Source organism: Triturus cristatus, chromosome 6 (assembly GCF_964204655.1).
Source record: "Triturus cristatus chromosome 6, aTriCri1.1, whole genome shotgun sequence".
Lineage (NCBI taxonomy): Eukaryota > Metazoa > Chordata > Amphibia > Caudata > Salamandridae > Triturus > Triturus cristatus.
In genome coordinates this window covers 1,509,040,053-1,509,112,141 of record NC_140589.1, presented here as the reverse complement: position 1 = coordinate 1,509,112,141, position 72,089 = coordinate 1,509,040,053, and positions in this window count along the sequence as shown.

Below are 72,089 nucleotides of genomic sequence, written 5' to 3'. Positions count from 1 at the left end.
GGGTACAGGTGCATGGGACGGTGTAGGATGATGGATGGATCTAGGTGCAGGGGAGGGCTTGGTGGTAAGGCAGGTTTTTTGGGACATGGAGGGTTTGTGAGAATCAAAGTTCTTGGGTGTATGGAAACGTTTGTGGGCATGGGTGGTTTAGTGGTTTGGCTATGATTGTAGCATTTGGAATGTTGGCGAGAGGTGTAGGGGTGGTGTGGGAAGTTGATAATTTTGTGGGATGTGGAATGGGATCAAGTGTTTGGATGTGGACAGACATTCGAATGTTGGCAGTGGCAGAAATGATGGTACAAGGAGTAATAGGTGCAAGCGTGGGAGAATCACTACTGCCACTGGAGTAAGTACATCACTCTTAAGGCAGACATGGCATGCCATCTGAAATGATGATTACTTGTGTCAGTTATTTACTGACACCCTAGATGGCTTTCGATGATGTTGTCTGCCCTACCAACACAAAAGCTCTTTAACACTTCAAGGGCCTCTGCTGAGAGTAGTGCTGGGCTGATGGGGGAAGGGAGAGAGGTGCCTGGGGCAAAGGAGACCCCATGCTGTTTCTAGGAATGTTGTTGCTAACTTTCTGGGTGTACATGAGTGAGGTTGCTGATGATAGGAATTATGGTGGCAGACACAGGAACAAATGGAACCTCCTGCAATCTTTTCTTCCCCACCACTAGTAGCTTTCTAGAGCCAGAAGCCTCAGAGTCTGTAGATGTTGTGGCCTCCTGGCCGTCGGCTTCACCTTCGGTGCTGCTGGGTCCTTCAGTGTCTGTAGCCCCACCCAAGAAATCACAGCGGCTCTCCTGCTGCTTCCCAGATGACTGGCCAATATCTCCTTCACTAGTTCCAAAAGAAGCTGAAAGCAACACACATGCACCCATTAGGTACAGAGTACTAAGGACAATAAAAAGATTTTGACATAATTAAGAGATACAATCTTACATGGTTATTAAAAAATATATGTAAAGCCCACACAAATAAACAAAAACATCTAGGTGGCTAAGGCCCGAGTCAGATAAAAGTGTAACAGTTTCTAAAGGGAACCCATGTGTTTTGTCTGGGAAAGCTTGTAATATTATTGCTTCCAGCCCAGCATCAGTTGAGAATTTAAGTATGCCCCCGCTTGCATGATTCTGTGACTCAACCTTCTGGATTAACTAGCAATGGCCCAGACAGTCCTGTGACAAATGAAACAGGTATCAAATGCCGGAATTGTTAATTTGGTCAATTATTGGTCAATCATTTGGTCAATTATTTCTCTAAGTTCAAGCACCTGATAAAATCAAAGTTTGAAATGTTTTTGCCAAAATTAAATCTTTGGAAAGTGGTATTTCTTTACTGGCTGAAACTATAAGTGCTCAAAAAGACTCAGACCTACCCTTTATACCTGTAGTCACCACAGTTTTCAATTCTTTATCTGAAACTGCTATGGTTCCTCTTTCTCCTGTTCTAGTCAGTTTAGAACCACCAACCAGTTACCCAGCCGTCCATATTACCCTTCCAGATGGCGGGAGGGCATTAGGCCATATGAATATATCTCAGGCTACCAACCTGGGTCAAGTTATGCCTCAGGATGACAACATTGTGGTGGAAACATTAACAAATGGGCAATTGAGTACTATGGTAGATAAAGAAAAAAAGGAGAGAGGTTAAAGGAAATATTATTGGGAATCCATTTAAGGGCCCACATCTAGGGTCTTTGCCCAATATACAATTACCCCTCAGGGAACACCGGATGTTTTAATATTAAAAAATGTAAAGCGGCGTTCTAGTAATTATGTTGAGTCTCCTGTGCTGTGAAAAACTAAATTGTTATCTGGTTTTCAGAAAGAATGAGAAATACTGAATGGCTCTATAAATACATTTTGTTGGTCCGAATGGTAAACTGGATTTGAGATTTGAAAATGTCTTCATTTGGGGACTGTGTAATAGTTACATAGACCTTGGAGTCTTTAAGAAACTGTTAAAAACATATCTCTTCTCTTAAGGTCTGGTTATGATGTTGTCTCCTCTTGGGCCGCGCCGGGACACTCTCCTGAGTAGCCGCGCGCGTTATAAATGCAGATAACATAACATAACATAACATAACATTCAGGAACACAGGTCTTGTGAAAATTATTTTATAAAAACACTAGCGCTGTGGTCCTAAATTGTCCCATATTATAGTTTTCCCTTTTGGCTATTTTCATAGATCTGATGAAATCAGCTTCAGGAGGGCGTTAGGGAAGAAAACAGTAATGTCAGTTTTGAATGATGTGACGTGCAACGTTAAACCTTCAAATCTTTTCTACCAATTGGGATCAATTAGTAGCCTGGATTGACTCCCTGGACCCTGTCAGGAGTCTAGGGCCTCTATTCCTGTTGCTGTAGGTAATGTATTTATGGATATTAAACAGCCAGAGTATGAAGGTTTCAATTGCCAACGATATACTGTCAACAACATTTCCAAGAGATGCAAACCGGGGTTTGTACTTGAATACTTTTCATGTGAACAGATTTACTAGATATGCCACTCTTGCTCAACCCTCTAGAGCTGGTCAAGCAAAAGGGAGACTGACTATTCTAGTCTCCACCCTAATATCTGTAAAATGTAAGTACTTAAAAAAAATCCTCATTTTTAATTGCTTTGTCTAGCGTTTAATACAAAAACTGATTTTATACTAATTAATTACTATAATAATTGTTTTACCAAAAATTATATAGATGTAGTGGCAGCTTTAGATTTGGCTTTTGTGAAAGATATTATACCAACGATACAGAAAGTATATCTTTTTTGGGCTGGGGACTTCAATGCCCATCTGTGCCAACACGATCCTAAGGCTGTGTGTGGTTTTGAAGATGACCTGGAAAAGGCCAAACACATTTCACACACTCTCCCTATTGGGATGCCTTAAGTACGTTATTTGGTTCCTTTACCCTAAGGTTTGCCGATGACTTTTGAACTAGGCATGATGAGAATTTTCCCACTTTTATAGGAAGATGAGCTACTAGTACTAGTGAATATAGCAGAAGAAACTGAAGGAAAAACTGATGATAGCCCAGATAAAAGCTACCAAAAATGATTATTGCGATGATTTTACAAATATGGTACAGGGAAATGGTCAGTCGAATTCTGGAAGGAGAAAAGTAAGTGGAGGTCAACAACAAGGTATGCAACTACAGGGTAGAGGTAGAGGTGTAACAATCGAGATGATAAAAAAGACCAATCTGTGTCATATTTGCGGCAAAGTAGGGCATTGGAAGCACAAATGTTAGTTTAATCCTCTTAATCAGATGAATGGACTGGGTCAACAGGTTGAAAATGGGCAGTTGCAAAGTAGAAACATGATACAAAATCATAGTCAGAGAATTCAGAATCCAAACCTCCCTCTAACCCCTATGCCACAAATGAATGGTAAGGTTCAGAAGTACAATTCAAATATAGGATTTCACACAGATGTTCAAGGTGCTCAGAGTCAAAATGTAGCACAGCAATACCTGATTCAAATAGATGACACAGATTCTGACATATCACAATGACGGTGCCTGAGGGGGAAGAGGAATGCGTACTACCTGTATCCTTAGAAGTAGACCAGAGTGGTCCTCATGTGAATGGCAAGTTGAATGGGTCTCCAATCTCATTCCTTGGAGACAATGATGCTACCCAATTCATTGTGAGAACAGCAGAAGTTCCCAACTTACCCCTCTCAGGAGAAAGAATCCAAGTTGTAGGTGTTTCCAATCGATTAATGTCCCATCTAGTAACAAATCTAATACCTTTTCAGATTGGGTCTTTCGCAGATTTAAATAAATTCGTGAGATGTGGTTCAAGCCCCGTAATTCAGTTAGAATGAGACTTGCTATGCAAGCTCAAGTGCTCAATATACTGTACACCAAATGGGATAGAATTCCCTACCAAAGATGAAGACATTGTCTTTAAATTGGCAAAATAAAATCTGAAGTTGAAGGATTTTTTCCTATGTTAACCAAAGAAGACTTACCTGTAGAGTTCAGAGATACGGTGAAGCCAAATGCTGAATTTCCTCAAACACCTCAGTACAATCTGAGCCCAGAGACGATTGCCGGAAATATGCCACTGATCAAGTATTTGATTGAGCAGGGAATCCTGAAGGAAATCATTGGTAGTCCTTGTAATTTTCCTATTATGGGTATTCAAAAACCCAGTAGAAGGTACTAGATAGTACAGGACCTAAGTCAGATAAATCAGATTGTGATACCATGTGTCCCAATTGTACCAAATCCTGCTGTGATACTTTTCCAGATTCCATGTGAAGTTGAATGGTTTCTATTACTGATTTGTGTCAATCTTTCTTTTCCATTCCATTGCATGAGGACAGTCATTTCATGTTTGCTTTCTGATTCAGCAATTGTGTCTTGGCATGGTGCCGGGTCCCACCAGGGTATACAGAAAGCCGCTCTATTTTCAACCAGATCTTGAAAAAGAATCTGGAGTCATTAGTGATGCCAAATCACTCTGTCCTTGTCCAGTACATTGATGGCCTGTTGGTAGCGTCAAGTACACAGTAAGCCTGCATATGTGATACCATTACATCGTTGATCATTTCGCACAGAATGGATATAAAGTATCATCATCAAAATTGCAATTTTACAAAAGGGATGTTCTATATCTGGGACATCACATTGAGAAAGGAGCCAGAAAAGTATTGCAAGACAGAATCACTGCGAATCTGCAGATCCAACCTCCCAGTACACAAAAAGAAGTCTGCACGTTTTTGGGATTGGTTGGATATTGTCAACAATGGACACCAAATTTTTCCCTGACAGCAAAGCCTCTTCAAAGGCTTATGCACAAGGATGTACCTGATCCTGTGCCTTGGACTGATGAATGTATGCACTATTTTACTGAACTACGAGAGAGTCTTTGTCGAGCTTCAGCATTGGGAATGCCCGATTACAACAAAAGCTTTACTCTGTTTTGCAGTGAGCACGAAGGCTGCGCATTGTCAGTGTTAGCTCAAATACATTTACTGCACATAGACATGTGGCATACTTTTCAGCTACTCTTGATCCTGTAGCTTCTGCCTTGCTGGGATGTTTTAAAGTTGTTGTTGCTACATGTGTGAGTTCGGAACAGAGTGAGAGCATTGTAATGGGACATCCACTAAAAGTGCATGTGTCTTACAAGATATGAGGAGGTGATTTTGGGTGCAGAAAATGGGACTCTGATGAGATGTACGTGTTTGAATCCAGCCACCTCAATGCATTTGCCTGGAAATGAGGTTGTGATTGACTAAGCAGATCATGACTGTCTAGATGTGACTGAGTAGTGTACTAAGCCTAGACCTGATATCCTTGATACCCCTTTGCTAGAATCTGATTGTGTGTTGGTTGTGTATGGATCATGTTTGCGGGATGCAGAGGGAAACCTCAAAGCTGCTTATGCTGTGTATACAGTTGCAGAGGTAATTGAAGCATCTTGGTTGAAGGGTGTATACTCCAACCAAGTTGCAGAGCTGGTGGCTCTGTCCCAGGCTTGTAAATTATCTGATAAAATGCAAGTTATGATCTTCACTGACATTCAGTACAGATTTGGCATTGTACATGACTTCGGGCAGTTGTGGTCACAGTGTGCTTCCATGACATTGTCAGGATCCCCCATTCAGAATGGGGAAAGTGTAAGGAACCTTCTGCTGCCATTACAACCGCCTGCCCAAATGTCTGTGGTGAAGTACTCTGCTCATTGTCAGGGAAATTATTGTGTCACAGTCAGGAACCACAAATGAGACTGTTCGCTATTGCGCTCTATATTGTTACATATTAAATGGAGAACCCCTTTGAGAGAACCATGATGTAACTTAATGTAGACTGTGTTGTCATCTATAGAAACTTTGGAGGAAGTGCCAGATACAGAGAGACAGGGGTGGGTAAGGTTCCACACCAGAGACTGAAAGATGAGGTATGGGTATTCACAGATGGGAGACCTGTCTTACCGGAAGGTTTGTTGTCTCCCATGGCTCATCATTACCATGGTCCTGCACATATTGAAAGAGATGCTATGATGCAGCTCTTTGGACAAAAACAGTTTAATCCTAGATTTTGAGCTGTAACAGAAGCCATGTGTCAACGATGTACAGTATGTTAACAACAAAATATGGGCAAGAGAACCCCTGCTATAATGAGTCATGTAGGAAGATCTGGAGGACCATTTAACAGGATGCAACTCGATTTCACTGAGATTCCTCCTTGTAAAAGTTTTAAATACATCCTTGTAATGGTATGTGTCTATTCTCGTTGGGTAGAAGCCTACCCCCACCCTGCGAAATGCCAGCTTGACTGTGGCCAAATTACTGTTTCGAGAGCTCATACTGTGTTTTTGATTTCTGACTTTGGAATTAGACAGAGGGACTCATTTTAAGAATGAGGTCCTAAAGATGTTATGTGCAGCTTTACAACTTGATCAGAAACTACATTGTGCCTACCATCCAGAAGCTTCAGGCATTGTCAAGTGAATAGGACATTAAAATACAGGTTGGCAAATGTGTGTGCTTTGACATCTCTGAAATGGGCTGATGCATAGCCTTTTGTGTTGATGAGTTTGAGAAGTACCCCAGACAGAAGAACTGGACCCTCCCCTCATGAAAAGACCATGCATGAGGAGAGCCTTGAGACAACCTGCAATTCTGTCAAACCAGCTAGAAAATATAACAGATGATTTGGTGCTTGATTACTGTAAAGGAATAGCTGACATGGTACATTCTGTTTCTCAGCAGGTTGGGGAAGCTGCTACTGCGCCTCAACAGTAACAGTGCCATGACCTCAGTCCCAGAGACTGGGTCCTGGTTAAGAAGCATGTATGCAACTTGTGCCTGGAACGTTGTTGGTCTGGACCATTCCAAGTGATTCTGGTAACCACAGCTGCTGTTAAATGTGATGGTCCTCCAAACTGGGTACATGCTGCCCACACTTGCCTAGTTCCATGTTCCCTTAAAGATACAGTGCCTGTTGCGGATGTGCCTGTGGTTACAGTTAGACAAACACCTCAGGTTAGCCAAACTGTTGAGGGGGGCTTCAGCTACTGGGACTCTTGGCACTAATCCAGAGAAGGGTCCAAGAGAGTCATCTCTTAAAGGTGCAGAAGGGTCACATGAAGGAGAGCTGACTAAGTAAGATATTGACCCAAACGAAGGGAACAGTGCAGCTGACACATGAGTAATAAAAGGAGACCATTGGTCCAAAAGATCAGACAGATTGAAATGCATCTTAACTGAATGCCAAATACCACACCCCATTACAAAAGTCTCTAGTCAGTCAGAACAAAGTGACAGTGATGATGAAGGACCGTTAGTAAGTAGGTCTAAAAGAGCAAAAGTACCAAGTCATAAAGGCACGGCACCAGATCTGACTTAGTTGACTTCAAACAATTGGTAAAAAGCATATCACACCAGTCAACAAATACAAAGTTAATACTAAAGAAATGAGAGTACAAAAATCTATATTGCCATAGGGAAAGCAAACTGAGATATAAGAAAGTTAAAGAAAACTTAACGTATAGCTGATTTTCATATTTGCTACAAAACGCTGCTAACATCTAATCCAAATTTTAATAAAGTCACAAAGTCTGATTCTGGAAAAGTCATGGATCCAAGGTTGATATCAGTGAAAATCAAATGCATATGTGCCTGTTTACTTGCTGCATTTTCTATAGTTCATGTTATATTTCTTATAATTCTAAATCTGCCTCATCATGTATATTTAGAAAAAGCTAAACCTACTTCTATTCCTAAATCTTCGTCTATGAGTAAGTGGAGACCATGGATGCACAAAATTGATATGTGTGTCTACAATTACCTACTTTGGTTTCAGAGGAGGTGACCTTTCATCATTTGCCTACTTCTTATAGAATTTCCTATAGTGTACAAACTAGTTTGTTCAATGGTAAAGGACAATTTAAATATTATTATTCTACTTATGACCTGGTCTGTTCTGAAGTACCTATTAGAAAAGATTTGAACATATTTGAACAGGGTGCCAGACACACACACACAGTGGGAATGATAGGTGAATGTCTCCAACATACTCAAAGCTTAGATATTGCATATGCACATCCACACAATCTAACCTGCTATTTACATAGAGTAGAAAAGGGATTTATAGATTCTATTGAGGCTGATGTACAGATATTTTGGGAAAGGTTGCAGATCACACGAAAGATCCACCTTGGGTTTTTAGGTAACCTTAACTTAAGCAGACAGGAACACGAACTGTTATTGCTTTAGACTGACAACATAAAGGGAAGCTATGTATATTGCGACATAAAACTGAGTGTAGTAACATCTATTGGCTCCAGTGAATGTGATCACACCTCCCAACTTGTAGGCGGTTGTGGATTATATTTGGGAGGCATAGATCCTGTATTTCCAGGGATTTAATATATTTGTGGTAAAAATGCTTATTACAGGCTGCCTAGAACGTGGTATGGATTTTATTTATTTATTTGGTGTTTTCAATAGCGTGAAGATGACCCTGGGTAGGGTATCAGAGCTCTTTACATTTGCATTTCCAAATCCATTTATGTTACCAAGTCATCAGTTATTGTACAATGATTAGAACTAGACATTAAGCTTAACATACATATATACAAGCGCACAAAGGGTTAATGTTCGACAAGAGGTAGTAAGAATACGATTATGACAGGTCAGTTATTGTACAATCATTAGAACTAGACATTAAGCTTAATATACATATATACAAGCCCACAAAGGGTTAATGTTCGACAAGAGGTAGCAAGAATACGATCATGACAGGTCCGGAGACGATAGCTAGACTGTTGAGATTACGGGAGATATTTCCTCATATAGAACGATTTTGCTTCCTTTTTGAATGCCGCGATGGATGGGATTCTTCTAATGTTAGGAGGAAAAGCGTTCCAGATTCTAGGAGCTGCACCGGAGAATGCTCAGTCATAAGTTCTTTTCTTACAAAAGCGAGCCGGTTTCAGTAATAGGTCTGCGTGGCTCCTGGAGAACCGGCACCCTCCTGATAGAGTCAGTTTCTAGGCTAGGTACCCTGGTGTTTTGTAATGTATCACTTTGTGAGTGATACATGCCAACTTGAATTGAACTCTTGCTTCAAAGGGCAACCAGTTGAGTGCTTTCAAATGAGGGGAGATATGGTCAAATTTTTGGGATCCAGATATTAGTCTTGTGGCTGCATTAAGACAAGCTTTTAGTGGGGCTGTTGAGATCTTGGGGAGCCCGGCCAGAGTTGTGAATTCATATTCTATCCTTGATATGACCAATGCCTGAACTGCTGTTTTGAGATCTGTCTTATTTAAGAATGGTTTTAGTTTTCGGAGGTAGCTTAAATGGAACCGGGCATTTTTTGCCATCATGTTAATATGTGGTAACATGTTAAAATTTTTATCCAGTATAATTCCCAAAGATTTAGTAGAGTCAACAATCTTCGGAGTACTCTTTAAAGCCATGACTAGGTTGGTCCATTCAAATATATGCGATGTGCTTTTCTGGGGCGTAATCAGCAGCAATTCGGTTTTATGAGGGTTAAGCTTCAGGTTGTTGGTGGTTAACCATTGGATGGTTCTCATTTGTTCCTGGTTCATGATTCCTATCTCTTCTGTCGATGTGACTTTGATGTACAGCTGCATGTCATCTGCGTACATGTGGAAAGAAATGTTTGCTTTTTGTAATGTTTCCGTGAGTGGTTCTACGTACAGATTAAATAACACCCTTGTGGAACTCCAATTGTATTTCTGGTTGAACCTGACAATGTTTGGTTGACTGAAATTGTTGGGATCAGAGAGGTTCTCTGTTGGTTTTTTAAAAGTGGGGTGACTGGCCCAGTTTTTAGGCAGACCAGTATTTGGCCTTGTGACAACGAAGCATTGATGACCTTTGTCCATGACGGGATGAGCAGATGGTTTATAAAAGACCAACACTTGGATCTTGTTACATGGGAATATTTTTTCCAAAGATTTATCTTGTGGATCAATCAAATGAAGCCAATGAAGTGAATCATACTAGACTCAAATGAGGTCCGAGTGCTGCTGAAATTGTGAGAGATATATTTGGTGCAATTATTCCATCAGTTAGGGTGCTACTAAATTCTCACAAAATTCGAAAACTTTCTACTATCGTTGGCAGATTATCTATTGACAATGCTGAAGGATTCTTAGCCATAGATACTGAAATGATTGCTCTGCGATCTATGGTGCTTTAAAATTGGCTTGCCTTAGATGTCCTTCTCATAAAAGAAGGTGGAATCTGCTAAATGCTGAAGGTTCAGCAATGTTGCACGTATATCCTTGAAGGGGTATATTTCCAACATTACTCTTTTGGAAAAAGATTTGAGTGGATTAAAAACTGATGATGCTTGGGAATCAATTGGAAAATACATTTCTTCAAATGAAAAATGGTCTACTAACCTGGGAAATGGATTAGTGGGACAAAATTTGAAGCCCATATTAACAATAGTTGCTTGCCTACTAATACTAATTATCTCTATTAAAATGTATTAATGCATAAAAAAATAAAGAAACACGAGTAGTAAAAAGAAAGAGAGATGAGATAGAATTAGAAGATAGAAAATGGAGTTAATATGATGCGAATAAAGCACTAGAACAATCTAGATTAAAACTGATGAGAACAACAGAACTATAAGTGACATCAATTGGTATAATGATAAGAGTGTGATGGCTTGATTCCCCATCAAAGGGGGAATTGATGGAGCGGAAATTTTATTTACATTTTATAGATGAGCAACAATTGAATACGACTCTTTTTGAGAGAAAATAAATAAATGTGTGTCAAATACACGTTATAGAAAAAGATTTCAAAAACAAAGAATTTTAGTTACTGCATCATGAGTGCATGTAGAAAAAGAGTAGTCTAGATGATATCATACATATAAGTAACATAAATATAGATTTACAAAAAAATATATATATTAACGTGTGTTAGAAAATGTGTACATGGTGAATTCTTTGTATTAAGTTTACCTCTAATTGTTTTTAAATTTCATTTACACAAAATAATAAATACTGAGATTTATGAAATATTATGATTAATCTTGATTTTGCAAATTATAAATGTACCCTCTGTGTTTGATAACGTGTGCACCGAAAATGATTTTTAAAAAGCAGGTGCTATACCTTTCTACTAAATGATACCTCTGCAAAACTTTGCAAAACTTTGAGAGAATGTTCTTCATAAGTATGCTAATACAATTTCTTGAAACAAGATTTTAAATATACATTTTAGAATGCACTTACATGTTGATACCTATATTCTTAAATGCATCAAAAGTTATACTAGAATCTCGTCTTCTGTATGTATTTGTAAATGTATTCTATATATTCTATGTTATATTAGCCTAAACTAACTTAATCCGATATAACCATTTGTATGTTACCAACTTCTACTTTTCCTGAGTTCTCATGTATTGTATCAATGTAGGACATCTGCTGGAGAAACTGCCCATTTGAACTCTTCTACATGCTCAGGCTAACGGGGCATTGTTTAACGTTTCACATGCAAGATGCTGAAGGACTGCTTAATTGTTCCACCTATTTCCTCTGCATTCTGTATCTTCTTTATGTCACCTGATCCACATTCTGATACAAACTTATCAATGGACTGAGTGGTCTGATCAGATGAGGTGACACCAGGAGGTGTCATCCCCAGAAATGCTAAGAATATAATACTGCCTGATTTGATGGATAGAAGGAGTGGGAGTTTGGGCTGGAGTTCGAGTTTGTTGCTTTTGCGCATTGATGGACAGAGACTCTTGTGTGCTTGTGCATCTGATGGTGGTGACAAACGGCTGCGGTTCTGCATGCATGCTAATTATGAACTGATTCTAGAGATTTGCAGAACTTTTGATGCTGACTAATCTGGCTTCCTTTCCAAACCTGGTGAATTTGAGCCCAGTGGTCCCTTTCTTTGCCGACTACTTGAACTGTCAAATTCACTTCCTTTTCTGAACGTGTGACCTTTGGGTATTGATTGTGTTTTATTAATCTTATTTCTACTTGATGCTCTTACATATTTCTAAAGAATAAATTAACTAATTTGACTCAGTTATCATGATTTATCCCAAAAAAGTGAATGAGCATTCTCAATTTTAAAGTTTACTAAGGAATAAAGAAGGTCAGTTTAGAGAAATTTCAGAACACCAAATATTAATGTTACTATTATGTATTGGTTTTTCTGAACTCTTAGTGTGTATGATTTTGGCTTGCCTACGTTTCTTCAGGAGATTTGGGCCTGCATTATGATCCGCTATATATATAGTATTGTGTTGAGAATAATTTATATGAGTCTGATTTCAAATTTGTAGTTCAGTTATCCAATTCCTGGTCCTCATTGGATGGCTGTTGGAGCCCATTATGTCCAACCCATCTCAGCACACAGCAGGGCCCATCGGAGGACCAAGAGAGTGGAATGATTAAATGCTATATTTCATGTTAAACAGATTGTCTTATATTTGGGCCCAGTAAACACTGCAACAGGTGTATCTCCAAAAGCACGTCAGCTTACTGCCTCAGGGGAGCATTCATATCACAGCACTGTTCGCCCCTAAGCATTATGATAAATGCAGTATAATGTTTGTGCTTACTTAAATATTAGCTGTAGTCTTTAACAAGAGATACAACCAATGCAGCTATGAGATTCTTTCTGGGTTGAGCATGAACCTACCATAAGCAGGGCCCAAATTATTAACTGGCTGTCTCTTGATTATCCATATAAAATTGACTGGCTGAATTGGATTAGGGCATCTTATAAATCTTTCAGTCTTACTTTGGCTACTAGAAAAGGTGGTATTCTTTCTACACTTGAAAAATTTACAAAACTTGAATTGGAACAGATTTTGTTAAGTCAAGCAACCTAAGAAAGGAAACAAAGAAATTGGTAAAAGTTCAGTATCAGTGTGCAGTTTAATTCTCTCAAACCCTGGTTTTCAGCTATATCTCTTGCATGTTTTAACAAGTCATCAATGTTGTATTTTAATTTGTTTTCATCTAGGAGTAATACATCATATGGTTGCACACCCGACACCTGGTCGGTGGTTCAAAGGTCACATAATATGTCCTTTTGATGGAACTTCTACTCAAAGTAATTTACATTTTGTTTTATTTTGCAAGTTCTATAAACTTCAGAGAGTAAAAAAAAATGTATTCTTCATTTTGCACAGTGTAGACCTGCTTTCCTGTTTTTACAATCTTTGCCACCTCTGCCAATTTGCTCCGCTTTGTTGAGTTGTGGGTATAGTGCTGTAAAAAAAAGGAAATTACTGCCAGATATGCATGCAGACTGTATCTGATGTATGTGTTCTTAAATGTCTTGTTAGTTATTGTTTTATGTATTCTTGATTGGTTAAGAAATATTGTAGCCTTATAGCTTGCTGTAGAGAGCTATACTGGTTGTTAGAGGCCCTAAAACCGAGTTATATGCCCAAGTCAAATGTGAGAAACTATTACGAGGGAGAGGGCCTTTAATGACCGGTATAGCCCGAGGCAGAAGGGCTATAAAGCTATTGGAATATTCCACCTGCTAAGGGTAGAGTGTTCTAAATTAAAAAGGAAGAAACATGAAAACAAACATTGGGGAGCTTGAGCTTTGAGCTTAAACCAGCTATTATAAGTCCAAAGCTACTCCAGTGTCATCAATGGAGCTCTCAAAATTCCAATGTTCTAAAAACTGAATGAAGAGGATTCTGATTCTGACTACCAATGGCAAACTCAGGTTGTTGAGATGCCTCAGCAGGATAGCAGTGATGAAGGTGAAGGCCGTGACCTCAGGTATGAACTCATTGAACACATATTTGCCTGATGGTAAGTGCATTGAAATACAATGAAAATATATAACCACAATATGCACTAATCCTCTTTTACAATGCTTACTACTAATGCTTTAATTTTATCACAGTTTATACAGGGAACATTTGTGGTTTATAACTGAAACAAATCTGTATTTCTATGGTCATGAAAAAAACATGAGATACTTGAAATGTGACATATAAAGATAGATATGTTATGTAAGATTGTATATTTTATTGCTCTTGCTAATGAATTTAAAAATGTACTCATTGAATTTTAAAAGGCAAGAGCTTTTCAGAAACATATTAATAATCCTTTGCAGGCCATCTCATCCTGACACCTGCTGCATTTCTAGCCAGTCATTAGTCGGTATATTGTAGTCTTGCACAGAAACTGATGACTGCCGCCGTTCATCGACTCTGTCCACTGTTCCTGAGAGGATTGTTTGTTTGAACATTGGGGGCCACGAGGAGAAGAGAACCATGCTCCTGTATTTCCCTTTTTGCTGCTGTCCTGTGATCATCTTGTTGTTGCTGTTACAACTCGCGTTTCCCGCTTTGCGGGAAACGCTCGCAGCTGGGGGGACCGCGGACCAGAGGAAGGCTCACTACATCGCCCACAATCCATCTGGGCCTGAAGCCGCCTCCCCGTCCCGCCCTCTACAGGTGGGATAAATTCAACCCCTGCACCGCGCATCGCGGGAGACTCTGTCCACTGTTCCTGAGAGGATTGTTTGTTTGAACATTGGGGGCCACGAGGAGAGGAGAACCACGCTCCTGTATTTCCCTTTTTGCTGCTGTCCTGTGATCATCTTGTTGTTGCTGTTCCCACTCGCGTTTCCCGCTTCGCGGGAAACACTTGCAACTGGGGGGACTGCGGACCAGAGGAAGGCTCACTACATCGCCCACAATCCATCTGAGCCTGAAGCCGCCTCCCCCTCCCGCCCTCTACAGGTGGGATAAATTCATACCCTGCACCGCGCATCGCAGGACGCGCGCGGGACGAGCCGGGCGAAGCCCGGGCAAAGGGCGGGCCGTCTGTGGCCGTCCGGGGCTGGACAAGGCTGGGCTGGGCCTCCCCTCTGAAAAGTGTTCTAGGAGGTGCACGGGTAGCAAGTATTGTATTTTATGTGACTGTCAACTTGAAGAATTCCTTTACTAGGCACAGCTAGAGGTTTAATTAATTATCTTTGCTGAGGCGTTTCTGCCAATGTGTACGCGATCTGGTAGGGGCTCGAGGGGGGTAGTTGGGGCTGGTGCTGGTTGTGTTTCTGGGACTATGGACCAATTTATTACCCGGGTTGTCACGGTAATTGAAAAAGAAATTGCCATGACCGAACATCGTCTTTCTCGGGAACCCCTGATTGGCAAACGCTCATCGTTGGGCTCTCTGGCACTAGCCCCCTCCCCAGTATGCCCAACTGTCCCTCTAGTTAATGTCTCACCTGCTCATGCACCTGATCCTTTAGCTAACGACTTATTAGACCCTAACCATCCATGGGTTGTCGCGATCAGGGCCAGCCTGGACCGGCTAGAGAGCTTGTCTGCTGCGGTTCCGATGGGAGGTGAGAGCGTCCCGCTAGAGCCACGGCCGATTGAGACCTCTGCACTTTTGCTTCCTGTTGCTACCTTACCTCGCCAGGAGGATTCTTCTGCCCCTTCTGTGCCCTTACCACTGGCAGCAAATGGCCTCGCTGCTAGTAAAAGGAAACGTCCGGCTAGTCCACGTAAGGGCAGTTATCTAAATCCCTTTTAAGAAACCTAGGAGAGTTGGAAGTAGGGTGGGTTGGTCTCATAAGGGTGCAGGGGTGGGTCCCGGTCATCCCCAGGGGCAAAAAGGGGGAGTAGCTACTGGTATCATTGTAGAGAAGACATGTGTGGATTTGACGTCTGACCCCCCTGTATCTACTGAAGGCCCCACTACCGAAATCCCATTAATCACCCAGCTTGAAAAAATTGTGAAATCATTGTTGATCCCGGTACTAGAGAGAGTGAAGGGGCTAACAGAACGACTGGACAGATTTGAGCAAGTCACCCTTGACAATTTCTTCTCCCTAAAATCTCTCATTAAACTCCATTCTAGAATTAGGGAGGATGGCTTAACTGGGAATCCTGCTCCGCGTGAACTACCTACTGCCCCAATAAGCCTATCTAATACCTGTGGGGCAGTCAAGGGGGTGGTTGAGGAAAATAGCCCTGTTGTACAAACTGCGGCCTCCACTGGGGCTATCCCAAAGGTTGGGGCGGCCACAGTGGGGGTCTCAGTGAAATCTAACGCAGCACTGGGTAACATTGCCCATCCAGTGATGACTGCGGGGTTTGTGGGCCCAAGTACAAGCGGTACCTCTATGATAAATAAACTTAGCGATAATAACTGTACTGGTACTAGTAATACTAAATCTGGCAAAATAACTTCAATTCACACTTCTCAACCAAGAAATGCCCCAAGCATCGTGCCTGTCTCCATTCCTAATTTACCCTCTGACTGCCAACCATTTGTGGCAGTACTTACTGGGGTCCCTGTGCTGAAACCAGGCAAACAGGAGTCTTATGCCGAACTTAAGAATAAAACCTTATTTTGCTCAGGGGAGCACATGCTGCTATTTCGGATTGTGGATTGCCTTGTGGGTTTTTTTTTTTTTTTTTTTTTTTTTGGTTGTTCTTTCAGTTTAAAATGAAACCGTACAGTGGGGTCCGGATGGTGTGGCTATCAACGCTGCTAACTCCTGTGCATCTTCCTCAGCCGCAACACACGCTCTACAATGTGTATCATATGCTCCTTTTGTCTACTAGCGGCCGGCCGGAAGGTTGTAGGCCCATCTTTGTATATTTTTTGAGTTTTGTAATAAACGGTTCCAAAAAAAAAAAAAAACTTATTTTGGCTGAAAGAAAATAGACCTCTCCCTAGTTCACTGGGTGGTCGGGTTATCCATGTGAGGAGGGTTAGCTGGTTAGGCACCCGGCCCAAAGACATAATGGGGGACTGCATTATAGTCAATTTTGAAGACCCCAGGGTAGCCACCTATGTTTGCAGTTTTAATAATAGTGAGGGAAGTATGGGCTCCAATATAGGAATTGGTACACGTGACCTTAGTTTTTTTTAATCACCATGCAGCTCCTGTACGGTCTGCTAGAGCGGCTAGTTGGGAGGGATGGAATGGCAGGCATACCTCTTATTATCCCCACCACTCCAGCCTGCTTCGTCAAAATTCATGCCCATACCTCACTTGGCCCTGGCAGAATTGTTGACAAAAGAGTGACCGACCTCTCACGAAGTCACCTGCCGTATATGTTGAAAAAGAGAGCTGTTTTATAGATTGTAAAGGGGTAGTTTTGGACCCACCCTGTCATAACCCATCTCCTTTTGAGGGTAGTGCTCCGTTCCTTATCGTGGAGTTAACAGGTTATTCAAATCCCGATGAGTTTGCCTCTGATGCCCCAAACCAGGTGGAACTGGCGAGTGATGTACCAACCATCTCTGCATTTCAGGATAGTCTACCTGTGCAGAGGCTACCCCCTGCACAGGCGGCAGCTGATGTCGAGGTTTTGAAGATTGTCAGCTGGAACATAGCGGGCATTTCTCGTAATTTGGACATACCGGAATGGAACTCTTTTATTGAGTCATTCGGGATATGTTTATTCCAGGAAACCTGGTGTCTGGAACCCCGTTACAAGGTTGGCTATACTACCTACTTTGTACCTGCAATCCCTTCGTCCGCCGGGAGAGGTCGACCTTCAGGCGGTCTATTAATCTGGGTAAGCATCTTATTAGGGTATCACATAAGGTGCACAGAAATTAAGTCCCCAGACTTGCAGAGACTAGTGGTTAGAGGGTCTTCCGGGGGGGCGGACTTTAGAGATCTTTAATATTTATGTTAGATCCCCGAAAGGGGGCACGCCCTTATTGACCCTACTGGGCTTAGAGGATGCACTCAGATCTTGTAGGACTGATTTGTATGTCATGTTAGCAGGGGACTTCAATTGCACTTTTGAACCCCTAGCTGAGGATGACATACTAGGCACCCAAGAAGAAGATGTTAGGAGAGGGATTCCATCCCTGTCAATTCCACCCATCAAGAGCTGGACCCAAACTGCTATGCATTTAAATGCCCTAACCCTGGAATATGGTATGAGGGCAGTAAATGGACGGTCAAAGTCGGACTCTTGTGGGGCCCGTACCTTCAACAGGGTAGGACATTCATCTCGAATTGACTACATCCTGTTGAATTTCAAGCTCTGGGGTCATCTGTTGGATATGGCAGTCCTCCCCTCATCTGACAGCGATCACAATCCGCTGTCTTTGACACTGTCCCCTATGTGGACAGTTGTGGAGAAACTGCAAGCCCATCATGTGTGGAAGTCAACAAGTGACGTTTGCCCCTCGAATTGCGGGAGGCGCCTTAAATGGAAAAATGTGGCTCTTGACGAAGGCAAGATTGTGGAAATAAGATCAATCATGACCAATGCCTTGTCCAGACTAGATTCCTTTATGCCAAATGACCATGAGATCTCCACTCTTTTTAACCATACTACCAATGCACTAGGTGATCTCTTCACTATGCGAAACCCAGGTCATGGGGCCAACAAGACAGGGCGCCCCAAGGGTAACCCTGGCTGGTATTCTGCTCCCTGCAGAAGTGCGAAAAGGGACTTAATTATCGCAGTTAAACTCAAGGATACTGTATCGATTAGTATAGCCAGGAAGTTGTACAAGGGTGCTATTAGCAAGGCGAAGAAAGAGTGGGAGAACCAGTTCTGGAGTGACCTAAAATTGGCAAATGCTGGGAGGGATTCGAAGGGTTTTTGGGATTTAATAAGAACCAGGGACAAACCCATGGATTCCCTTATAACATGTAATATCCCTGAGGCGTCATGGTTTGACCATTTTTCCAACCTTTATACTGTGACAACGGGGGTTGGAGTAGATCCTGTTGAAACTTTTTTGGTTGATTCTTCAGGGTTGAGTGAGGATCTCCTGTTTACAGGGAAGGAAGTAGAGGATGCGATTTCGTGCCTTATCCCAAATAAAGCTGCGGGGCCGGATGGGCTACCCGGGGATTTGATTCGCATTAATTCATTAGAATCGGGAAAGCTCATAGCAGCATTGCTCAACACAAGCTTCTATGATGCCCCTCTCTCAGATTCCTGGATGGGCGCTGAGGTCGTCCCGATTTTCAAAAAAGGGAGTCGGGACGATCCAGCTAACTATCGCCCTATAAGCTTATTGGATTCATCGCAAAAGGTGGCAGGAAAGGTGGTCTTAGGGAGGATACTCCAGTGGGCAGAGGAGAATAGGATACTTTCTGATTTTCAGGCGGGCTTTCAGTCAGGTACTGGGACCATTGAGCAGTCATTTCGTCTGCTGTTGTTATATTGGAAGGTGGTTGTGCTGGGCAAAGGTAGTCTGTACCTTGCTTGCTTGCTTGACCTAGTGCCCTGCAGCCGCCTATGGAGGGTGTTGGCAGATCTGGGTATGCCACCGTACCTATTATCCTTGATAATTAAGTTTCATGCAGATAATTTTGCTCAGGTTCGGTGGGGTAACCAGGGTCAAAAGACTGCCCGAATAACTGTAAATAGAGGTGTCCGCCAGGGCTGTGTTTTAACCCCCACTCTGTTCTCATTATACGTCAATGGAGTGGTGGAGCATCTCTTACAAAATCCTTCTGATGCTCCATCCCTGGCGGGCAGGAGAATACCTACTCTATTATTTGCAGACGACACTCTCTTGATCTCCAAGACCCCAGTAGGGTTGCAGAGCCTTCTTGATAGGTTCCAAATGTTTTGCAATCTGAGGGGATTAGAAATTAACACGGGAAAGACCAAATATTTGGTCCTGAATCCCCCGAAGAAAAGGGGCAGGCCACCTGTACTGAACTCAGTGCCCCTAGAAAGGGTCAAGGAGTTTGACTATTTAGGAATCCGCCTCTCTGACACCATGAGGTGGAATTGTCACCTCCATAAAATGCTGTTAAACCACAAAAGGGTGGTGGGGGCACTGCTAAAAGAACAACGGTCCTCCACCCTCAAACCAATTGCCCCAGTACTTGACATCTATAAGGCAAGAGGGGTGAGTGCGGCGCTTTATGGAGCAGAGCTTTGGGGGGCGCAGAATGTGGATCAGTTGACCCGTTCAGAAAATAAATTTTTGAAAGATATAATGGGCCTTCCCTATAGTACCCCCACCCTTCCCCTATTCCTTGACATGGGCTGTTGCCCTATTAAAGACCAGGCAAGGTTGCGCCCTCTACTTCTCTGGGGTCGCTTATGGAGAGTTCCGGAGCTTGTTAGTTATGCGGAGGGGCTAAATGAGGTTGTATCAATGCCTGGCTGGTACAAAATAGGATGGTTGAGGGATGTTAAACAACTGTTGGGTCTTGGAGAGGCCTGGCAGTCCAGGACCGCACCGCCCAAGTCTGTCCTAAAAAAACTGTACTGTAAATGGGTAACGGATTCCAGAAATTCTAATCCTAATCTATGTAGATGTACTGCTGATTTCTTATTAGTAAAGGAGGTGGCACTACTCGAGCCCTATCTCGGTATTATTTCGAAATCTAGAGATAGGGCCTTATATTTTAAATTCAGGATAGGTACACTGCCCGTGTGTGAGCTGACCGCTGGATCGAAGGTACCAGTTCAGACTACTCCTTTTTGCCCTTTCTGCGAGACCAGGATTGAGTCGGTCCCTCACCTTTTATTCGAATGCCCTGCATATAAAGCCCCTCGCCTTAGGTGGTTGAAACCCTTCTGTAAAGAGCTAGGCACAAGACAATGTAGTGAGGCCTATCGTATTTTAAAATCTGACACTCGCCCTCTATTTGTCTGTGGTTTGGCGAAGTTTTTAAACTGGGCATGGTTGATCAGAACAAAAAGGCTTTTGTGTGTTGTTTAATCATGGTTTTAAAATTGGATTTTTATGTAATTTATTCTTGCCATTCGTATCCTGATCCTGTATAACTATTTTCTTATGAATTGGCGTTTTAGTTTTTTAAAGAATGATGTAATGTATTGCTTTTAAAGATATGTTTTATATCGAAATAAAGCCAATTTGACTGACTGACTGATCTCAAAATGGCAGTCCAGGCACTGGTCATATCAAGAATTGAGTATGGATGCACAACCCTCTCAGGGCTTGCTAAGATCTCTACAGCCCCCCCTAAAAGCATGTCTCAATACAGCAGCCAGACATATAACGGGCTCAAACAAATTTGACCACGTATCTCGGCATCTGAAAGCACTCAATTGGCTACCGTACGAGGTAAGAATACAGTTCGAGATTGCATGTATCACACACAAGGCAATACACCACAAAACTCCAAGCTACCTGGCCCAGAAAATCATGCTATCAGGAGGCAGTAGACCTTCCATGGGATCTAAATATTTCTAGCTAAAATCAGCATTCTTCCGTAAGAAGAGATCATACGATAGAGCGTTCACGGAAGCTGCACCAAGGATCTGGAATTTGCTCCCACCGAATATTAGGAGAATCACGTATGGTCCACAATTCAAAAAGGAGACTAAGGCCTTTCTGATGGGTGCATTTCTCCCATAACAATCACCAGGCTACATTAAGACTATTCTGAGTTCAGCAGACAACTTGTGTCTACAGTCAAGTAACTAGAGCAATATATATTTGTTTTAAAGTAGCAATATTATAACCAGCGTAGACACCTAGGATTTCAGGAATGGACCTATTCGGAGTCAGAAGATTGTTTATGGCATGTTTTACTTTTATCTAATGTGTTCCTCATTCTTCAATATGTTGCAGGTTGGACATGGGTTAGCATCTGAAAATACTATTGAACACGTTTTTACACTTGTGGTTAAATAAATGAATATCCTCTGATTGTAAAGGGGTGATGATGTAAAGCGCTCTGACACCCAATTTCCTGGGTCTTGTTCGCACTATAGAAAACACTGAATAAAGAAATAAAAAAATAAAGATGATAGGGATCAACATTGCAAATTTCCTGAATATGTGGTGTATTTGTGAATAATATCTATACACTTCTTCTCAGTCAGGGAGTGATGCCAATGTTTCTTAGTTCAATGTAAGGTAACTGACACCTTGTTACTGTCATCACCCTGTAATCTGGTACTTGAATTGTTCAACTGCAGTATATATGTAGAAATATGATGTATTTTATGAGTTTGTCTGTGCATTTTAGATGGAGCTAGAGCATATCTGAAGGTTCCAGCTGGTGTAGCTAATTTGATTAAAGTAGCTAATGTGATTAGAGGACCAGTTGCTATAATAATGCAACAGAGTATTTTTCAACGTTGTATTATCCACCTTTTTCTTTTCCATTATGCATCCAACTCTTTGACTATTTAAGTACTTCCTAATGCTGTGCCTTATGTGCATGCTTTCACTTTTGGCAAGTGTTTGCGAAAACTCAGATGATGGATATTTATTTTAGTCAATTTATTTTTATTAAATCAAAAACTATAATAATGAAGCAATTTATTATTTTTAGAAAATTAGAAAGAAGGTATGATGTATGAAAAATGAAAGATGAACCTACAAATGGGTAGAGTTTTTTTTTCAGGCAACAGTCCAGGCGTGGATTGCAAATGTAGGACAGAAGGTGGATATGATGACTAGTTGAACAGTTCGGACACTCACAAAAGGAGTTCATTTTTTACATCTCTTGGGGGTGGGTTGTTGGTTGTTGTCCTCAACTGAGCCAAATGAATAATCCATCCTAAGGGGCAATGAAGCAGCCATAGTGTCAACAGGAGAGGTGGTGATAGGTAGGTCCTCGGGTAACAGTGTCCTCCTTTTCATGTAGCTGCCAGCTGGAGATGTTTCGGGACCCAAGCTGGCAGCAAATATTGCTTGACCATGTAAAGAGCCAGCTAAATTCAACACTTCTGCAGATAATAGCTAAAAGCCATACTGCGCCTCACAGAAAGCAAAGTATAGACACTCATGTGCTGCTCCAGTAGATAATTTTGTGCATTCTGGGCCTATAGGAGATCATTTTGGTCCCTTGAAAGTTCTATTATCTGGTCTAGCTCTTCCTCCTACCATGTAGTAGCATCAAATAGGTTTTGGCGCATGGCAGCAGATCTTGCCTCAGACTTGACAAAACAGCCCTGTGGCCTTAACCGTGTGGACACAGGTATTGTCCGTTCTGGCTTCACAACAGTTGTAATGGCTGTGATTCTCACAGGAGCCATGACTGGGGTGAACACAGCTGATACTGGTGTGGGGACGCAGGTGCCAGAAAACTAGTTTTTGGTCAGCAGATTGTGCTTTTTGTTATCTGGTATAAATCCACTGAGTAGTTGTTGAGAAATTTAAGAAAATACAGTTAGAGATATCTGTGGTTCCAATAACTTTGCAAAAAATAACGATCTCGTACAGGGAAATGCAGATCTCTGACTTCAAGCAGGAAGTGTTAGCAGCCATCTTGGGACTCAAAGTGAGCTGAGTCCTACTAAAAACACTTTCATAAAAAAAGAAAATGGGGCAGGGTAGGAATCCCTGACCCACAAACATTGTTCTTGGGGTGCCCAGGAACTCTGCCAGGCCACAAAATGTGCTGTAATCCTGTCCAGCAGTTCAGGCTGCATGTGTGTCTAGAGGCCTTAGGAGAATTAACTATCTCAATAGTGTCTTTATGAGTAACTACATATGTTTTCAACTAGTATATGTGACTATTGGTGTATATAAGTGAGTATATGTGAGAGTGAGAGATTGAAAGAGTTCCTGTATGAATAAGTATGTGTTTCTATAAGTGATTGTTTAAAAGACTAAGGGCCTCATGTAGGTAGCCCAATACCGGTCGGTAACGGCCGATTTTCGGTAATTATACCGTTACCGACCGGTATTTAGGCTTTTGCAATGTAGGGGGCACATTACAGGATTTGGTAATTTACCGAATCGGTAAAATTACCGAATCGGTAATTTTACCGATTCGGTAAATACCGAATCCTGTAATGATATGTAGGGGGAGTGTGTGGGTGTCGTGTGGAGTCGGTATTTACCACCAACTAATAGTTGGTGGTAAATGAAGAATGGCTCTGTAAATGCATTTTCAAGCGCTTAGAAGTGTGCAATGTGGCAGACATACATGCCCTTAGGGCATGTATATGTGCCACATGTGCACACATGCAGGAATCAGGGGTGCAACAGGGTGTCAATGTGACACCCTGCCACCCTTGATTGTGCTCCCCCCATTACCGAATCTGTATTTACCGATTCGGTAATGAGGCATACCTTCCCATTGATTCAATCAATGGGAAGGTATGCCTCATTACCGAATCGGTAAATACCGATTCGGTAATTACCGAATTTCTACGAATCGGTAATTTTTACCGAATGAATACCTACATAGCATTTACCACTTCATAAATACCGAATCGGTATGATTCGGTATTTATGAAGTGGTAAATGCCAGGCCACCTACATAAGGCCCTAAGTATGTGTAAGTTTCTGTAGAAGTAAGTGTGGTGGTGTGTGTATAACTGTATAAGCAAGTAAATGGATGTCTGATTCTTTATTAGCATGAGTGACTATGTGTGTGAGTAACTCTATGGATGAGTGGCGTTGTGTAACAGGATGTATAGGTGTATGAGTACATATGATGAGTGAATACATGTATGAGTGACTGTATAGGATTGTTGGTGAATGAGTGGATGTGTATGTGGATCTTAGAATTACTGAATAGGTTGTTGTAACTGATATTGGAATGTCCATTGTTTGGAAAATTTTAGTTTCTATTTTTGAATGTGTGTATCAAAGGTTATATTAGGGGGAGAGGAGGTCTGCCACTCTATCACAAGGATGATGTCATCAGTGATGTCATTTGAGATGTCATCAGTAATGTCATGAGTGATGTCACTGATCATGTCATGAGTGATGTAATATGTGACGTCATCAGCAGTGCATTGCGGGCGCGCGAGTTATAGTTAGCTGAACTAACTATAACGGGGGAATTTCAATGGGTTTGTACGAGTGAAAAGTCCAGCTAACTATAACGCCCCTGAAACCTATGGTTTTTTCAGTGAATTTCTAAGGTTTTTTAAATGCTAATTCCTAACTATAACATGCCTGAAACCTATGGTTTTTTCAGTGAATTTCAAAGGTTTTTTAAATGCTAATTTCTAACTATGCCAACAGAGATAGGACATGTGAAGAAAGAAGAAAAAACGCACAGAAAGAAAAAAAAGAAATGCAGAAAGAAGCAACAGAAGTCCTGAAAGACGAAGAAAAGTGCAGGAAGAAGGATAACGTGCAGAAAGAACAAACAGAAGAGCAGAAAGAAGCCTTGTTGCAAAATCATCCTGTACCCTCAACTTTTTCAGACGGATACTGGTGGTAACTGAGTCTTACTAACCAGTCCTAGAGCCAGTGCTATGTTAAAAGACACTCAGAATACAGTGAAAACACCTACATACACTAGGGAACACTATGCGTTGGGGTCCCCCTGTGATCAGCATGACCTCCTCTGTAAGCCCCTAGTATATAATAGGGCAGTGGATTAAAACTACCTCTTAAAACGCGCCACAGGGTGTGTTTGCACACGTCACCTCAGGCCCCGTCCCCTCACTTCCCCACTGCGTAAACACGCCCTGTGGCCGTTTTTAGTTGGGAGATTAAGTCCCCTTGAATCCTGAGGGTCCCTAGGGTCCAACTAGACCAATAGGTACCTCCAGTAAGCGCCACAGAGCTGCGTTGCAGAGAGATGTAAAAAGGGGCACGGCCTAGACCACCTCTCTGCAACGCAGCACAGTGGCGCTTACTGGAAGCACCCGGTGGGCTAGTTGGCCCCCAGGGTCCCTCAGGATTGAAGGGGATTTATTTCCCCAACTTAAAACGCGCCACAGGGCTTGTTTGCACATGTTAACTCAGGCCCCGTCCTCTCCCTTCACCACTGTGTAAACACGCCCTGTGGCCGTTTTTAGTTGGGAGATTAAGTTAATTTGAATCCTGAGGGTCCCTAGGGTCCAACTAGCCCACTAGGTACATCCAGTAAGCGCCACAGAGCTGCATTGCAGAGAGGTGTAAAAAGTGTCACGGCCTGGACCACCTCTCTGCAACGCAGCTCAGTGGCGCTTACTGGAAGCACCTGGTGGGCTAGTTAGCCCCCAGGGGCCTTCAGGATTGAAGGGGAATTATTTCCCCAACTTAAAACGCGCCACAGGGCGTGTTTGCACACGTCACCTCAGGCCCCGTCCCCTCCCTTCCCCACTGTGTAAACACACCCTGTGGCCGTTTTTTAAGTTGGGAGATTAAGTCCCCTTGAATCCTGAGGATCCCTAGGGGCAAAATAGCCCACTAGGTACGTCCAGTAAGCGTCATTGCAGAGAGGTGTGAAAAGGGGCACAGCCTGCACCACCTCTCTGCAACGCAGAGCAGTGGAGCTTACTGGAAGCACCTGGTGGGCTAGTTGGCCCCCAGGGTCCCTCAGGATTGAAAGGGAATTATTTCCCCAACTTAAAACGCGCCACAGGGCGTGTTTGCACACGTCACCTCAGGCCCCATCCCCTCCCTTTACCACTGTGTAAATGTGCCCTGTGGCCGTTCTAAGTTGAGAGATTAAGTCCCCTTGAATCCTAAGGGTCCCTAGGGTCAAACTAGCCCACTAGGTACCTCCAGTAAGAACCACAGAGCTGTGTTGCATAGAGGTGTAAAAAGTGGCGTGGCCTCAGAACACCTGTCTGCAACGCAGCTCCCTGGCGCATACTGGAGATACCTGTTGGGCTAGTTGGCCCTCAGGGACCCTCAGTATTGAAGGGGAATTAATTCCCCAACTTACAACTGGCCAGGGGGCGTGTTTGCAGAGTGCTGCAAGGAGGGGGCGTGGCCTCCGGCGCGATGCCGGTCTTTTATTTATTTTATTTTTTTAAGAAGGAGGGCTGTGTGGCCCCCCCTTCTTTTTCTAATTTACTGGCCCTGGGGACCCCATCCCCCAGGGTCTGCACCCTAATTTTTTTTGTTGAAAAAAATAAATTTGCTCCTCTCAAGGCCTTAATCGGTCCCGGGGACCCCAACCCCCGGGTCATGACCTTTTTTTTAAAAAAAATCTTTAGGAGGGGGCTGCGTTTCCACTTATGGCTCTGGGGACCCCATCCCCCGGGGCCGGCCTTTGTTTTTTATTATTTTAAAAAAATATATATTTATAGAAACACCTAGGACATGCTGGACAAACCGTATGTACCTATAACCATGACGATTTGCATGATATTCATTAAAAGGCGACTATGTATAGAATGAATCCACATGGAACGTATTTACACCGCTAGTGAAGCTCTGACGTGTCTGACGCCCTACCGTGCCTAATCTCGGCACCCCCGCCGGTGGGTACTCTCCAAGTAGACACCCTTGTCGTTTATTTATACAATCATGGGTAGCTATTGACAGGCACATTTAATATGCACGCACACCAAGCCATTCAAAGGGGAATCGACAAAAATTCGACCAAACTATGCAAGAAATCCCCCTCACGGTTAATAAAACACACATCCCCCGCCGGAAGTGTAATACTTTTTATTTTACTCTCTGGAAAGGAGACAAACCTCACTTGAGAGTCACAGCGTGCTCCTGGCTGAGCCCAATGCTATGTTACACCCACCAGTGCCCGCCGAGTGCCTCACACCTCTGTGTTGTAGTCCACCAGCCTAGTGCGTATGCTATGACACTCTCTAGCCCATGTGCACTGTAACACCACCCTGTGAATATGTCATGCCACACTTGCCTTCGCGCGGGTTATATTGCCCCATCTAACGTGCCTTCCTCGATGCCTATGTTATAACGCACAGCGCTATGCCATACATATTACAATCTGGGATCCATATCTTTGTCACAGTGCATATGCAACGTTACACTCCCCAGCACATATTTTATATTACAACTTTAGAGACTAGTTAGGTTACACAACACTGCCCTGTGCATATTACACCCCAAGGCACATATCGCATAGCACGCGCTAGTGCCTGTGCTATCTCGCGCTCTCCAATGAATCTGTCATTGCGCACAATGTATTGCATATTATATTTCACGCCCCGGTTCATCTTATATCACACTTTTTGGTGCATAGTTTATACCATATACTATATCTAGTTTTCATTTTCAATCGTGCTCTCAGGACTATGTACTATATAACACTGCGTCCACCTTCCCTTTTCACGGGCATTACATTTTGCGGTGGAGGGTCAGGGGGTGTTTCTGCCAAGTGAGCCCGGAGTCACAGTCACAAACGTCCTCTTCTTCCTGAATAAAAGTGAGATTATGCTGCATACTTGTTCATATTTTAAGTAGTTTGCACAGACACACATTTTAAAAACAATAAAGTTCCTAATACCCACCTTCTCTGAACAGTTAGCTTGCTGCCCCATCCACCTCCTCCCTATCCTCTGTTGTCTGAATCCATGGACTAGCCTCCTCCCTCCTGCCATGCATGGTCTGATGTGCTGCTGCTGGAGCGGGTTATGCAAAATTTTTGTATACCCATCCCATTTTGCATGTCGTTTTATTAATTAGATTAATTAATTAATCATAATCGTACTAATGGTTTGGAGTGATGTGGAAATAACTAATCAACCTTATTAATGACCGAAATACACGTGGGATTTGCGTCTGCATGGCCTAATTAATGACGTGAACTACATTTTGTACGCATATTAATGATAGATAATTAGAACATTGCATGATAAATGTCGCTTTGGTGATGAAATTGTGATTCGTGCTTTATTTAGTGAGTATAAACCGCATTGAGTGTTGCTTTTGGCTAGATAAATACACACACATATGGGTATTAGCGAGGGAATAACATTTAATTAGTCATTTCTATGTATTAATTACGTTTTTGTGTTTCTTTGCTTAATTTGACTATTCTGGCCAATCAAATGATGGCTGCTTTTGGTGCCTAACCCAACTGCCGACGCTGAACCAGGCTTGGGTGAAGTGCGCCTGCGCTAAAAGATGAGCAACAATGGCCCTGTCTTGACCCCAGGCAAGCTGTACTTATCAAGGCCACTGGGAAAGGTGCCAGCGCTACAGACAAAAGGCTTTATTAAAGAACCGGAACCAGCAAGTATGCTGACAACATGGACTAAACCTTATGGGAACGGAGAGGTTGACCCCTGATCAGCCAATCAGAACAGTTTAAAACTCAAAATTGTTACATTTTGCTATTGAAATTATTATAAAACCCATAGAATAGAGAGGTTGGAGGGTCGCTCATTCGATTTTCTGATGATATGCTGACGAAGAGGACGGTGACACTGCAGGACAGCTGTTAGCCTGAATCTTTGACGGACTGAATTAATGCCCAAAATCCTGATGAACTTAACCTGCTAAATTGATGGGCATAGATTTCCGAGATTGCCAGATTTGACATAGAGGACGACTTTAGTCAGAATAGGTAAATATGAATGGCAACTTGATCAAATGAATGATTTAATCTGCAATATTAATATAAATTTGGATTTGAACATCTACAGAAATGAGTTGGGTTGTTTATTCATCGAAATGTGTTAATGAAAAGGTTAATTAGAGTATTAGAAATTCACTTAAATCTACAACTAACAGATCCATCCCGGTCATGAGGGGAATACCAAATGTAGAATCTAGGGCCTAATGAGTATAAAAAGGGTTTGTAGGTTTGTTGCTCATTAGGGTAAAGTGGTATCTTCCTCCCTCATTATCCAGCACTTGGAAGGATAATCGCCTCTCGTATGGACTGATGGTGAGTGTGTGTTGGTGTTATGGGTCCCACCAGCGAATGTATGGATAGTGTGCGTGTGTGAGATCTTTTGGTCCGCAACGGTAGGGAGGGATTTTGCACTCCGCGCTGGAGCACTGCCACTGCCCTCCATTTAGCATGATGTACCAGTCCACTCCTCCTGCCCTCCATTGCCCAATTCTATGGCCCATCATTGACCTCCTGATTAGCCTCTCTGCTTAGCTTGCTGCCCCTATTCTCCTTCCCCCTGCCCGCCGATGTCTTTGTGCATGCCCCTGCTCCATCCTTTTTGCCCACCATGTTCCATGGACCTGCCACTCCTATCTACTCTGAGTGTTCTGTTGAGCTGCCACTCCCCTCCCACCTGCCTAGCATTGTCAGATGACTGTAACCTGTCCCTGCCACCTCCACCCTGCCTGTCCACATGCCATGCCCCTATCCCCTTCCTCCTCTCCTCCATGGTCCATTTTACTGCCACACCCTTCTGCCCTCCCTGGTCTGTTGTGCTGCAACTGCTCCTCCTGCCTGCCCGCGCGGTCTGTTGTGAGGCCCCTTCCCCTGAACTCTCTTGTCTGTGCCCAGGTCCTGACCCTCCCTTCTATCCTCCATGGTCCTTTGTGCATGCCCCTGCACCCTCCTTCTTGCCCATCATAGCCATTGTGCTGCCACTAACCCTCCCGCTTGCCATGCATGGTCTTCTGTGCTGACATGGCCCCTCCCACCTTCCCTGTGTGGTCAGCTAGCTGCCCCTGACCCACTCCCACCTTCCCTCCATGGTCTGTGTGTATGCCATCACAGTCTCATTGTTGCTCTCCATGGTGTGTTTTGTTTCTAGTGCCCAACCTGCCTGACCTCCATGGTCATCTTGCTGCTCCTGCCTTGCCCCCTTGCCCCCAGCCCTCTGTTTCCATGTGCAGACCCCTATTCCCTCCCTCCTGGCTTGTCTGTTCCATTGTAATGCCCCTGATCCGTCCCTCCTGCCCTTTATGGTCTGTTATGCTGCAGCTTTCTCTCCTGTCTGCCCATTATGGTCAGCTAGCTGCCATTGCCTCTTTCCCCTCTGTTCTCTGTTGTCCATGTGCATGGTCCTGTCCCCTCCCTATTGCTTTCTATGGATTGTTGTGCTGCACTCCTGTCCCGCATGCGCTGTGTGGTGTATTGTGCTGCTGAAAACCCTGATGCCTGCCCTGTAGGGTCAGTTTGGTGCACCCCTCCATGTCCCTCCTGTCCTCTGTTATCCGAGTCCATGTCCCTACCCCAATTCCTCCTGCCTACCATGATCCAATGCACCATACTTGTGAACATTTTGAACTTGGTAAGAGGGAGATTTTGAAAAAAAACTGGGGTATTGAATTTCCCCTTTGAGTTACATTGTAAAAGAGGAGATTGTAGACAGGAGAGAGATCAAATAAAGCCCATTTGAGCTTAAAAACATTGGACGTTTAATGGCTGAAACGGGTCTGTTGGCATGTATGGTTGTACTGCCACTGCCTCTTCCTTCTGCCCACAATGGTGTATTATATTGCCACAGCCTCTCTTGCCAGTCCTGTATTGTTAGTTTGTTGCCCCTGCCCCCCTTTCCACTGCCCTCCATAGTCTGTTGTGATGCCACTGCCCTTCCTGCCTGCCCAGTGTGGTCAAATTGTTGCATCTGCACTCTCCTACCTACCTTCAATTTTCAGAGTCCGTGCCCCTGGCCTCTGCCTCTCAACAGTATCCCAATGAACAACTAGATTGCTAACATTCTATATTTATTACAAAAGTGTGGAACGCCTGACGTCATCTTGATGTAATCAAAACTGTAATACCTAGAGTATTTCCTTTAGAAATTACATATATGAGAGGGTCTTATTTGTATCAAAATTATGGTTAGTGCTCTAAAAAACTAAAATGAGGACATATTTTCTGAGTTTTCATATAGCGACAAAGAACTTTTACATTATTTGTATTCTTTATGTTTTTTTATCCAGTTGACCACTTGATTAAATGTTGCACCTAGGGGAGAGGATGTGGTGTTACTTCCAGAGCTGCAGACTTTGCAACTGGGGAACCAGGTTGGAGTTTCTGCTTCAGCTCAACATTCTGTGATTCTGGTCAAATCACTTAATCTCCCCATGTCTACAACCAAAATGAATTTGGTCTTGTGTGATGTAACCAATGCTCATGTAAAGCACTCCAATACCTGACAAGTCTGGACTATATAAAACTGCAAATACTCAAAAAATAAGTGTTTTGCACACTTCTGTCATTGGGCTACATGTGGGCTACATCTGGGTGATATTTGTGCTGCATTTGGGCTCTTTTGTCTCTGGTGGCCATCTTGGGAGATTTATTTGTTATGAAGTTTCCTAATTTCCTCATTTACTGCAGTCTGCTCAGTAGGAAATGCTTTCCCTTTTTTACTTTGATTCCATCAAGAAGGTATTCAGATATGTCACACATTTGCCATAAATTCTGAATGTTAGTACTCTAGTTGCTCATTAGATCACTGTAGTAAAGCTACTGCTCACCACGGAGGTCTGCTGCTGGTATTAAAAGTGCATGTTTCAGTCTGCATATCAGAAGTTTTTAATGAAATAAAAGAGGATTTGAGAAGTCACTCAAAATGTGCCCTAATTTTTCTTTCTTCAGCACTAATCATAATTTCTATGGCAAAATGAACCCCCTCATTGTGTTCATTTTTAAATTAAATGTTTTAAGTGTTACCAGTTTTTTCCAATCAATATGGCTTCAGGTGTGCCATACTTTTGTCATAAGTAAGACAGTAAGCGCTCTAGTTGTTCTTAATAACACTCTGGGACATTCTGTCATTGGGCTATACTTGGGCTACATCTGGGTGATATTTGGGCTACATTTGGGCTCTTTTGTCTCTGGTGGCCATCTTGGGAGATTTATTTGTTATGAAGTTTCCTAATTTCCTCATTTACTGCAGTCTCCTCAGTGGGAATACTTTCAGTTTTTTATTTTGGTTCAATCAAGAAGGCATTCAGATGTGTCACACATTTGCCATAAATTCTGAATGTTAGCACTCTAGTTGCTCATTAGATCACTGTAGTAAAACTACTGCTCACCAGAGAAGTCTGCTGCTGGTATTCAAAGTGCATGTTTCAGTCTGCATGTCAGAATGTTTTTATGAAATAGAAGAGAATTTGAGAAGTCAAAATGTGCCCTAATTTTTCTTTCTACAGAACTAATCATAATTTATATGGCAAAATGAACCTCCTCATTTTGTTCCTTTGTAAAATAAATGTTTTAAGTGTTACCACTTTATACCAATCAAGATGGCTTCAGGTGTGCCATACTTTTGTCATAAGTAAGATTATTAGCGCTCTAGTTGTTCGTTAGAACACTCTGGGACATTCTGTCATTGGGCTATACTTGGGCTACATCTGGGTGATATTTGGGCTACATTTGGGCTCTTTTGTCTCTGGTGGCCATCTTGGGAGATTTATTTGTTATGATGTTTCCTAATTTCCTCATTTACTACAGTCTCCTCAGTAGGAAATACTTTCAATTCTAATTTCTAATTTAAAATACTTCTAGAGCGCAACATACACCTTGCGGTTTCTTGGCGCTGGGGAGATCGGCAACTGAGGGGGAAAGACCCGGGAGAGGTGAAGGGAATTTTGAGGGAGTTTAAGTGAGGAAAGCCTGGCTGAAGAGGAACGTTTTCAGGTCTCTACGAAAGGGGAGATACTGAGTGGCAGAGCGGAGATGGTCAGGGAGTGAATTCCAGAAGGTTGGAGCCAGGGTGGAGAAATTAGCCCCGCCCCACTTTTTGCGAGTGAAGCGAGGGATCTGAAGGAGGGACTTGGAGGAAGACCGAAGTTCTCTTACGGGTACATAAGACTTGATTAGTGAGGAAATGAAGACGGGGGCAGTGCCCTGGCGGGCCTGGAAGACCATGCAGCCGATCTTGAATAGGGCCCGTTCCTTTATAGGGAGCCAGTGAAGCTCCCTGAGAAGAGGGGTGGAGTGGTGATACCGAGGGAGACCGTACACCAGCCGGGCTGCTTGGTTCTGGACGGTCTGGAGTCTACGCAGACTGTATGCGGGGATACCGTGGTAAAGAGCGTTAGCGTAGTCCAGTTTCGATATCACAAGTGCGGCCATAATGATCTTAAGTGCTTGGGGGGAAAAGAAGCGGGAGACAGTGCGGATAGTGCGGAGAGAGAGGAAGCAGGAGGACACCACAGAACTGATTTGTGAATGGAGGGTGAGTTGGCTGTTTATTTTGACACCAAGGGTTTTGACCGTGGTGGAGGGGGTCGGTGCAGAGCCAAGGAAGGGGGGCCAGAAGAGAGAGTTCCAGGGACTGGACGAACCACCAGTGAGAACCAACTCGGTTTTATCCGGGTTCAGCTTAAGGTGGTTGTGGTTCATCCAGTCCCTGATAAATGTCATAGTTGACTGGAAATTAGAGACCGAAAGAGGAGAAGGGGACAGATCAAAGATGAGCTGGAGGTCATCCGCGTAGTTATAGACGGTGACCTCCAGCTGCTGTAGTGCAAAGATGAGAGGAAAGATATAAAGGTTGAAAAGTAAGGGGGAGAGAGAGGATCCCTGGGGGACACCACAAGTGACAGGGAGGGGAGTGGCCGTGAAGTCGCCTAGCCGGACCGCCTGAGTGCGTTCCCTCAGAAAGGATGAGAGCCAGATCAAAACTGATCCCCCGATGCCGGCCGCCTTGACACGGGTGAGTAAGATGGTGTGGTCCACCGTGTCAAAGGCGGCGGAGAGATCAAGGAGGACCAGTGCCTGGTGTTTGTTTTCATCCATACCCTTTCTGAGTTTGTCCAAGGCTGAGACCACGACTGACTCGGTCGAATGCCTGGGACGGAACCCGGCTTGGCGGGATGCCAGTCCCCCATTTGCCTCAACATGGGTGCTGAGCACCGCGGTAACATGGCGTTCCATCACCTTGCCCAGAAAGGGTAGCAGGGAGATGGGGCGATAGTTGGCCGAGATAGAAGAGTCAGCGCCAGGTTTTTTCAGGATGGGCACTATGGTAGCTGCCTTGAGCGCAGTGGGCACTACGCCCTGTGCCAGGGAGCTGTTGAGGAAGGCAATGGGGGGGTCAGGGCAGCTGGAGTAGATTTGCTGCAGGACTCGTGCTGGGCAGACGTCCGCGGGAGACCCCGACTTCACTTTGGGGAGTATCTCCAAAAAAGAGTCCTGAGTGAGGGGGGGGATGGAAGTAAGCAGGTAGGGGAGGGGAGGGGGGGAGGGATCGACGAAGGCGGAAGAAGGTGGAGGGATATTGAGCTTGATGGTTGCTATTTTATCTAAGAAATAAGTATTAAGCTGGTCGCAGAGAGGTTGGGAGGGAGGGATATTGGGCGAGGTTCGGTCTGAGAATGCCAGGTCATTCACTATCCCGAAGATTTCCCTGGGTTTATTTTGAACAGAAGTAATTTTTGACGAAAAGTAGGTGGTCTTAGCAGCCAGAATTGCTGTTTTGTATTTGTCCAGTGCTGAAATGAAGTGGGTTTTTAATAAGGGATTGTAATTTTTCCTCCATTGCCTCTCTGCCCGTCGGGCGCTCAGTTTGAGGTCTTTTAGGTGGTTATTGAACCATCTATTAGAGTCCTTTGGTCGGCGGATGGAGATGCGGCGTAGGGGCGCCACAGAGTCGCAGCCTTCCGCCAGCCAGGTGTTAATGGCCTTGGCTTGAGAGGTAGATGGTAAGCCAACAAGAGTAGGGGTAGAGTCGCGGAGCATGGAGGTCAAGGAGGGGTAATCCAGTCTATTCCAGTTCCGTGCCCAGATGTTTTTGGCATGCGGAGTTTTAGGCATCACGTTACGGGGAATAGAGAAGGAAATGAGGGCATGGTCGGACCATGGGCACGGCGAGACGGTGGCCGAGGCCACGGGGAGGTTAAGGGACCAAACCTGGTCCAGTGTGTGCCCATGGGAGTGGGTGGGAACGGATATGTGCGACACGAAATTAAGGGACGAAAGGCAATCTGTAAACTCTTTTGAGGCTGAGCACTCGTGTGGGTCAGAGGGCCAGTAATTAAAGTCCCCTAGCACCAAGACCGAGGCGTAGTTGACCACCAAGTTGGCCAACAGGTCTTGAAAGGCCGGCAAGAATGCGGGCGAGGGCTGGGGAGGCCGGTACATTAATAGGCAGGTGATGGGGGGGGAAAATGAAAGAGAGCGGACTACCAGGAAGTCAGCAGGGGGAATGGGGGGGGAGGGAAGTGATTGGAAGTTCAGCTCGGACCTAGCGATCAGGGCGACCCCACCGCCTGCCTTGCCTGCCGGCCGGTCGGCTCGCAGGGCCACATAGGAGGGGGGTAGGGTGGCCAGGAGAACGGGGAGGGAAGTGTCACAATACCAAGTTTCGGTCAGGAGCAGTAGGTCAGGTTTCTCAGAGTCGAGTAAGACGAACAGCTCATGGTGGTGCTTGACCGCTGACCTGGTGTTGAGTAAAAAGACAGACAATGCTGGCGAGCGGGGGAGGAGGTCGGGGGGAAGGGGGCAGGGTGACAGGGGGGCATGTAGCGGGGGGTGAGGGGCTGTAGGGGAAGAGGAGGCCAGGCCTAGAGAGGAGATCAGTCTGCGGATGGGATCCGGAAGTAGGCATTGACCTTGAAGAGCAATTAGATCATTGGAGGAGTAGGATGTAGTTTTGGCATGGAGTTGTGCCCCTAGCCCCGTCCGGCCGCGGACGGGCGCAGACGGGCTTGCCTTAGGCGCGCCTTCGGCGCGCAAACGTCGCGCCCGCTGCGCTCGTCCGCTGCGCGTCCGACCAAGACACATGCTTTATGCCGCTGATCGGGAGGTTGGAGGGGGCATGGCCAGCCGAGGGGGCGTGTCTCGCCTCGCCCTCGTGAATGGCGTCCGAATGAGGGGGTCGTTGCAGCGAGGAGCGCTGTTTGTGAAAGCCCAGGTACAGGTTTAAAAACAAGGTATCACACACAATAGCTAAAAGCAATTTGTCCCCTGCTCCCGGCTTTTCGCCTCAGGAGCCAATCATAAGTGCGGCGCTTGGCGTTTGGCGCGCTCTATTTGTCTGTTTTCCTGGCGGGGGGGGCATGGCCAGCCGAGGGGGCGTGTCTCGCCTCGCTCTCGTGAATGGCGTCCGAATGAGGGGGTCGTTGCAGCGAGGAGCGCTGTTTATGAAAGCCCAGGTACAGGTTTAAAAACAAGGTATCACACACAATAGCTAAAAGCAATTTGTCCCCTGCTCCCGGCTTTTCGCCTCAGGAGCCAATCATAAGTGCGGCGCTTGGCGTTTGGCGCGCTCTATTTGTCTGTTTTCCTGGCGGGGGGGCGTGGCCAGCCGAGGGGGCGTGTCTCGCCTCGCCCTCGTGAATGGCGTCCGAATGAGGGGGTCGTTGCAGCGAGGAGCGCTGTTTGTGAAAGCCCAGGTACAGGTTTAAAAACAAGGTATCACACACAATAGCTAAAAGCAATTTGTCCCCTGCTCCCGGCTTTTCGCCTCAGGAGCCAATCATAAGTGCGGCGCTTGGCGTTTGGCGCGCTCTATTTGTCTGTTTTCCTGGCGGGGGGGCGTGGCCAGCCGAGGGGGCGTGTCTCGCCTCGCTCTCGTGAATGGCGTCCGAATGAGGGGGTCGTTGCAGCGAGGAGCGCTGTTTATGAAAGCCCAGGTACAGGTTTAAAAACAAGGTATCACACACAATAGCTAAAAGCAATTTGTCCCCTGCTCCCGGCTTTTCGCCTCAGGAGCCAATCATAAGTGCGGCGCTTGGCATTTGGCGCGCTCTATTTGTCTGTTTTCCTGGCGGGGGGGCGTGGCCAGCCGAGGGGGCGTGTCTCGCCTCGCCCTCGTGAATGGCGTCCGAATGAGGGGGTCGTTGCAGCGAGGAGCGCTGTTTGTGAAAGCCCAGGTACAGGTTTAAAAACAAGGTATCACACACAATAGCTAAAAGCAATTTGTCCCCTGCTCCCGGCTTTTCGCCTCAGGAGCCAATCATAAGTGCGGCGCTTGGCGTTTGGCGCGCTCTATTTGTCTGTTTTCCTGGCGGGGGGGCGTGGCCAGCCGAGGGGGCGTGTCTCGCCTCGCCCTCGTGAATGGCGTCCGAATGAGGGGGTCGTTGCAGCGAGGAGCGCTGTTTGTGAAAGCCCAGGTACAGGTTTAAAAACAAGGTATCACACACAATAGCTAAAAGCAATTTGTCCCCTGCTCCCGGCTTTTCGCCTCAGGAGCCAATCATAAGTGCGGCGCTTGGCGTTTGGCGCGCTCTATTTGTCTGTTTTCCTGGCGGGGGGCGTGGCCAGCCGAGGGGGCGTGTCTCGCCTCGCTCTCGTGAATGGCGTCCGAATGAGGGGGTCGTTGCAGCGAGGAGCGCTGTTTGTGAAAGCCCAGGTACAGGTTTAAAAACAAGGTATCACACACAATAGCTAAAAGCAATTTGTCCCCTGCTCCCGGCTTTTCGCCTCAGGAGCCAATCATAAGTGCGGCGCTTGGCGTTTGGCGCGCTCTATTTGTCTGTTTTCCTGGCGGGGGGGCGTGGCCAGCCGAGGGGGCGTGTCTCGCCTCGCCCTCGTGAATGGCGTCCGAATGAGGGGGTCGTTGCAGCGAGGAGCGCTGTTTGTGAAAGCCCAGGTACAGGTTTAAAAACAAGGTATCACACACAATAGCTAAAAGCAATTTGTCCCCTGCTCCCGGCTTTTCGCCTCAGGAGCCAATCATAAGTTTTTTACTTTGATTCCATCAAGAAGGCATTCAGATGTGTCACACATTTGCCATAAATTCAGAATGTAAACACTCTAGTTGCGTATTAGATCACTGTAGTAAAGCTACTGCTCACCAGGGAAGTCTGCTGCTGGTATTGAAAGTGCATGTTTCAGTCTGCATGTCAGAATTTTTTAATGAAATAGAAGAGGATTTGAGAAGTCACTCAAAATGTGCCCTAATTTTTCTTTCTGCAGCACTAATCATACTTTTTATGGCAAATGAACCCCCTCATTTTGTTCCTTTTTAAATTAAATGTTTTAAGAGTTACCACTTTATGCCAACCAAGATGGCTTCAGGTGTGCTATACGTTTGTCATAAGTAGGACTGTTAGCGCTCTAGTTGTTCTTTAGAACACTCTGGGAAGCTGCAGTAGAACACAAAGGAATCAACTGACAGTCTCTGCCCTTGTAGGATGTACATGGTTTACTGAGAATGTCAGACTTCATTCCCACATGACTGAGAAAGATAATGTGAATTTACAGAAAATATGCTCTCAGTTTAGCTTATAGATCACCTTCCAAACCTCTGTGGGAAAAGCATGAGAAAATAGTTTTTTCTCAAACATGGTTCATGATATCACAGCAGAAGGCTTTTTCACATGGTAAAATCACCTTAGAACACACCACAATTCCTAAAATGAGTATGGTACCATCAACAAATGATTTATAATGTAACTAAAGTCTTAAAACCTTCTATTAACTGCAATGCTTTTTAATGAGGTGCTATCATGTATTTTGTTCCCAAGATGGCTGCCAACACTTCTTGGATGAAGTACTGACAGCCAATCAGATCTCACGATGAGATGTGTGGTTAGGCTCCGCCCAGATATATGTGTGATTTTACTTTTGATTTTTTCAGGAACTACTGAACGGATTTACACCATATATGCAAAAGGCACATGCCTGACCTGAGGACTACCTCTGTGCCAAATTTCAAGTAATTCTGTTCAGCCGTTCGGGCTGTACCTTCGACTAAATGTCCTATGGGAAAATGCATGGGGAAAACGCGTTTTGGGACTTTCAGGGTAGGAGCTGAGCGGAGCGCCCCATTAGTTTTGAAAATTTCATGAAGATAAGTCAACCGGCGCCAAGGTTATTCAAAATAGAATTTTCAGATTTCCTATGGGAACTCGGTCCTAACTATAACTATCTACTGGCGACCGCCAGCAGATAATATATATAACTATATATATAGATAGATAGATAGATAGATAGATAGATAGATAGATAGATAGATAGATAGATAGATAGATAGATAGATAGTTGTATATATATATATATATATATATATATATATATATATATATATATATATATATATATATATATATAAGCCTGGGCAAAGCACTACACTATGCTCGCGTAGTTTGCGAAGTTCGCGCTACTTCGCACTACGCGAACTGCACGTAGCACAGTGCGAACACGCGTAGCGTAGTGTTGCGTAGTGCTGCGGTCATTTTTTGCTTGCTCGCAGTCCTCAACGTCAAGTTGGCGACCGCGAGCAAGCAAAATGACATCCCGGCGAGACTTTTTCCTTGTTCGCGATCAGCAACTTCAAGTTGGCGATCGCGAGCATGGAAAATAAACCTCCCGGCGAGATTCCCAACGCGAGGAGGTCAGGTTTCTCATTGCGAGTGGTCGCGTATGCTCGCGACCGCTCGCGATGAGAAACTACCAGTTCGCGTTGAGAAAGCTGAAGCTCGAGTAAAAATCTACTCGAGCAGCAGAAAACTACAGCTCGCACTGTGCAAGATGCCATTTTCAATGATTGCACAGTGCCGGTTGCTTGTCCGCACTGTGCAGTCATTGAAAACGACATCTGGCACAGTGCGAACAAGGTACTACGCATTTCGCGAAGTGCTACGCGTAGCTCGCGTAGTGCGATCTTCACTTTGCGTAGCTTCGCGAAGTGCTACTTCGCAAACTACGCCCAGGCCTATATAATATATATATATACATATATTTCACAGACACAAAGAGATACTCAGACTTCTCTAGATTTCTGTATAACAGTTTATTGGCTTTGTTGAAGTCAACAAATTGATATACTGCATACTGGAGAAGTCTGAGCAATTCTTTGTGCCAGTGATGGATTCGTTTGTATGTAGTGGGTGCCCGGAGCCAGACTCAGACCGCCACATCTGGAGTTGTAAGTGTGGATCTAAAGTTGAATGCCAGTGTGCTTTTTTCAGAAATGTGTGTAATGTAATTTAGTAAACTACAGAGGATTTTCAATAGGGAATGGCAGAAGGTGTTTTATAAGTGGCAAATGCATACTTGTCAACCTCAACTTTAAATTGTGGGGCATGTTAAGTCTTTAAGGGGTGACTCCATTACTAACTCTTTTTTGGAGGGTGCTCAAAGTTTAAACGGGGATTACCCATTAAAATCTTTGGATGCAATTTGTTTGTAGGTGGATTAATACATGTGGAAAAGGGTTAACGCCCACCAAATGTGGGAGACAGATATATCATGTATTCAGTAGAAGGTCAAAGTTATGTCCATTATCACTTGATTGTTGACAGAAAATTGGGCACAGAATTAGCATGTTGAATTTATTCAAGTCCACAAACCCTGTAGAACAATGACTGGATGATATCATCCTTGATGTAATTTGAGATGTCATCAGTGTCATCAATTATGCCATTTAACTTGTCATTATTGATGTAATATGTGAGGTCATAGCAGTGCATGAGGGAGGTGCAAATTATAGTCTGTTCACTAAATTTAATTAGGAATTTTTAGAGGGGGGTTTCAGTTTTAAGACGTTAGTTCATATCTCATTTCATCAACTAACTAAAACATCACTATAAGCGTTGCTGTTTCAGTGAATTTCTGGGATTTTCTTTAATGTAAGCCAAGATGTTGTACCATACCTAACTATAACATCACTTTTGATTTTCAGTGAATTTCTGGGTTTATTTGATCTTATACTAGGTTGAGCACATGCCAAACTCCCTCAGGCAACCTATGCCTACCCCCCTTCCCGGGGAGTGGCCAAATTCACTCTCATTGTGCTTGAACTTTGGCTGTGTGCAGCAGAAATTGACTTTTAGCCAGGCCCTATGCCAAACCCCCTTGGAACTGTCGATACTGCACAGCAGGGATTGGCCACATGCCAGGCACTGAGGCCAACCCTCATGCAGTTGCCCAACAACCCACTGGTACCCAAGACCCGCAGCGCGTAGCCATCATCCATTTGCAGCAGTGGTTAACCCTGCACCTAACCCAGCAGGCAGTTCACAATCTATGGGCTGTAGAATGGTGGCTGTTTACAGGGTCGGGTCTATGACCATACCCTTGTATTTTTTTATAAAGAGTTTTGGTACTATGGAACTGGTGCCATAATACCAGGGGTGGTCTGTTGGCACTGGGGTCCTTGTGACTTGAAAAATGTTGTTTTTAAATGTAACTTTAGTAAAGGTTCCTTAGGACACCTCCACCTGGCCCTGGGGGTTAGGGACAGCTCAACCTTCCCCCTTATGTGGAGTTTTCAAAGTTTTTCCTGGACTTTGGAACCAAGTCCCCGAGTCCTGTAATGGCAGCTGCAACATTTTCTACAGCTTTGAAGCCAGGCAAGTAGATAGTTTGGTATCACGGTACCAGAACTAGTACTTCAGTACTAAAATGATGGATGGGAGAAAAGGTTTCCTTGGCCAATCAGAATGGCCTATCTATTATTTCATTTTCTAGTACTGCTGGCCTCTTGTAGGACCAACTGTCAGCTGCATTTAACTTTTTCTGAAGCATAGCCCCTAGATGCCTAACTCAAACCACTCTTTTAATGCTAACTTCTGAAAAACAGCTGACCTGGTTCAGAAAAACTGCACTCTCTGCCAAATTTGGTGTAATTCCATCCAGCCATTTTTACTGTATAAATTAACACATGAATTAACATGGGAAGTTGCTCTTTTGGCAGCCCCTTTTTTGTCTCTGACATAATGGATCAGTACAAAAAGTGGAAGAATGTTTTGGGAAAAGTTACTAACAAACCTATAAATGCCTTTCCTATGGAATCTCTGACTAACAATGAAGTTTAATGCCATACTGCTGCCCTGAAAACATTACCATGTCTGATTAGTATAAGGCATCGCAGCACCTTAGGTCCTGTTCTTACATGGGTATTTCTCACTGTCTTAAATAAACACTGCCAATAATGTTTTGGCAACATTTTCCCTTGAGTCTTTACATCTATATATTATCTGCGTTCTTCAGTTTCCATGATAAATTGACTTGCTATGGCTAACCCACTTTTTGGGGTAAACAGTCCTTTTATTTGCTTAATGTGCTTCTTACATGTTAACGTAAACAACTTCACTTACATTATTTTGCAGAAAATACAGAAACTATGTTGATTGCTATGTTTTTACAAAGAAAATAGAAAGTCAAATTAATAAGAAAACTGGAAGAAAGTGTGTAGAAGAATGTGGCATAAAATAAACCATGTGACTTTAAGGGTCGTAAGAAGTGTATCAGGTATCAGTGAATCATGTGAAAGAAGAATTGGAGGCGGAAATTGCTGTAGATTTTATCTGATCACTTTTTTGGGGATGAGAAAAATTCTTCAATATTTTAAAGTCTGTCTTTGGAATTTTTATCACACATTAATCCTTGTGGATTGAAGCTGAAGGGCGCTGCCAGAGTCCATAGTCCTGTGATATAAGGCCAATCTCTAGAAGTCTGTCTGCAGTGGGCTGTCATTCAAAGAAGCCGCTCCTTTTTAAGTGCATCCAATAAATGAGCACTGCCCTAAAAAGGAGAAATTATCAGCTCCAGTTATTCATAAACATCTGAAAGTCACTGGTGAGCATAAATCTCTGAGAACTTTAAAGAATGCATGGGAATTACAGACAGAGAAACAAATAACACACTTTATAGTCTAAGATGCTGACTACCAATTTCAGCTTCTCTGTTGATGTAGGAATAAACTTTACACAGCAAAATTTCCTTTTTAGAAAATATTGGATGCCACTGAAACTTTTCCGATTAGGGCTGTCAGATAAGACATGTAATGGTTTTGGCTGTGGTCTAATACGTCTGAACTATAGATGAAAACGAGAAGCAATGTTAGTGAGTTAGAGTTATTAGTTTTGAGAGTCTAAGTAAAAATCTCTAAAACATTGAATACCCTGGGTAATGATTATCAAATGGATGGTTTGCTATGGAAAGCAACGATGATTGTAAGGAGGACAATCTGGAGAAATTGTAAGATCAATACGCTTCCTAACGAGGAGGAATGGGTTACAGATATGTGTTTCAAAGCATCACTTGAGAAGCTTTTGCATATAAAGGGTGTCAGGCACTATACTTGAGAACATATGGAAATAGTTACTTGAATAATATATATAATGAATTTCACATTATATGATGCTTGCTTTGGTTTGTTAATGTCTAGCCACGCCACTTTATAGTTTTGGTCTAAGTCTGACATATGTTATCTGTACATTTATGAGGAACTTCTGCTTATATTTTTTTAAATAAATAAATAAATAAGCACCATGTAGCTTTATATTGAAATTAGTAAATGTTTTTTCAAATCAATGCCGATTTTTTTTCGTTTGTGACCTTTGACCTTTACATGGATGACATTCTGCCTACTACTTAGTACTTATCTCTTTTGTAACTGAGCTGCAGCAAGCTTTTTGGCGTTTCCCTATATTATTTATATTTCTCTTGTAATGTGAATAAAGATTATTTTCCTTTTCTGTCAAAAATATTATGTAATCTGTCAACACTAATGAGTACCTGTCTGAATTATTTCATGAACTCCTCAATGCTAATTTCCATCTTATTTTGATCTGTTTCTTTGCATTCATTTGGAACATGCATACCAACATGTAGACATTACTTGTCGACTGTATAATAGTTTAGCAATATGCTTGTCCTCCCCCCAAAGTCTAGTTTACAAAGACATGTCTTGCAAAGGTCAGTACTGACAAATTAGAGTTTTCAAATGTAAAGGGTAGACATGATAGCTATCATTTTAGAGATACCCTGGATTTGAAGCTTATTGAGTACAACCAGGAGAACAAAGTTGAACCGATCGATGTTAAAGCCAGATAAAATCCCACCAAATATTATGGAACATTTCTAATTGTGTACGAACCTCCCCTTGATAGTGAGAATGATGTCAAACTTTTTGCCAACCAGTTAACAGAGTTAGGGGCCAACCCTACCTCCCTGAACGATGCTCCATTTATGATGTCTAGCTTGAACAACCAGAGAGTGTTGAAACAAAAACCTCTCTCTCCAGCTTAGATGGTTATTATATGGATGGTTGTAGGAAGGTTGTACTCATAATAAGTGCCATGGTTAGACTTTCTATTTATTAGGGAAGGTCATTGTGATAAAATAGATAATTCCGGTAGGTTGGAAATTCCACCGTTCGATTACAAATGATGTAAATGATCTAGCCTTCTCAATAAAGAGAGCACCATTAAACAGACTGTGCTGCTACACTCCCTACAAGCTTGCTTGGTCCATCTTAAAGACCCTTATGGTGGTGGCTGTTGGATAGAATATGCCCTGCATAAATACACTGCAGGCAAGGAATAAAATACAAGAACAATGCTAGGAAAATGGATATAAGGAATGGTTTACCCCAAAGGTGGTAGGCAATAAATAAAACTAGAAAGTGCCAGAAATGAAATGAACAGAGAAACTAGAAGCCTCTCCACCTCAGCTCAGCTCAGCATATATATAGTTTAAAATTGAAATAGATGCTACAATAAACAGGCATAATTGTACAATTTCCAAACAAAATACTTGTGCAACCAAATCTTTTATTTGTGTGCATAATTCGTTTTATCAGATGCATTTGTTTCTACAACATTGGAAACGATGGAACTGTAATGTTGTACAACTTACCTAAAAACGTATTTGAGGGATATTTATAATCAAGTAATTAGAAATCAATACGGGGATAATTACTAATTTGTTACAGGGAAATAAAATATGAAACAATGGGCCAAATGTACGAAGCACTGGTCGTAAAGTACTAGTCGCATTTTGAAACCAGTATTTTTGGGACCAGTGTGGTATCTTGCAAACAGACCTATGTACTATTAAGTCAGTTTGCAAAACACATAATTGTAGAGGGTCGCAATTCGAACCACCTCACCAATATTAATGAGGTAGGTCAGAAATTATGTCCCACCATGATTCACTGCGAACACAGGGATGGTGGCCAAATTGCACCAGGAGACTACCATGTCTGTGATTGCTATCAAATAAAGTAATCGTTTTTTAAAAAAAAATGCGGCCTATTTTACTTAAAGGATAACACAATGCATGTGAAAAGTTTAAGTTGCAATTTTTAAGAGTAGACTGTTACCTATAGTTTTTTTTAACATTCATATTTGCAAATGGGTTACGACTAGGTTTGTGCAGTTGGTAAAATATTAATATTTTGAAACAGGGATTTCGGTCACAAAGCATGCATATACCCCATTCCAAATAATGATTCAATATTTGATCACAAATCCAAATTCCGATTCCTTAACATGTTACTGAATCATAAATTGGGTTTGTTACATAGCCCAATATGAGACTCAGAATATGATCAAATATAAACACAACAATACATCTAGTTTAAAATGTTGCCCTAAAAAAGGATTTCACTGATGATATTAATAATTTCATTTCAGATTTCATATCATTGTGTGCAGCAACACTGTTAACTAGATATAGCATGCAGTGCTTATTTCAGTGACGTTTGCACCTTGGTGATTTTTTGTTCAGCTTTTTTCAGCTATTTCTTAGAAAAAATGTAAATGCTGACTACTGCACATGGCCATGTGATGTGTGTGTTTAATGCATGTTTCTAAGTAAAGCCAAATATTAATTAAGAAAAAGCTGTTTCATATTGGCTGAAATTAAACACTGAAGAAATATGATAGGTTAAAGACACTTAAAATGTTCAAGACCCTTTGGGTCTCTTGCAAATTTCCTGGAACATTACATTTTTTTGCACATATAGAAAAATTATCTAGAGTTGGATCAGGGAAAGCACAAACAGTGATACCCACACATCAATGTTTACTTTTGCTTAATGCATGAGAGTGTGGCCCTTTCAGTCTTTAAGCAAGAACTGGCATTGCTCCCTCTTTCTGACAAACTTCCGCTTTTGACACTGGTCTAAACTTGGAATACCTAATCTGGTCTGCCTACTGCCAGTGAACAAATATTTTTCCCTGCCAGGCCATGTGGCAATGAAATCTACTACTTGTGCCTTGAAATTCACCTCTGACTTGTTCGCCCCTGGCTGCTGGGATGCTTCACATATACTCTGTGTGCCTTTCCCATCTGTAGCAGCCTGTACAAACGTATTTGATCTTTACCATGGCACATTAAACTATACTTATGGTATGGGAGCTGTAGTGGACAAAGTAAGCACAACCGGCTCTAAGAAACTGCATTGTTTATTATATTGTACCAATCCTTATTATATTACACCAGTGCTCATAAGAGTCCTTACTGGTTAGAAGAGGCTATATCTGTTTCTAGAATGATTGATTGATTATGTGGGGCACCCCTGCATTTTTTAGTGCAGTGTCTGGGCCACGTGATGATAAATGAGATCTCCCAGTCATGGCTCCCTGGCTGGAGAACAACACTACCCGCTGTAGTGCCTTCCCAATTTCTTTTTCTATATAAACCCATTTGATAAGACTGCTTTTCTGTCCTCTGCCTTCTTCCTAAAGTAATGTACATTCTACACCAGGTAATTTATGTGCATTGGCAAATCCATTCTGTGGCTGAATTGGAATGCATTTTTGTTCCCAACATAACCCATTGCAAGATGGTCATAGTTCATGTGGATGCACAGTGGCTATTTTGTGATGTGCTTTCTTCAAAAACAAATCGAACACATTACAAAATGACCACCCTGCATACACAAGCATGGTGGTCATATTAGAATGTGTTTTGTTGAAAACCAAAAAAAGCAGTCCGAAGCAGCTGCGATCCATACACACGCAAGCATGAAAATGTGCTGCCAGCACCGCGAAAGCCTTTTTATTTTAATACTAATAAAAACCTATCCCAACATGACCAGTGTGTGTGTGTGTGTGTGTGTGTGTGTTAGTGTGTGTGTGTGTGCGTGCGTGCGTGTGTGTGTGTGTGTGTGTGTGTGTGTGTGTAGGCATACCTAGCTGCCATCTTGGAATGGGTTTTGTAAACATTGAAACAAAACACACTTTAAGAAAGTTGTGGTATGATGGTGCTTGCACACACGGGTAAGTAAATTAGAATGGCTTAAAAACTAATAAGAGATGCCCACCTCAAGAAACAATCTGACCAGAGACTGGCAGGAGGAGAGATGGGGCTGCATGGGGGCAAGCTAATGCTTAGGAGGAAAAAAGGAATAGGAGTAGGAACGCAAAATAGAGGGAGAGGAAATAGATCTATAACATTACAATGCATATCCTTAGCTGTCAAAGAATTTAAAACAATTCAATGCTAACATTGCGCATATTTTTTCCCATGAATCAAGTTTTTACAATTCTCTTAGTTCACTAAGAAAAGATTTCAATGTAAGACATTTGGTACAATCTAATGACACTTTCTGAAGTTTTTATGCTAAAAAATGTTTTCAGTTTCCAGTTTCCAGTTTCCAGTGTCAGCCTTGTAAAAAAAATGAACTTGTAAAGAAGATGTATTCATTATAGATGACATAGGAAGCAGCCCTACTTATATTTTTATATAATTATATATTAATCAATAATGTCCAGATACAGTTGATTTCGAGAGCTTTCAAACCACCATGATTTAAAAGTATATTTAGAACAAATATCACACCAAGCCATTGATAATGTTAAGGGGCAGATTTACAACTTCTGGCGCATCTCTGCTAATCAGTAGGGATGTGCCAGAAGAGTTGCGACGCATCTGCCCACCCGTGCGCCACCACTGATGTGCCGCATTTACAATGCGGTGCACCGTGGCGCACGGATGGGCAGATGCGTGTCGCATCCCCCGGCGGAAAGACGGCGCATTGCTGGAGTCGCGTCGCAAGCGTGACGCAGCTCCAGCAAGGCTCGGGTGCCCCTATTCCTAACATGCTGCGTCAATCCTTACGCCTGCTTCAAGCAGGTGCAGGGTTTTGACGCAGCATGGCCGTAAAAGTGACTAAGTGAAATCTTGTAGATTTCACACAGCCACTTTTCGGAGGCGTTCCTGTGCCGGAACGCCGCCCCCCCCTGTGCTGGAGCGCCCACATGTGGCGCAGGGCTTTACAATGTGACGCATCTCCCTAGATGTGTCACGTTAAAAATACCTGGCAGCATGGCGCTGGCTTTGTGCCGCCGCTGTGTCACAAAAGTGACACAACGGCGGCGCAAATGTGGCGTACGGTGCTTGTAAATCTGCCCCAAAGTTGTTAACTACACTGATAAGCTTTCCAATACATCTTAGGTGAGAAGGTAAAACTTGGATATGGATGAGCATATTTGGAATAGTTGTATCTGCACTAAATCACTGGCATAACATAAGCCACTAATTCTTGAACCACCTAAAACATTACCCCTGCTATGTTACCTCTGGCACTCTCGATTCGCAATTTTTCCAAGGTAAGTTAATTCTTCAATGAGCATAAGACACTATTCCAGTCATGCTTGGATGGATAAAATAATATACTGATTGGAAAAAGTCAATAATTCATCAGGATCATTTAATAGCTCCAATTTCTCTTCCTGAATAATCATCACCCATGATCTTGCAACATTGTTCTTTTTTTTAAATGTCTTTATTTCTATTTTTGTAAAAGGTAAAAAAAAAGGGTAAAAGCAACACCACATACATTGACACTGGCTGGCAAGTTAGGGCTAACACAGCCACAAGTTCTTTCAGTACTAATGTAGCCCCTTCTCCCTCTCCCATAGTAAGTAGCCGACTAAATTCAATCATATCACTGCCTTGCTTTTGGGTCATACTGACCCGAGTACAGAGTAGGTCCGGGCGATGAACTTCGCTTCGTTCACTGAGTTTGCTGTGTTTTCTGCACTCCGCACTCCGCGAAGGGCAGAAAACTCCACTTCGTAAGGTGCAGCACAGTTTTTTCCCCTCTCGCGATCTTGAACGGTAAGTTCCCGAGCGCGAGCTGCCACTCGGCTACAATTCTACGCCAGTGGCAGGAATACCAGCACAAACTGCAGTTCGCAGTGCACTCCGCCACCACTAAACTTCGCAGGTTTTTTTTGTAACTTCGCGAACTACGCCCAGGCCTGGCAGTGGAAACAGTACTGTCCCATCATCCATTGTCGGAACATTACTCCAATCCATAAAACTGCCTCCACCACTGCCACACCATCTTAACATTCCTGGGGCATAATCTGTTTTCGTAAGTTAGTCTTTCTGCCTCTATATATAGATCTAGTCCAGCCCACCACTCTTGTATTGTAGGTGTCATCGGTGATGCCCATCTTAGCAATTATGTGGGCCAGCATGCAAAATATGAGTTTGGGTCTGGGGAAATCCACCTCGTTGGGTATCCCTAGGATTAAAAACTGGAGTTGCCACGGTATATTGCACTGCAGGACTTGTTGCAACTCACCCAGTGTTTGCTGCCAGTATTCCTGAACCGTTTATGTAACCCCATACTGAGTGTAGGAATGTAGCCTCGGTCATCTCATATTTCACAAAGGTAGGTGTAGGTGCTCTCCCCGTTTTTATATAATCTGCTTCAGTTATAATAAACTATGTCTAGAAAATTCAGCTGTATAAGGCAGGAATCGAGCCCTTATGGCCACCTCCCTCAGGTGCATCAGGGATACCTCCCAGTCAGTCAAGCTCTTCCAATCTGTTTCTCATTTATCCTCCAGCCTGTAGAGCCCATCAGGCATATTATTAATAAGAGTCTTATAAATGGCAGATGCTGCACCTGGTCCCAACTTTCTCATGAGTAACCTCTATTCCAGTGCTGTGCAGTTGGGCAGTATTCCCTTTTAGCATTTTCCAATTGAAGTGCATGGTGTATACTTGTGCAATTGGCAAAGCTCAAACTCTGCTTGTAGATTGTGGAATGATTTCAATGTGTCTCCTTCCTAGAGGTCTCAGACCCAGGAAAGTCTCCAGGTTTAACCCCCCTCAAGCCTGCCCACATCTCTCAGTAGATTTCCTTGACAAGTGGGTGTTTCCCTAATGCTTTTACCCCTTCATTATAATTGCCCGTGTTGCAGGGTAAGACCGGGCTAGGCACCTCCCTCTATAGATGTAATGCAGGAAGGGGCATTGCTGGTTTTATTCTTTCTAACCATTCTTTGTTTACAGGTGTCATTTGCATCACCCAGTAACATTCCCGTATGTCAGGAGATCTATGCTGCAATTTTATACTGAGCGGATCATTGTATTTAAAGTTATGTGGGGAGCACCTCCATCCCATAAGAGTGTGTGAAGGTCTCTCTTTAGGTCCTCGAACACCAAGGCGGATGTTACAAAGGGTGTATTTACCATTACGTACAATAACTTTGCCAACATGTTCATTGTGAACAGTGCTGCTCTACTGAGCAGTACTAGGGAAAGCACTAACCAACACACCACAATCAGCCGAAAATCTTTAAGCACGAATGTCAATTTTTTCCATTAATAGGTTACCTGCCTGTGTGACATATATTCCCAACTATTTGAACCCTACTCTAAAGCAGCCATCCATTCACCATGTACCTATCCCCCGTGTTGTGTAACACAGTCTTATTCAATTAATCATATATCCTGAGTATGTGCTATGCTGTCCAAAGTGTCTATGGACCACCAGGAAAGAGTCTCTGGGGTGATCTAGATACAGAAGTATATTGTCTGCGTATAAGAAGATTTTCTCCTCGAGTGAGGCTTCTGGACTTTGGAATTCCCTAATGTCAAAATTCACCCTTACCCTCACGGTCAATAGCTCAACACACATCACAAAAAGGAAAGGTGACAGAGGGCACCCATGTCTGGTGCCTCTTTGCAATGGAAAGGCAGAGGACAACAGCTGGTGGTTCCTAGTATTCGAGTGCCACCCATTCATAAAACACCAGTCTAAACCTTCACAATATCTGAAATAGGACAGGTCCAATGGATGGAATCGAGTGCTTTCTCAGTGTCTAATGATATTTTTACCTTTGGGGTCTCTGGTGGGCATATTTCAGCCATCCAGTTATTAACTCTGCACAGGCTATATCTCGTGTATCATTTGGGCATAAAGCCAGATAGGTGCCTTTGTCTTAGAGGGAAGATAGAGGGGAGGTATCTAGTTTCCGGATTCGTTCCTAAGATTTTTGCCTCATTATTAAGGTTGATATTGTCCGATATGATGTGCACACGCCTTGAGGTTTGCCCACTTAATTTATGGGCACTATGGTGGCTTGAGTTCAGTCAGGCAGTAGGGAGCCCTCTGCTCTAGGTTCGCTGAACATCTTTTGAAAATACAGGCTCAGAAGGGCAGATGTTCTCTTGTAAAATTCCACTGGCATTCCATTGGTGCACAGGGACTTCCCTGTTTTCATATATTTACTGGTCTCTTCTATTTCATGTTGGTATATCTACCTGTCGATGTCTAGCTTGTCAACCCCATCCACTGTAGGTATGTCAATGGTCATCAAGAACCAACAGATTATATCCTCACTTTCCAAGCACTCTGCCCTGTAGGAATTCCGCATTGCAGTGAGTGAATTCCTCCACTATTTACCTAGCACTCATTTTCATTTACTCCTCCGCGTCTATTAATTTACTTCTCAATCTACCGGCCTTGTCACGCACTTCATAATGGTTTTGCTGTTTGGCCGCATACCTTCGACGCCCAATCTGTGAGCCTAACCAGGTAGGCTGCCTTGCTTATCTCATAGTGAAGCAATCTCAGGGGCATCTGGCCCAACAGCAGGGAGCGTTCCAACACTAGGAGTCCACCCTTTCACAGTTGCATCTTTTCTTTTGAGGTATAATATTGTGGGCTTTTTCTGGTATGACCACCTTGTAGGCTTCTAATAGGATTCTCCAATTCTACAGATCCATTGTTTTCCAGGAAGTAGAGTGCTGTATCTACCCATAATTCTGGCACCATCTCAGGGTGCTTACAATACCAAAAGTAGAGTCTCCATTCTCCAGTACTCTTTGGCTGGGAAATTCCCAGTCTCATCAATAGAGGTGAATAGTCAGGGATTTCTCTAGGCAGTATCCCAACCTTGTCTATTCTCAGGACCTCCAGTGTGGGGACAGAGATGATCGATTCAAGAAAACGTTTTGTGTTACCCATAGAAATATATATTGTCTGTCTCCTGGGAGCATCGTCTTCCACATATCCATTCATCCTAGTGACATGGAAAATTGGTATAGTGGAGCTAGGGTTAGGCTATGCATCTGTAGTGATGTGTTTCTGTCAATTTCCCTATTCCATCATGTCGTTGAAGTACCCCTGACAATATGGAGCCTCAAGTTGCACTCTAATAAGATCACACCCAGACTCTGGAGGACCTCACTTTGTAAGCTAAGAGGTACATACACACTAGCCAGTGTCAGGTGTTGTCTCCGTGACCCCTGTATAGCTTCAAATGATCCACTTGGAATCTATCCATCTCCCAGTCTCTGTGAATGGTTGATTGGTTTTAAGGAGAATTGCCATCTCTTGGGAATCTCTGGAAAATCCTGCATGCACAAAGGGCGTGTATTGTCTATATTGACCACCAAAAAAACAAAGACAATCAAATGAATTAATGTTCACCTATCACTGAAAGAAAATGCTAACTTGATAGACTTCAGACCTGCGGCAGACGTAGAAGTCTTCAATATTACTGTGCACATGAAGCGCATATCCCACACTGCCCCTCCATCAAAGTACAGAACCTCAAGCATAACATCTCCCGATTTGGCCGTGTACCCGACTCCCTCCAACTAGGACAAGTCACACCCATTCTCAAAAAGCCTTGGGCGGGCCCCAATGACCTCAATAACATCGGACCTATCACCAAACTTCCTTTCCTAGCCATAGCTATAGAAAATAGTGTCCTGTTACAACTCAACCAACACATTGGTGAATTTAACCTCCACAACACATACAAGTCAGGTGTCAAAAAATGGCGCACCACAAAAACTACATATAACAGATGACAGTCACAGATCCTTAGATGAAGGTGACTCCTGCCTCTTAATCCTTCTCCATCTATCTGCACAATTTGATAAATTAAATCACCATGCTCTACTCAAGAACCATACTGGCAACAATGGTTCAGTCCTGAGATGGTTGACTTCCTATCTGCAGCACCACTTGCAAAATCAACAGCTGTCTCTAGAAGCCTGCACCAGTTCCACAAGGTGGGCCCATAGTGCTCAATCCTTTCTTCACCCTACATAATCTCTTCATGGAACCCCTCCCAATAATACTGAACAAAGCAGGGGTCAAATATCTCCTTTACGCCGATGACACTCAACTCTATTACAAAATTAAATCACCCAATGACATTGGGCATCTGAATGCTATATTAATCAAAACACAATCATGGCTAAACCACAACCACCTAAAGGTCAACCCCAACAAAACTGAACTACTAATCCTCTCCCCAAAATACAAACCCTTACCAATACAAGAATTGATCAAGAATCTTCTATCACTCTCTAACCGTGTAAAGTCCTTGGGCCCGATTCACAGAACTAACTTAAGACAAAATCCTAAACTTACTACCATTTTGGTATTCACAGAAGGCACTTACTCATTTTGGTATTCACAGAAGGCACTTACTCATTTCGGTATTCACAGATGTTAGGAGTCCTAACTTTAGGACTCCTAAATGCCTTCTGTGAATACCGAAAGTCTTAAAATTAGGATTTTTCTCAGTTTAGTAGTAGTATAGTTAGGACTCCTAACTTTAGGACTCATAAATGCCTTCTGTGAATACCGAAAGTCCTAAAATAAGGATTTTTCTCAATTTAGTAGTCCTAAAGTTAGGACTCTTAACTTTAGGACTCCTAAATGCCTTCTGTGACTCCCGAAAGCCTTAAAATTAGGATTTTTCTCAGTTTAGTAGTAGTAAAGTTAGGACTCCTAACTTTAGGACTCATAAATGCCTTCTGTGAATACCGAAAGTCCTAAAATAAGGATTTTTCTCAATTTAGTAGTCCTAAAGTTAGGACTCCTAACTTTAGGACTCCTAAATGCCTTCTGTGACTCCCGAAAGCCTTAAAATTAGTATTTTTCTCAGTTTAGTAGTAGTATAGTTAGGACTCCTAACTTTAGGACTCCTAAATGCCTTCTATGAATACCGAAAGTCTTAAAATAAGGATTTTTCTCAATTTAGTAGTCCTAAAGTTAGGACTCTTAACTTTAGGACTCCTAAATGCCTTCTGTGACTCCCGAAAGCCTTAAAATTAGGATTTTTCTCAGTTTAGTAGTAGTAAAGTTAGGAGTCCTAACTTTAGGACTCCTAAACTGAGAAAAATCCTAATTTTAAGACATGCGGTATTCACAGAAGGCATTTAGGAGTCCTAAATTTAGGAGTCCTAACTTCTGTGAATACCAAAATGAGTAAGTGCCTTCTGTGAATACAAAAATGGTAGTAAGTTTAGGATTTTGTCTTAAGTTAGTTCTGTGAATCGGGCCCCTTGGATGTCAAATCCAAACTTAACACACGATGAGGGAAAAGACCTGTCTGCACCATGAAATATTCTACAGATTCAGTTGTTCTGAAAATATCTATAACCTGTGCTCTACTTCCTGTGGCCCACCGTTAAACCACTGACAATATAAACCATACCAAGCAGAAGGAGCACTAATGTAATGTAAGTATTAACAATCGAATATTAGAAGTCCATGAATAATCCAGTTCCAGTGCTGGCTTCTTTTTTTTCTCAATGACTAAGTTCAGTCCTTTATTAATGTATTTCTTTTAATTCAGAAGATTTCTTCACATGCACATATCATAAAATGAATCATAAAAAGCACAATGTATACTCCACAGCCTACGCGTTTCGTCCCTCACAAGACATCATCAGGGCTGTGAGGAAAAAGAAAAAAATACAATAAACATTTTTTGTCTTACTCTAATCTTACCAATCTGTTTTTAACAACAGTAATAGAAACCATGCCAATATTTACTATCAAGAAGCCTGCCTATATACCATTCTGAATAAAACAAGTTTATACAATATACGAATCCCCATCCTGCCTGTTTGACAATCTGATATTCAAATCACTATCTCAAAACGTTGGGACCTTCTGTCCCATTTAAATGATTCCTTTTTCCAGAAATTCTCACCATCTCCAAAACCAAAACCCGAACCCCTAATAAACTGTAACTTCTCTAGTTCATTTCTTTGTCCATTATACAATTGTAATGGTTTAGAGTTGGAATACCACAGTTAGTCGTATTTTGCATAGATTGTCACACTCAAGAATGCTATTTTATATAGTGTAACTCACCCCTAATAATGCTCGAAAATGTCCTAATCTTCCTCTATAAGTAATCCTGTTTTTCTTATTTAATCCAACCAAGTATCTATATCTGTAAGAAACCACAATAACAGGGGGAAATTACCCAAACACCCTATGTAATACCTTTCCTTTTAATAGCCTAATTACGAGGACAACCTCTCACCTTTCTATTGTAATCCAAAAATTATCACTGAAAAGTATTTTCGTCAACAAGCCTTCTAGTGTGTTCAGGTTCCAAATAATCAATACTGCATATGTAGAGATCCCTGAAAAGTGCAAGGAAACAGACCATTAGGTCCTCCTCCATCTACTATACTGTACTATTATTGATCAATTCACCATAATTCACTAACCTCTATAGAGAGTTTGATATTATATGCACTGAGAATGTGCTCTCAAAAAAGTATCCATATCCAAGTTTCCCAGTGATGCTTTATATTTCACACACCATACATTCTATATGAAAGGAGATCAAAAATAACGAAAATCACAGTTTTTTTTTTCATACTTTAAACAAAAAAACGTTATAGCCCATCCTCGAATAAGAGCCACCCGCGTCTCACCTATTCGTGGCTGAAATCGCAGTTCTGAACACCCTCCATGGACAACCTGGCTCGATAAATCCCGCTGTCGAAATGCGTTACCATACTCTCCATTTTTAAACTCGCTGCCATCCAATCATGAGTCCGTATTGCTCCACCTAGTTGAAAACTGCTCCCCGCTCTTGCTCTCATTACGGTCCGCTCGACCGAAATTATTCATGTTAAACTACCAGAAATAAATCCAAACTATATCCTGGTGTCCTTCAACCAATCACTGGCTTTCCTGAAAAGCGTATTGTATGCGTTATATTTGATTCTTTAATTTAATGTGGTACCTGGGACTCCTTTTAGAAGAAGTAAAGGGGGTATTGTTATTATCGGTAGTGATAATTTAATTGTTTGAAAAAACGCGGCACCGGGGATGCTTTATAGAATTGAGGTGTATATTTGGACAGTTCCGAATATACCTTTCTGGATTACCAGGAGAGATAATATTGATAGTAATGAAGGTAAAGGATATGAACAGGTGGTCATGAAATTGACTTAGGTGTCGGAATATGATGCACGGTACAATAATTCCTACAATGTCTATGAACTTTGTTGGTAGTTAAACTGATTTCAATATTGGCTAAGTACATCGCAGGTAGTCGGGTACCGATACCGAGGGATTGTAATGACGTATTTGAGGGGGGCAGGCTTGGAAGCCGTTTTGATTTTCTACACAGTGTTGGGAAAATACATGTACAAAGAACGCTTGTACAGGTCGGTTAGTGATGAGATGGTGCACTCGCATATTGAGGTTTCAGCCTAAAGTGTGGTATTTGAATATTTAACAATTGGAGAATGAACACAATGATTAGGATACGGGCTTGTTTAGGTCGGTTAGTGAGGAGATAGTGTTCTTATCTATCGAGTTATTGGCTAAATATAAGTTTTTGGTACATCCAACAATTTGAGGCAGGTAACACAAAGCTGTGGAAACGGGCCTCCCATCATGAGTTGTATGCTTGTACGGGTTGGTTAGTGATGAGATAGTGCGCATCCATATCGAGTGTTCGGCCAATAGAGGTTTTTGTACATGAAACAATTTCTATCAAATGGAGGTTTTTGTACATTATACCATTTGGGAAGGAAATATAATTTTTAGGATACGGGCTTCCCCCTTATGAGGTGTCATTAATATATATTGAAACCGAGTGCGGACCGGAGAGGAAGCAGGCTACTGGTGATTAGAGAAGAGAAGATGATTGGACAAGAGTAGCAACAGGATATATTTCCACGGACTTCCAGTAACAGCTAGCCACAATGATCACTAAGCGATATGCTTTTTAGGAAAGCCAGTGATTGGTTGAAGGACGCCAGGAAATAGTTTGGTTTTATTTCCGGCAGTTTAACATGAATAATTTCGGTCGAGCGGACCATAATGAGAGCAAGGGCGGGGGAGCAGTTTTCAACTGGGTGGAGCAATACGGACTCATGATTGGATGGCAGCGAGTTTAAAAATGGAGAGTATGGTAATGCATTTCGACAGTGGGATTTATTGAGCCAGGTTGTCCACGGAGGGTGTTCAGAACTCCGATTTCAGCCATGAATAGGTGAGACGCGGGTGGCTCTTAATGGAGGATGGGCTATAACGCTATTTTGTTTAAAGTATGAAAGCTAAAACCTGGGATTTTCGTTAATTTTTATTTCCTTTCATATTGATGGTATGGTGTGTGAAATATAAAGCGTCACTGGGAAACTTGGATTTGGATACTTTTTTGTGAGCATATTTTCAGTGCCTATAATATCAAACTCTATATAGAGGTCAATGAATAAGAGGAATTAGCAATAATAGTACAGTATAGTAGATGGAGGAGGACCTAATGGCCTATTTCCTTGCACTTTTCAGGGATCTCTACATATACAGGATTGATTATTGGGAAACTGAACACACTAGAAGGCTTGTTGACGAAAAAACTTTTCAGTGATAATTTTAGGATTACAATAGAGAGGTGAGAGGTTGTTCTCGTAATTAGGCTATAAGGAAAGGTATTACATAGGGTGTTTGGGTAATTTCCCCCTTTTATTGTGGTTTCTTACAGATATAGATACTTGGTTGGATTAAATAAGAAAAACAGGATTACTCATAGAGGAAGATTAGGACATTTTCGAGCATTATTTGGGGTGAGTTACACTATATAAAATAGCATTCTTGAGTGTGACAATCTATGCAAAATATGACTAACTGTGGTATTCCGACTCTAAACCATTACAATTGTATAATGGACAAATAAATGAACTAGAGAAGTTACAGTTTATTAGGGGTTTGGGTTTTGGTTTTGGAGATTGTGAGAATATCTGGAAAAAGGAATCGTTTAAATGTGACAGAGGGTCCCAACGTTTCGAAATAGGTATTTGAATATCAGATTGTCAAACAGGCAGGATGGGGATTCGTATATTGTATAAACTTGTTTTTTTCAGAATGGTATATAGGTAGGCTTCTTGATAGTAAATATTGGCATTGTTTCTATTAATGTTGTTTAAAACAGATTGGTAACATTGGATATATGTATAGAGTAAGACAAAAAATTTGTATTTTTTTCTTTTTCCTCACAGCCCTAATGATGTCCCGTGGGGGACGAAACGCGTAGGCTTTGGAGTATACATTGTGCTTTTTATGATTCATTTTATGATATGTCCATGTGAAGAAATCTTCTGAATGAAAAGAAATATATTAATAAAGGACTAAACTCATTCATTGAGAAAAAAAGAAGCCGGCATTGGAACTGGATTATTCATGGACTTCTAATATTCGATTGTTAATACATAGATTACATTAGTGCTCCTTCTGCTTGGTATGGTCCTTGGATGTCACCCTGGACATAAACATGTCAATGAAGGAGCACATCAACAACTCAACTAAAGTAGTGCTCTTCACACGGAAACATCTCAAGAAAATCATACAGTTCATTCCCCCTGGCAATCGTAGATTGGTAGGGCAGTAACTAGTCCTATCGAAACTTGACTATGGTAACGCCTTCATCAAAGGAACTCCAAAAAGTCACCTTGCCCCCTTAAGAGAAGTCCATAATGAGTCTCCTAGGGCTCCTCACAGGAATTAAATAATTTGACCTCATCTAACCTGCCACCTTGAGTCTCAATTGGCTTCCCATTGGATGAAGATGCAGCCATTCTCACACACAAAGCACCTCCTAAAAAAAATAAAAAACCTAGAAACCAAACTTCCGAGAGCAGGACGAAGCCAGGCTTTATGAAGCTCCAACTCTCTTCTTCTTATACATCCAAAACTGAAGAAGACATTTTCTTAGATGTGCTCTTTCCCAGGAAATGCTTCAAGGGTTGGAACTCACTCCCCTAACATCTCTGCTGCAACCCCTCCTTCCACTGTTTCAAAAGGGACCTCAAATCTCTACTGCTCAACAACTACCTCAAGAAGTGCACAAACTGATCAGCCATTCCTAAAGACCCTATCTGAATTGACTAGATCCTTCAAGCTACTCATCTGACCTGTTTAATCTCTCATCTATTCATATTGGCATTACCTTATTGCTGTATTGCTATTGACATTTGATGTTTATGTTCTAATACTTAAATAAGATATGTTTTCTGCACTTCTTCAGACTATTTTGACCCTCACAAATCCCCATATGTAACTCAATGTTAAACGTGTTCGCATAACATGTAAAGCGCTCTGATACCTTAAAGTCCAGTTAGTGGTACATAAAACTCTAAAAATAAATAAATAAAGTGTCCCTTTCTGTGGAAGGTACACCAAGTGCCCACCAGGTGTGTCCCTTGAAGGACTACTACATCTGGTGCTTGCCCCTTTACGCACTGTACAACCACTCCTCTTTTAATCCTATTACGTAGGCTTTTGACTTTCCTGGAGAGGCCCATCAGGCCATGCTTAAGATGAGAGCCTGCGCTCTGCCTATGGGAGGTCATGAGTGCATCTATGCGTGTGTCTTGTGTGGTTTGAAACCAGTGTATAGTGGTGTAATAAACAGTACAACACAAACAGTCTTCCTAACCTTGCTCCCCCTAAACTCACCGAAATTTGCCAATACTTACTGAGCAGGAAACCGCTTGCACCCCAACTTGTGCACGGTCTGTGACCCCCTCCTTTGTCTTGCCTTCTTTAAATACAACAAACCAAGGGGTGGGGGGAGACCTTGATCTTCCTCTAAGTTTCAGTGTCTTGTGCTCTTCTCCGCCCTCTACTGCAGTGTGCTTACTGACTTAGGAAAGAGAAGTCCTTGTGAGGGGTAGACGGCAATGGCCGGCAGTGCCAGCATAGCATTTGCTTGCCATTGATGTACCAATAGTCAGTCCAAACACAAGGAGATGATGGATGGGGAGAAGAGACCGGTGGGCCATGACGGAGATCCACGCCTCCGCCTAGCCCCAGCTGACCCGCTGCTCCTCCCCCCAGCGATGGTGAATCTTACCTGACTGGCGTGTTCTGGTGCTCGGCGTTGCTCAGCGGTACGGATGAAGGGGTGACGACGACGATGGGGATGATCGCTGTGTGATGTGCGGTGATGCGGTGATTCCCAGGGCTGCCGGTACGAGTGAAGCATGTCGAGGGCGCTGCGAGGTGCGACGGCGGGACGCTGCGAGATTTCTCCTCCCCCTCTGAGGGCTGCACGGGGAAGCTGACGAGAACACCCAGAGGCTGATGGTTGCTGCTGGCGCTGTAAGAAGAGTGAGCGCCTCCGAATCGGTATTGTTTTTCTTCCATTCTGAGCTCCTGAGCAAGCTTAAAAACGTATACATGTTCAGTTTTTTGTGATGCTGGAAACTTGCAATAAGACAAGGCCTCAGGTGATAAGGGGGCGGCAATCAGCGCTCGGAAAAGCCAGAAAAACCCACAGTTAATTGCAAGGACCATCTGGAGTATTATTGGGGTTTGTTTCCTCCTTTTAAAAAAAAAGGTTTACCAGCAATTAAGACATGTGGCGGCTCTGAGGCTTTTGAGTGGCTTTTTGAGCGGCGGCAGTGGCAGCTCCTCTTTATTTTCTCCAAGCCGCTGTAGACTTTTGAGCACGGGAAGGTCTGCTGCTGTTCTGCCCTGGAGACAACTACCAATTGACGGGATATTATGTACGGAGGACTGGGGGTGATACCCTGAAGGAGAGGTAATGAGGGGGTGCCGGAAAATAAATAAATAAATAAAGGAGAGACATTGTTGTATTAAAAATAAAGAGGAGGCAAGGATGGGAAAACCGCTAAAAACGTCAATGCAGCCACCAAACCAGATTCTGCGGCCCGCGTTAAGGCAAAAACACGCCTTGCAATGGCCGCTCGTAGGGCCAAACAAGAAGTAATTTCTAATGCTAATTCCAACTCCCCTGGGCTGGATAGTACTTCTGAAAGTTCGGAGGACGAGCTGCCTCCTATCACTTCTCAGCAACATGATGGACTCGTTGTTAATCAAGGGGCCACCACTTCGGAGTGGGTTGATGTGGCTGCTGTTCCTGCCCAGTCTCCACAAGACAACTCCACATTTGGTGTCCCAAAGGAAAATTAAAGGAGATGAAGTAATTTCCATTATTTCAAAAAAAAAAAAAGAAAGCTACCTCTCAATCTCCCTCCTTAAGTCCTAGCCCTAGCCCAGTGTCAAATACATCTAAGGGTCCATTATCTAAAGTGGGGGAAGGACTGGTCGTAGATTCAGTTAGCAGTGAGCGGGAATCACCTCAAGCTAATATTGAGTCGGAGTATTTAGAAGGGTTAATGACACATCAAGGTCGAACTCAAGGCCATGCTCAAGACGCAGTTGTGTCCCCAACATCTCTAACCTCCGTGAGCCTTGTGGAGACACCTATACCTATACTTACACCTATACAAAATTCAGCCCAGCCACAAGGAGCAGCCGGTGAGGAAAGGAGGACAGCAAGCAATACCTCATTGATAATCCCCCAAATGAAGCCCCATGCTCAACCCCAATTTCAATCAAGATCCAAAGGGATAGAATCATCATCAGAAGCTCTAGCTGGCTGGGTTGATCCTAAGCCTGGAAGTATGAATGTGGATCTACAAGGCAGCCCTAGCCAGAATATAGAGACTTTGGGTGCCTATCAGCTAGATGTAAGAGATATGCTGAATTTAATACTGGAGGAGATCAGCGAAATGAAAAAAACGCAACAACAAGAAATCGCCTCTTTACATCAACGGCTGGGGAAAATTGAAGAAGTGATGACATGTTTCCCTATTAAACTCCAGGAAGCGGAAGCTAGAAATTCAGTGTTAAAGGACCAAATGTCATCGGTAATTGGAGAAGTAAAGGCGGCAGCAAAAAGTAAAAGGCATCTGGAGAATAAACTAGAGGAGCTTGAAGATTACTCTCGGAGATCCAACCTTCGGATCGTTGGGGTTCCTGAGGGGATCGAAGGCTCCCAAACCCTCCTCTGGGTTAGCTCATTTATAAAGCAGAAAGTGCTTCCTGAGTTTGAGGGTGATCTTATGATTACAAGAGCTCACCGTGTTCCAGCCCATCCTTTTCCCAATTCCACAATACCTAGAACAATTCTATTGAATTTTGCAGACTTTCGTATTAAGGAAAGAATCTTGACAAAAGCGATCCAGCAAAGACAGTTCTTAGTAAATGAGACTATTAAGTGCCGCATTTCCTCAGATATGACTGCCGCTGCTGCTCGAAGGAGAAAAGAATTTGTCAAGATTCTCCATCTGTTTAAAGCCCATGGGGCTCAAGCTTTGATTGCTCAACAATCCAAACTGAGAGTATTAGTAAAGGGGCCATTTTTTATGTTTTCCAACTTAGATGAAGCCCAGGTGTTGTTAAAGGAGATCTCGGCAGGATCCAGTGTGTAAGCAATAATACTTGGATAAATAGAGCATCATATAGAAATGGGGGGGTAAATGATTTGTTTATTTATCTATTTATTTATTTTTTGGTTAAGACGTGTTTATTTATAAGCCAAGTAGGATTGTCTTTAAAGGCACTGTTGAACATCGGTATATATTAGATTATTTATTTGGAATCAGAATTACCACATGGCAACATGAGGGGCATCTTTTCTTTCTCCAAATAGAAGTTGGGCTAGCCAGTCCATGGACTGATTTGTAGGTATTGTTGGGGGATCTGGGGTCAGCGGGGTCACCCAGGGTGTAATCTCATGACACCCATGAGGTTAGATGGGAGGGCCGAAATGTGGGTAGCGTGGCAGGTAGGGGTCTTTTTTCCACATTTGAGGGGTGGGTGTTTTCTTTCCGGGGTGGGAAGGGAGGGTTTCAGGTAGGGTTAATAGCAGAAGAAAGAGCACGAGCGGAAGGTATAGCTAATATACAAGTTAGTGTCAATTATAGTAACCGGTAGATGTAAGATCCTATCAGTCAATGCCAATGGGATGTTAAATAAAAAGAAGTATGGTGCTCTTATTAGATGGCTTACATCACTAAATCCCCAAGTATTGTTTTTTCAGGAGACACATTTGAAATCAAACTCCCACAAACTTTTCATACCCAAGGTCTTTTCAAAAGTTTTTTTTGCTTCTTCAGGCCTGGCGGTGAGAGGGGTAGCAATCTATTTCTCGAGTAAACATCCCTGGGAATTTTTACAGGTCCATAGAGATATGCATGGGAGATGGATCTGGGTGGCAACTAGGCTATATGGGAAAATATTGAATTTTGTAAATTAATATGGCCCTGTTTCAGATGATGTTGTGTCCCTGGTTCAAATCAATGATTTATTGATAGGAGTTCCTGGACAGGTGATTTTCGGAGGAGATTTTAACTTTATACAGGATGTAAGGAAAGACACCTCAAATAAGAACAAAAAACTATTAAAACCAAATACAAAGAAATTAATGGGAATAATCAGACAAGAATACCAATTGGTAGATCCATGGCGGGAAATTAATCCAGATAAGGAGTTTTATACTTGCTACTCGCACCGTTTTCGAACTGCGTCTTGAATAGATTTTTTTCTTACCTCCGGATTCCTCCATATTCAAGAGGCCGGTATAGGCTGTAACCCTTTCTCAGATCATGCTTATGATGGGGTAGAAATGGTGTTTGGGGGAGGAATTAGGGAATGGCCCAGGTGGCAGCTGGATCGTCTCCTTCTCCAAAACGAGGATTGGGTGAAAAGGTTTAGAGAATGGATTTTGGAATATTTCCAGATCAATGAGAATACAGCAGCCCCCTTTGCAGTTTGGGGTGGGTTCAAGGTGGCGGCCCGCAGCCAGATAATAGCCTTTACGGCTGCCCAGTCCAACATCCGAAGGGCTAAGATTACTAAACTGCAAGCCACGGTGGATCAGGAATATGCTCTCCAACTCCAGCTTCTCCCAAATCAGTATGAGCAGGCAAGAATAGAGCTGAGGGATTTTTTTATTTTAGAAGACGTCTGTAATTCACAAATATTTCAACAAAGGGTTTATGAAAAAAGCCAGCTGATGGGCAAATTCTTAGCAAACTCGATGAGGAAATAGCAAGAATCTGCAATAATATCCAAGGTCTTAGACCCCCGGACTGGTCAAGAAGTGATTAAAGGCAGTGATGTCCCACAGATTTTTTTCGGACATTTTAATCAGCTTTACTCTACTGAATACTTAGTTGAGGAGAAGACAATTCAGGAGTATTTTATTAATATGAATGTTCCTAAATTATCAGATAACTGGATCAGTGAACTGGCCTCGAAAATGAAAGCCGCCGAGATTTCGGCAGCCATCCAAACAACAGCTGGGGAAAAAGCTTGTGAGCAGGACGGCTTCCCTATTGAGTTTTTTAAAGTTTTTTTAAAGGAATTAATTATCCCCCTTAAAAATGTATTCAACTTTATTAAGAATGGTGGTGCCGTCCCAGCTGAAATTAAAGAAGCAATAATTGTCTCCTTTGTTAAAAAAGATAAAAATCCGGCAGATGTAAACTCTTATAGACCTATTAGTCTTCTGAATTCAGACTATAAAATGTTGATGAAAGTATGGGCAGAGCGTTTTCTATTTGCCGCACAAGAGACAATTCACAGAGATCACATCCGGCTTTATAGCAGGTAGATCTATGGTGGCTAATACTCAGTTTTTAATACATGCCCTGGATTATTTTAATACAAATGTAATCCCGGCAAGTATTGTAATGGTTGATGCAGAGAAAGATTTCGACCTCGTGAATTGGAAAACCCTGGTTTTTACTCTTGGTCGGTATGGATTTCCTGCCCAGGTAGTTAATATGCTATGTAATATCTACCAGGGAGCCACGGCTCTGGTAGTTATAAATTCAAGTCATGCAGGAACCATAAAAAGAAATCGTGGAACTAGACAGGGCTGTCCGCTCTCGCCATTGCTTTTTACTTTTTTCATAGAACCTCTGGTAATTAAAATACGAAACAATGCCGCTATTCAATCACCGATTCCTGGCATGGCTAAACTTAAATTATTTGCTGACAATATTATTTTATACCTGACCCCCGATAAAGAGAATTTTGAAACAGTTTTGAGGGAATTCTCGAAATTCGAACAAATAGGTGGGTATAAAATAAATGCCAATAAAACTGAGGTTCTGGCCCTTAACACAGATCTGAATTCTTTTCCATCTTGTTTGAAGACACAAGCGACTAAGTCTGACCCCATAAGATATATTGGTATATTTGTATCCAACCAGTATCTGTCCATCACCACCCCCTTTTTCCCAAATCAATTTTATCCACACTCAGTGTGAGAGGGTATGCTCAGACGTGAGTCCCTTGCTCATTGCACCATCAGGATTCAGGCAAGCCGGGCCGACGAAGGCTGTGATGCCAGAAACCGGTCCCCGGAAGCTTGTTTCCTTCCCAGAATAAGAATTGGCTTGGTAGTTTGGTTTGCCCTGTTCCCATCATGCACTGGGACAGGTACAGACTAATTTGCATGTAGCCAGGTTCTGAGCTGGGATGGTGCAGTGAGCTAAAAAACGGTGATGGATTAAAACCATGATCTCTTGACTTGGTAAGAGCATTCTGCATCATTCAGAAACTCTGTCCATCACCACCCCCTTTTTCCCAAATCGATTTTATCCACACTCAGTGTGGGAGGGTATGCTCAGACGTGAGTCCCTTGCTCATTGCACCATCAGGATTCAGGCAAGCCGGGCCGACGAAGGCTGTGATGCCAGAAACCAGTCCCCGGAAGCTTGTTTCCTTCCCAGAATAAGAATTGGCTTGGTAGTTTGGTTTGCCCTGTTCCCATCATGCACTGGGACAGGTACAGACTAATTTGCATGTAGCCAGGTTCTGAGCTGGGATGGTGCAGTGAGCTAAAAAACGGTGATGGATTAAAACCATGATCTCTTGACTTGGTAAGAGCATTCTGCATCATTCAGAAACTCTGTCCATCACCACCCCCTTTTTCCCAAATCGATTTTATCCACACTCAGTGTGGGAGGGTATGCTCAGACGTGAGTCCCTTGCTCATTGCACCATCAGGATTCAGGCAAGCCGGGCCGACGAAGGCTGTGATGCCAGAAACCGGTCCCCGGAAGCTTGTTTCCTTCCCAGAATAAGAATTGGCTTGGTAGTTTGGTTTGCCCTGTTCCCATCATGCACTGGGACAGGTACAGACTAATTTGCATGTAGCCAGGTTCTGAGCTGGGATGGTGCAGTGAGCTAAAAAACGGTGATGGATTAAAACCATGATCTCTTGACTTGGTAAGAGCATTCTGCATCATTCAGAAACTCTGTCCATCACCACCCCTTTTTCCCAAATCGATTTTATCCACACTCAGTGTGGGAGGGTATGCTCAGACGTGAGTCCCTTGCTCATTGCACCATCAGGATTCAGGCAAGCCGGGCCGACGAAGGCTGTGATGCCAGACACCGGTCCCCGGAAGCTTGTTTCCTTCCCAGAATAAGAATTGGCTTGGTAGTTTGGTTTGCCCTGTTCCCATCATGCACTGGGACAGGTACAGACTAATTTGCATGTAGCCAGGTTCTGAGCTGGGATGGTGCAGTGAGCTAAAAAATGGTGATGGATTAAAACCATGATCTCTTGACTTGGTAAGAGCATTCTGCATCATTCAGAAACTCTGTCCATCACCACCCCCTTTTTCCCATATCCAACCAGTAACAACAGCTATTTGAACTGAACTATTTACGAATGAGGAACAAGATCAAGAAGCTCTTGGAACAATGGATATTACTCCCCTTATCGATAGTGGGTAGAGTTTCATTGATTAAAATGTCCATATTACCATTGCTTATCTTTTTGTTCACTAATGTCCCCATCAAGATAAATCAGTCCTATTTTAGGGAAATTGATTCCCTGCTTAGGGGATTTGTCTGGGGTAAGAAAGCACCTATGGTCAAATTGTCAGTGGTGCAACTGCCTATAGAACAAGGGGGTTTGGCGTTGCCGCATTTGAGAACATATTATGAGGCCGCTTTTTTAGATTTGCTGTTTGGCTTGATGGGATCTAAATGTACCAGCGACAGCTTTTTTATAGATATAATGACGCAAGAAATTGGATCATTCACACAAGTATTTTTAAAAACTTCCAAACTTCCAAAAAAAACACGATACAAGATGTTAAAAGATTACTTATTTAGACTTCAGTCCTTTTTTAAAAAGATCGGCTCTTCGGGCCTTCAGTACCTAAAATTGAGCGAATGTACCAGTCTCGGTTTCCAGCTGCAATCAAGACATATAAACCTTTGGGAAGGTTGTGGATTATTCGAGCTACGACATTTTATAATTCAAAATAGGCCGATATCCTGGCTAGAAGTAATGGCAAGGGCAGAGAGCCATCGGAAACCAACCTTTTTTGAATATTTACGCATTGTTAATCTGCTAAAAAATACCTGTGGTATATTGGACGCCTCTAATCAACTTGTGACAGCCCTTTATGGGGCCAATGTTAAAGGGGTGGGAAACTGGTATAGGCTGCTACATAAACAGGGTCAAGCTCCTATAATAGAGAGCCACTTGTTTATAATAACCCGGGAGACAGGATGCAGGCTGGTTTTGAAGGAGTGGGAGGCCATCTGTTATCTAGGCAGTAAATTATTACGTGCCGCAAATTTCAAAAGGATGGCCTTCCTTTCGCGATGGCTCTCTTATCTAACTCCAGCGGCTTTACAAAAAAGATTCCCGGGATTAGAGAACAAGTGCTTTCGCTGCCAGATAGATGGGGAAGGTGCATGGCTCCATACTTTTTATGAATGTTCAGGGCTGAGGCTCTTTTGGTATGCAGTCTTTTTTTATATTAGGCGAGCAATTCGAAAGAATGTCTTGTTCGAGGCTGAGGTAGCCATGTTTGTATTTTATAGAGAAGGTACAATCCTATCTGAGGCCGAAAAAGCTTTCGTATTTATTTCTTGTATGGTAGCTCGTTCTCTAATTCTGCAAAATTGGAAATCTAGTGAAGCTCCCTCTCACTTGAAATGGTTCAATAAAATGAAAAGAACTCGTAAATTCGAAGAAGCTTATGCTAGACGAGTGGGGGCCACTAGGAAATTAGAAAAAAATTGGAAGTTTTTTAGTGACCTAGAAAACCTTAAAGAGGGATTTTAACACTCGGTTGGTATATGGATGTAGCAGTTTTTACTATAAGGCATTTGCACTTTAGAAGCACCAATACTTTGTTAGTTGTTGCATTTTATAGAATGAAGTATCCTGCATTCTGCTTTATTACCCAACAAGGTTATTAGTCGTCATAGCCATAGTTTTTTATTTTTTCCTTTTTAATAATATGCTGTAGTTATGATGGCTTTTTTGATGATAAGCAGGCACTAGCACTTTATAGGTATCGCACTTTAGAAGGACAAGAAAGCTCTCTCAATATTGCTACTTTCCAAGATAAAATTTGCACTTTTCTTTATGGCACTTTAGAAGCACTAATACTTTGTTAGTTGGTGCATCCTCTAGAATGACGTATTTTGCACTCTGTTTTATTAGTCAACGATGTTATCAGTCGTCATTGCCATAGTTTTTTTCTTTTTAATAATAACATGTTGTAGTTATGATGGCTCTTTTTGATGACAAACAGTCACTAGCACTTTATAGGTATTGCACTTTAGAAGGGTGAGAAAGTTTTTTCAATATTGTTGCTCTCTAAGATAAAATTGCACATTGTTAACTTGCGAATGAGTATATGATCAGCTGCTCTCTATTATTGTGTATTAAAGGCTGTCGCTTGAGTTCCTGTATCAACTGGTTTCATATGATGATTCTAAACATACTACATATTGTAAGAACTGAATGCTCTGCTCAATAAAAAATTATTAAAGGAGAGATGATGGACGGAACGTTTCAGTCACAGATCCGGGTTGAATCCATGATCGTTCTTTAGTTCACGTCGCCATCTTAGTTCAGACCCAGCTATATGCAAATCAGTCTTGACCCTGTGCCTCATAGTAACAGTCCAGCCTGAACTGCCAAGCCAGGTCTTCCCTGAACCGGAAACAGGCATCCTGGGACCTGTTTTGGGGTAACACCCCATATCAGCCAGGTTAGTTTTAACCAATTGGCAAATTGAGCAAGGTAATCATGTCTGGGCATACCCTGCCAACTTAGGGTTGACAAAGCAAACACAAGGAGATGATAGACAGAGCACTCAAACTTTTCAGGCACTCACCCCCAGTCACAGATCTGGGTTGAATCCCTCATCGTTCTTTAGCTCACTTCGCCACCTTAGTTCAGACCCAGCTGTATACAAATCAGTCTTGACCCTGTGCCTCATAGGAACAGTCCAGCCAGAACTTCCAAGCCACAACCCTTTTCAGGTTGTTCAGGTTATTTGAGGTCCCTTGTTGCTGTTAAGGCCTGTAGTCAGTGTAAGGTACACCCTCCACCTGCAATAGTGTAGTAGTGCCTGGTAGATTTGCATCTCCGACAGAGAGTGTCAGTCCATTATCATTTCAGGAATATAAGACTTCTGCTCCATAGGCTTCACTTTTTCAGAGACAGTTGGTGTTCTCTTACTTCCCCGTGGGCTCACAGCACCCTCTGATGAGTCACCTGATGCAGGGAAGACCACATAGTTGTGGCAATACTGGGTTGTCCCCGAAGTGGGTGATGCATCTGGACTCAAGATTGATTGTGCGGCCTCTGTCTCCCGAATCCCGCTGGGAACAGGGGGCCATTGTCTCTAGAACTGCTTGGGCTGCATGTTCGCCAAAGGTGGGCCTTTCCTCTAACCACATTCCAGCCTTCTCAGGTGTTTAAAGGAAGAAGAGCTCCCACCTGAAAAGTACTTTGAGCTTGGCAATGTATAATAGTATGTAGGACAAGGCAAAGGTTCTGAGTTTTTGTTTTAGTGTTTCTCTTGTTCTTCGTTATTTTTCTACTATAATAGTATAGTCTGGGAACACTAGTATTTTCTGGGAGTCATTCAGGGTTTGGCCACTTTCCCTAGGCTCTCTTGAGAGTGAGGTCTTGGTCCATATCATTGAGGAATCACGCTATAATTCCCTTTGGAGGTCCTCCCAGAGGAGGATTCCCAGCTCCCAGCTAGTGTCCTACACACCCTCTCAATAATGAAACAGCTGGAGAATTTGCTCCTGTCTATGATTGATGAAAGCCAATTGGTGATAAAATTGACCATGTCTTTGCCCTCCACCCCCTCAGTGAAGTCAACAAAGCAGAGTTGGTTTCACCTTGAGCAGCCCTCCGCATCCTCCATGTGTCTCCCGAACTCTCTTGTGTGTGTGATCAGATGATTCACTGTGGTTTTCAGGTCTTTAACAATGCTGCAGCATTGTGAAAGACACCTCAGAGCCCACCTCTGCTATTTTATGCTCAGTTGTTTCCCATGGGGCCTGTATTGCCTATGAAATTTGTCAGTGTCATGTGAGGGTTTCTCTTCACCCAATCCTGGCACCTCATTCACGTCCCCTATGAATGTCTCCTGATTTGGGGAAAGGTATTTGTGAATTTGTTCATCTTTCCATGCTTGGACAACTTTTGATCCGTTATCTTTCACCATCACTGCAGCCTAGGTGATCTCACTGTGTACAGTTTTTGATCTTAAGCTGGCAGGAATTTAGTCACATATTGGTAGGGTAGTCCTGAGGATGGAATCTGTGTTTCCTATATTGACACTGAATGGTGGTAGATATTGAAGTCCAAGGGCTGTGTGGTGTACAGCCCAAACTATCATGATTCCTAGTGGCACAGACACTCATATGCTGTGTTTTGCCTTTCCAATGAAGACCCCAAGTTGATTGCCTCCCAAAGAGGAGGCCCTTTGCCACCAACCAAGTGGTGTTTTCAGGGGAATTTCAGATCAAGTGTGACTCCAGTCAGTGCTCCCCACTGCTGTCCAGGTCTGCAAAACCTCTGTTCCAGGGGGGGAATCACATGAGCAGCCAGGTGGTGTCACAGCGCTCCCACTAACAAGAGGGAGGTCAATGTTGAAGACAGGTGGTAGGAGCACTGCCCACAGGCATCCACCATCACAGGAGAAGGATGTTCAGCCCACTCAGAGTACCTGTATCTACACTCTGCAGCAGCAGTGCAGCAAACTTTGCCCATCCCCTACACCAACCAAGTGCTCCCTGCCCCGTCTGGTACCAAGACAGTCTACAAGTAAGTAAATGCTTTATTGTATAGTTAATAAAAACCATTACAAAATATAAATACGACGATATGCTAAAACACAAAGAATTTACACTACTGTGAAAATGATAAAAGCTAAAAAAAAAAAATGAAGGTAAAAACAGATATCTTTCTACTGTAAGAAGTAACATGTTCCAAGGCATCGATAGCCCAGGGGGTAAACAGAGTCCAGCCCATGCTTGGGAACAAGAGTGGATTGAAGCAGATCCCCAGGGTTACTTTGTTCAGGCTGCCTCAGGCTGCTTTGTTGTTTCCAAGCCTCTGTATCTCTATTCATGCAAGTCGGACATCTATTCCCTTACTCACACTCCTGTGTGTCTCTCTCACTAAGGAGCAATTCTCAGACTGTTCAAGGCCTCCATTCCTGTCATACGTGGTGGAGGAGTGCATGGATTAA